Here is a 65633-nt window from a genome sequence, read left to right as displayed (position 1 = left end):
TTTCAGGAAAACATTCTGAATGAGAGTATCCTTGGAATTAAAACTTTCTGCCCAATCCTGGCGCAATGGCTCTGATGGCGAATCCAAGCCCAGAACAAAGGAGGGATGTGGGCGGAGAGAGAAGTCGGGGTGGGGGGGGCGGAGAGAGTAAAATAGGAGACGCAAGGACTGGAGAAGCTTCACAAAGAGGGGGTTCGGCGAGTCAGGGAGAGATGTGGTTGGCAACTTTTAGGGGTGCGTTAAGGAGTGTGTTGGGGGTGTCAGAGGTAGTGGGAAGGAAGTGAGGGCGAGGGGGCAAAGGAGAGGGAGGAGAGAAAGGGAGGGGAGGAGAGAAAGGAGGGAAGGGAGTGGGAGGGGAAGGGAGTGGAGGGGAAGGGAGTGGGAGGGGAAGGGAGTGGGAGGGGAAGGGAGTGGGAGGGGAAGAGGGGAGGGGAGATGGGGAAGAGGGGAAGGGAGTGGGAGGGGAGATGGGAAGAGGGGAAGGAGATGGGAAGAGGGGAAGGGAGATGGGGAAGAGGGGAAGGGAGATGGGGAAGAGGGAAGGGAGATGGGGAGATGGGGAAGAGAGCTGGGGAGATGGGGAAGAGGGGAAGGGAGATGGTGAAGAGGGGAAGGGAGATGGGGAGATGGGGAAGAGGGGAAGGGAGATGGGGAAGAGGGGAAGGGAGATGGGGAAGAGGGGAAGGGAGATGGGGAAGAGGGGAAGGGAGATGGGGAAGAGGGGAAGGGAGATGGGGAAGAGGGGAAGGGAGATGGGGAAGAGGGGAAGGGAGATGGGGAAGAGGGGAAGGAGATGGGGAAGAGGGGAAGGGAGATGGGAAAGAGGGGAAGGGAGATGGGGAAGAGGGGAAGGGAGATGGGGAAGAGGGGAAGGGCGATGGGGAGAGGGGAAGGGCGATGGGGAGAGGAGAAGGGCGATGGGGAGAGGGGAAGGGCGATGGGGAGAGGGGAAGGGCGATGGGTAGAGGGGAAGTGGAAGGGAGATGGGGAAGAGGGGAAGTGAGATGGGGAGAGGGGAAGGGAGTTGGGGAGAGGAGAAGGGAGATGGGAGAGGGGAAGGGAGTTGGGGAGAGGAGAAGGGAGATGGGAGAGGGAAGGGAGATGGGGAGAGGGGCAGGGAGATGGGGAGAGGGGCAAGGGAGATGGGGAGAGGGGCAGGGAGATGGGAGAGGGGCAGGGAGATGGGGAGAGGGGCAGGGAGATGGGGAGAGGGGCAGGGAGATGGGGAGAGGGGCAGGGAGATGGGGAGAGGGGAATGGGAGATGGGGAGAGGGGAAGGGAGATGGGGAAGAGGGGAAGGGAGGGGGAGAGGGGAAGGGAGATGGGGAGAGGGGAAGGGAAATGGGGAGAGGGCAGGGAGATGGGGAGAGGAGAAGTGAGATGGGGAGAGGGGAATGGGAGATGGGGAGAGGGGAATTGGAGATGGGGAGAGGGGAATTGGAGATGGGGAGAGGGGATGGGAGATGGGGAAGAGGGGAAGGGAGATGGGGAAGAGGGGAAGGGAGATGGGGAAGAGGGGAAGGGAGATGGGGAAGAGGGGAAGGAGATGGGGAAGAGGGGAAGGGAGATGGGGAAGAGGGGAAGGGAGATGGGGAAGAGGGGAAGGGAGATGGGGAAGAGGGGAAGGGAGATGTGGAGAGGGGAATGGGAGATGGGGAGAGGGAATAGGAGATAGGGAGAGGGATGGGAGGGGGAGAGGGAAGAGAGATGGAGAGGAGGGAAGAAAGAGAGATGGGGAGGAGGGGAGAAAGAGATGGGAGGGAAGAGAGAGAAAGATATGTGATTGGATGGGAAGACAGGGAGGGAGATTCTGAATACTTGTTGTCCAAAGACCAACAGGTTAACACAATGCATTTAACAGCGCCATCGATCAGGTCCGGTGTTCGAATCCCGTGCTGTCTATAAGGAGTTTGTACGTTCTCCCCGTGTCTACTTGTAAGGGGGGGGGGTCTGGTCTCCTCCCACCGTTCAAAAACGTACTGGGGGTGCAGGTTAATGGGGTGTAAGTTGGGCAGCAGGGGCTCATGGGCTGAAATAGCCTGTTACCGTGCTGTATGTCTAAATTAAATTACATTCGCTCATACCTTGATGAAGGGCTCACGCCTAAAATGTTGGTTACATAACTTTACCTTTGCAATAAAAAGTACACTGTTTAACTGGCTGAGTTTCTACAACGTGCTTCTTTCCCCCCCCCCCCCCCACCCCCCTCCCACTCCCCCAATCGCTGCGTCTGCAGACTTTTGTGTTTCACTACATTAGGTTTAAGGTTAGCGCATTAAAGTTCAAATTCAGATTAGTGTCAGAGTGCACACATGACATTCACATACAACCCTGAGATTATTTTTCCTGCGGGCCAGGCAGTATTACCATTTATTGGTAACCGTAAACTGGACCCAAGAAAGATACATATACGAAAGTGGAAAAGGAAATGTAATTGCAATGGTCATTAAGATAATTGACCATTGCAAATTGCCCCTGGTATGCAGGCAACTGCTAAACATCTTGGGAGAGTTGAAGGGAGCGTCAGGAGATCACAGGGGAATGGATTATTCTGTGAGCAGATATGCAAACAAGGAAGTAAATCAGATGATCACTTGTGTGCAAGTTGCTGAACTACTGGGGAGGCCAGAAGGGTCAACACTCAGGTTCATCACAAATTTCTGCCCCGGCAAGTTGAGATTCAGGTGCTGAGCAGTTAATCTTGAGGTGAAAATGTTTTGCTCACACCTTGATGTAGGGCTTTGAAAGAACTGTTGGTTCTGTGTCTTTATCTTTGCTACATAAAGGACGCTGAGTGACCTGCTGAGTCTCTCGAGCCTTGTGATTTTACTTCAATCACAGTGTTTGCGGACTTTTGTGTTTTACTCGTCTCTTGTTGAAGCTTCAGGTGTGTTAACTTCGTAGAAACCACATCAAATGTCTACGTGTCCAGTTCCAGTCAGAATGTTGAGGCAACTTCTGGGAGATGATCAGATTTGGGTTTTTTTTTTTGTTTCCCTGCTTATTTAAATGTAAACATATAGCCCGGGACAGGTCACCTCAGCCCACATGTCCATGCCGCCCAAGTTACACCCCATTAACCTACACCCCCAGTACGTATTTTGACCGGTTGGAGGAAACCGGGGCCCCTGGGGAAAACCCACACAGACACGGGGAGAATGTACAAATTCCTTACGGACAGCGCGGGATTTGGACCCGGTCCCGATTGCCGGCGCTGTAAAGGCATTGTGCTAACCGCTACACCATCCGTGCTTGTGATTTATAGTTAACAAATCACATGTACATCCCAAGGTTTGTTTACTTCAATGGCTGTTCACCCAGTTTCCAATACAAGGCTGTTGTAATCATGACGGCAAAGAGAGAGCCCATTTGGGTAGTATGAGTGTGGATCTGAGGAAAGCATCCTGTCCAGATGGAGCGTCCGGCTGAGCATTAAAAATCCGTGCTGTCCAACTTACCCATGAATTCACATCTCACTCCAGCAGGGCGTGGTATCCACCTGTTTCAAACTGACGTTAATTGTACTGGTGCCCAAGAAGAGTGTGGTAGGCCACCTTCACGACTATCGACCAGTGGCACTTACATCAACAGTGATGAAGTGTTTGAAAGGCTGGTGTTGAAGCATTTCGGCTCCGGTCTGAGCAGTGACATGGATCCCTTCCAGTTCGCCGATCGTAGCAACAGATCTATGGCGGATGCCATCTCATTGGCTCTACACAAAGCCCTGAAGCACCTGGACAGTAAAGATGTATACATCAGGATATTCGATATCAACTATAGTTTGGCATTTAATATCATTATTCTCTCAAAACTGATCAGCAAATTTCAAGACCTGGGACTCAACAGCCCACTGTGTAATTAGATCCTAGATTTCCTCACCTCCAGACCACAATCAGTGAGAATTGAGAAGAACATCTCCATTACAACCTCCATCAGTACTGGAGTATCACAGGGCTGCATTCTTAGCCCCCTGCTCTACTCACTTTACACCAGTGATTTTCAAACTTTTTCTTTCCACTCACAGACCACCTTAAGTAATCCCTATGCCATCGGGGCTCTGTGATTAGTGAGGGATTACTTAAGGTGGTCTGTGAGAGGGAAGGTTGAGAACCACTGCTCTCGACCCAATTGTGACTGAAAGATTTTGCTTGAGAAAAAATGTAATTAGCCCATTTCCCTTGGAGTTATGAAACCGTGCACATAACAAGTCAATGAGGAACGATTAAAACAATGTTTTCAAACTTTTTTTCTTTCCACTCCATACCACCTTAAGTAATCCCTCACTAATTAAAGAGCACCTATGGCATAGGGATTACTTAAGGTGGAATGTGAGTTGAAATAAAAAGTTTGAAAACCACTGCTTTACAACTACAAAAATTACACCATCTACAGATTTGCCAACGATATCACGGTAGTGGGTTGAATAAAAAAGAGGTGATGAGTCGGCATACAGGAGGGAGATTGAAAACTTGGCCCAATGTCACCAAAAGCAAGAAGCTGATTATTGAGTTAGCGAAGGAAAACCGGAGGTATGTGATCCAGTGATCATTGGGGGGATCGGAGGTGGAATTGGTGATCAAATTTAAGTTCTTGGGAGTCACTATGTCAGAGGCCCTTTCCTGGACCCAACACACAAATGGCATCACGAAGAAAGCACATCAGCACCTCTACTTCCTCAGGAGTTTGCAGAGATTTGGTATGAGGTTGGAAGCCCTGGCAAATTTCTACAGAGGCATGGTGGAAAGTGTGCTGACCGGCTACATCATGGTCTGGTATGGGGACACCAACACCCCTGAGCAGAAAGCTCTCCAAAAGCTAGTGGACACAGCCCAGGTAAAACCCATCCCACCATCAAGAACATCTACGGGGAACACTGCCGTCGGAGAGCAGCAGTGATTGTCAAGGTTCCACACCACCCAGCACACACTCTGTTCTCACTGCTACCATCAGGAAAGAGGCATATGTGCCATAAGGCTCACACCTCCAGGTTCAGGAACAGCTGCTCCCCTTCCACCGTCAAACTCAACAATAAATCAGGGGCTCTTACTTTTGCATTATATTGATTTTTTATTCTCTACATTGCAGAGTTAGTTTACATTTCTTTATTTGTTTACATGTGTATACATTGTCAGTTTTTTTGGCACTGCCAATAAGTGGTAATTCTGCCTCGCTCGTAGGAAAAAAGGAATCTCAGGGTCGTATGTGATGTAACGTATGCACTCTGGCAATAAACCTGCATCCAAATATTATGTTGCTTGCTGAAACGATTCTCTGGAAGCAAAATGTTTCTTCTCAATTATTTATAGCATTTGCAATCACAATGACATTTCCCTTTAATTATTTTTCTGGGTGATTTAATTTCACTGAAAAAACTGGCCAGATGTTTTGAGTGGCAGACACACTTGCTCACTCACTTAACTATGCGTCTAGACTACATCAGCCCAGCATCTTTCGATCATAAACAACTCGCCCCTTGTGGGGAGCTTGAAAAACAGGAGACATTCACTACCCAGCTAAAAGAGGATGTCAAAGTTCAAACACTGTGGGTCAATTCAATCCACCCAGAACCGTGGTGGATTTTCTTTGGAGAATTGCACAGTGGCGTGAAGCCGGCCACCGGTCTAGTGAGTTAAGAAGCTTTCTTTGAGATCCCTTCTTGTGCAAATAAATCTTGGGCTCCCAACCCAAGATATCTGCATGACAGACTTTGTGTGGAATCCCTATTAAGTCTGGGCATTCACTAGCATGGTTTATTGAATGCAGAGACGATGGTGCTGACACGGAGTGATGAGAGGGGGCTGGTGAGGAGCGCGCTGGAAGGGAGAAGGGTTTTGTGTTTGTTGAAAAAGCCACATGGCTACTATGGCAACAACATCCTGATCCATAGACCAAGGAATGTGGGGATCCAGAAACAGTCAAGCTGTGTTAGGTAGTTGTACCTGGCAAATATAGGGCTTGATTACCCTGATGAGAAAAAGATTATTAATCTAACAGGCCCAGTGGAATTTTTGTCCATGATTTAAACCTAATAAATGAACCAGAGAATGAGGCTCTGATAAACATGAAGGATAAATACTGGGATCTGATGAATTTGAGAAATATATTATTCAGTTAGAGTAGAATGGATAGACAGGAGCCTCAGAATGGATTGGAGGGTGTTCTAGTGAAGGGTGCACATATCCTTCAACCTATTTCATTGGAATCTTGTATTTAAATTGGGCAATTTGGGTGGTTGTATGGATGTTAGAGGTAATCTGTTAGTCTACTTGTCAATGGGGGGGGGGTTATGGTCCCACACACATTGACCCACTGGGGATGGGTCCCACACTGGGGGAAACGGGTCCCACACTGGGGGAAACGGGTCCCACACTGGGGGAAACGGGTCCCACACTGGGGAAACGGGTCCCACACTGGGGGAAACGGGTCCCACACTGGGGGAAACGGGTCCCACACTGGGGGAAACGGGTCCCACACTGGGGAACGGGTCCACACACACTGACCCTCACTGGGGGGTTGGGTCTCACACACTGACCCTCACTGGTTGAATGGGTCCCACACACTGACCCTCACTGGGGTACGTGTCAAACACACACACACACACTGATCCACACTGGGGGAACGTGTCCCACACATCGATCCACACTGGGGGAAACGGGTCCCACACACTGACCCACACTGGGGAACGGGACCCACACTGGGAAACGGGACCCACACTGGGGGAATGGGCCCCACACACTGACCCACACTGGGGAACGGGACGCACACTGGGGAACGGGACCCAGCCTATGGGGTTCGGGTCCCACACTGGGGGAATGGGCCCCACACACTGACCCACACTGGGGGAACGGGTCCCACACACGTGGACCCACACTGGGGAATGGGTCGCACACACACTGACCCACACTGGGGGGAACGGGTCCCACACTGGGGGAACGGGTCCCACACTGGGGGAACGGGTCCCACACTGGGGGAACGGGTCCCACACTGGGGGAACGGGTCCCACACTGGGGGGAACGGGTCCCACACACGCTGACCCACACTGGGGGAACGGGCCGCACACACGCTGACCCACACTGGGGAACGGGCCGCACACACGCTGACCCACACTGGGGGAACGGGCCGCACACACGCTGACCCACACTGGGGGAAACGGGCCGCACACACGCTGACCCACACTGGGGGAACGGGTCGCACACACGCTGACCCACACTGGGGTAACGGGTCGCACACACGCTGACCCACACTGGGGGAACGGGTCTCACACACGCTGACCCACACTGGGGGAACGGGTCGCACACACGCTGACCCACACTGGGGGAACGGGTCGCACACACGCTGACCCACACTGGGGGAACGGGTCCCACACTGGGGGAACGGGTCCCACACTGGGGGAACGGGTCCCACACTGGGGGAACGGGTCCCACACTGGGGGAACGGGTCCCACACTGGGGGAAACGGGTCCCACACTGGGGGAAACGGGTCCCACACTGGGGGAAACGGGTCCCACACTGGGGGAAACGGGTCCCACACTGGGGGAAACGGGTCCCACACACTGACCCACACTGGGGGAACGGGTCCCACACACTGACCCACACTGGGGGAACGGGTCCCACACACTGACCCACACTGGGGGAACGGGTCCCACACACTGACCCACACTGGGGGACACTCCCACATTTACTGTTGCTCCAGAGGAACCAATCAGGGCTCAGGCTTGAAACGCTGACTGCCTCGTGCTTTGCACGGATGCTGTGTGATTTGCCGACATTCTCCAACTCTTTTGTGTTCCGCCACAGGAGGAAAGGAATCTTCACACGACAGTGCCTACAAGACATTCAAAACTCCTCAACTGTGAGTGAGTGCCCTCAAGATATTTAAAATGATTGCAACAAAAAGTGAGAACATGATAGAAATGCTCGTCTGGGAGCATCTGTGGAGAGGGTAAAAAAAAAAAACCCACAATGCTAACACTTTTTGTTCAATGATCTTTCACTTCACGCTAGTGATTCCAACCCTGGATTAATCCAAGTTGGAATAGCCGACCCTAGTTGATTCTCTGATCTCTCTTTTCAGTGTTAAATCTATCTCTACGCCGCTTACACCAAGACCTTTACCACCAGGAAGCTAAAACTTGATGGTGCAGTGAAATTTCGAGGAATTTTATGGATTTAATTAAATGACAAGAAAACTTCCTTCTGAACAACAGCTCTCACATTTTTTTTCAACAGCCAGGGGAATAATAAATTGCCTGTTCACATTAGGAGTTTATGAGGTCAGCGCAAGCCCTGGCAGCTACACTGCTGTTCACAAGCACACAGCCCAAGGTGATGACACTTCCTACAAGGGCGAGGAAGATATCTATGGAAATGTGCTGGTTGGAGACCCGCCGGACCAAGTGCACACTAGGGCTTCATAGATTCCAAGCCCCTTCCAGCTTCTGAAGGGCGACGTCTTATCTTAGACTTTATTTTCCAACCTAGTGCCCTGACCTGTGCTCCCTGACCATCAGCTACTACATATCTCCAGTATCTGCCAGGTTTCTGCCTGATGAGGTTCTGATTAGGGGCACGGTTAGCACAACCGCGCCAACAACCAGTGTTCGAATCCGGCGCTGTCTGTAAAGAGTTTGAGCGTTCTCCATATGTCTGCGTGAGTTTCCTACCACCGTTCAAAATGTACCCGGGGTTGTAAGTCAATTAGGTGTAATCGGGCGCCACGGGCTTGTGGGCCAAAAGTGCTTGTCTCCATGCTGTTTGTCTAAACTTAAAAAAATTATAAAGGGTTCCGGCCTGAAGCATTGACCATTCTTTTCACCCACCGACGTTGCTCAACCTGCCAAGCTCCTCCAGTAGATTGCGTGCGGCTCCAGATTCTAGTAGCAGCAGTCTGCTCTTCTGCCCTCTTTCTCATGCCTGAAGCTCTCATCTTTTCTGAGTCAATACCGGTCAGATCAGAGAGTCAACATTATCAAAGTTGAGAGGTCCACAAAAATGCAGTACAAAAAATGTGCTGGAGAAAACCCAGCAAGTTACGCAGCATCTGTAGAAAGGAAAAGGCGATCGACGATTCGGGCCCGAGTCCGTCTTCAGGAGCAGGGTTTTTGCAATGCCACACTGTGGGAGCGGTGGTGCAGAAGTCACGGTCCGCACCGCCAACAAGACCGAGAGAGGAAACTTAAATGGCTGAAGGGATTTGAATCAAAGTTTTTGTGTGTGTGTGGTGTAGGAGTACGAGGGCAGACTTCTTGTTCAGAAGGAGTCTGCAAAGCTCTGCTGTCTCTATGCAGTTCAAGCAATTAGCTGGCAGTTTGCCAGGGTGGATTTCCTCCACCGCAGAACTGCCATCTCTTGCCTTATTTGCTCGGTAAAAGTGATTCCGATTCATCGCTGATTAGCTCAGCGTTGACAATGACTTTTTTCGGCGGCGCCTCGAAAGCCTCAGCCTCACCTGAGGAGTTTGGGAGCCTTCGGCAGATCGCCAGGGAGCCAGTTTGCGAAAGGGAATTTCTGTTCTTCATTCTGTTATCTCATCGTCTGGATAAAGGTCTCACATCTCAGACTCACATTTTCCACGTAGGTATACTCTGAGGAGGACTGAGTTAACACGACTTCAGTCAGCCTGAGATTTGTCCTCTTCTATTGTGGACAGAGAGTCATCTCTTTGTCCAGCGCCCCTCACAGAGACCTGCAGCACCTGGCGGTCTCCCCTCCCAAGTACTGACCAGGCCCGAGCCTGCTTAGCTTCCGAGATCAATCTCAGGCATATTCAGGCTATTAGAGCTTGTGAATTGGCATGTGTGACACCAGTGTATGATTTAAAGACCAGAAAGGAGGGGAATGCAGAGACAAGGAGAACGCTCTGGAGATACTGAAAGGTGAGACCCTGCAGGAAATAATCTTTAAACTAGGAGGATCTTTAAATTGTGATGTTGTTAGACTGAAACAGTGTGAGACAATGCAGAGGAATGGAACTTGAGACCAATTAGAATACGTCTCCGCATCAATCTGTAATGCCCTCAAATTTATGGATGGTGAAACAAGGTTCAGTATTGGAAAAACACAGAAATGCTGGAGGAACTCAATCAGTCTCACAGCATCCATAGGAGGTAAAGATACAGTACCGATGCTTTCAGGCCTGAGCCCTTCTTCAAGGTACAAGAAAAAGCAGGCACAGGCAGAAATAAATGGCTGGGGGGTGGGGGGGGGGGGAAGGAGTACAGGAAAAGAAGGTGATAATTGGATATAGAAACAAGGACAAGGGAAGGGTGAGAATTGATTGGGCTGAAGGCTGGAGTTTACAAAAGTTTGAGCAGCGACGAGGCAATTAAATGGCTGGTAGAAACAGCTGGTCTTACCGGTAGCTCAGAGGAATCTGATTCTGAAGTATTGACTATAACAGCAAGACTGAGAAGAATCTAGTTCAGGAAGAGAACAGACCCAGAAGTGGGGGAAAGACTTTGTAACAGGGACTGGAGGAACTGCGTTCTGCTTACCCAACATTCAATTTGAGGGCTTCTCCTCATCCAGTCTTGAACATGCGATGGCCGAAAAAATATATATATTCAATAGGGAACACAGACGGCTGACCTGAAGGAGAGTGACAAGGAAGCATCATTCAGTCAGAAATGCCTTACTGAAAGAGCCCCATGGTTCAGGGGGGAACAGGCCATGGTTACGGGGGGCAGTACAGAAGGAGTGATGCACCATCAGAGGGGGACTACCGAGGCATGGCTGCACTGTGCTTTGGGGTATCCCAAGGCTGTGAATTTTGTAAGTGTTTTGGCACTGTCCATGACCAAGGGTTTCTCCACCAGGTGTGATGGTTACTAGAGAGCAGTGGTTTTCAAACTTTTTCTTTCCACTCACATGCCACCTTAAGAAATCCCTATGCCGTAGGTGCTCTGTGATTAGTATGGGATTACTTAAAGTGAGTGGGGAAAAAAAAAGTTGAGAATCACTGCTCCAGACCCAATTGTCACTGAAATGTTTTGCTTGAGAATAATTGTTATTGGCTCATTTCCTTTGGAGTTCTGAAACCGTGCACATAACGAGTCAATTAGGTACGATTAGAACAGTGGTTTTCAAACATTTGTTTTCCCTCACAGACCACCTGAAGCAATCCCTTACCAATCACAGAGCCCCTATGGCACAGGGATTACTTAAGGCGTTCTGTGAGTGGAAAGAAAAAGTTTGAAAATCACTGGCAATATAGTGTAACCTCACCACCTTGTGAAACATCCTCACTGTACACGCCGCCTCGCTGCCCAAACATGGTTGGGATTAAATTCTCAGGATCCGTGCTACACCCAAGCTCACAGCCCTGTCCATAAAGAATGGAGTATAAAGCAGAACAATGACCAGTTTATCAAATAACCTTCAAGTGAGGAGAGGAGGTGAAGGGGAGGGACAGAGAAGGGCTAGGAAAGTAGTTTTAAGGCTCCAAGAGATGTAATGGCCTATAGACTAGCTGCCTTAGCTCTGGACCAATGTTCCAGAGATGACTGAATCTCACCATGGGTTTGGAGAAATAGGAGAGGGGGAGAGATCAGAGGATGAGGAAAGTACAGGCAGTCCCCGCGTTACAAAAGAGCTCTGTTCCCAAGTCGGTCTTTAAGAGGAAATTGTAGGCAAGTCCGAAAAGGTACATACAGTTATATAACATCAGTTAGTCAAATTTCTTGAAGTAGGCATCAAGGGAGGCTTGTACAGAGCTTTTCTTGCATTGGATTTATGCTTTGGACGCATGGTTTCAAGGGTAAATAACCATGATCCGACTTAAAATGACGGACAGCGTTCTCCTTCCTCGAGCCGACGAACCACTGAAGCCGTGCGTTATCCGTAAGTTGGATGTACTGAACCTGGGAGATGACTGTAGTTTGAAGGGTACAAGAGCAGAATGGCTAATGGAATAGCTGCCATGGCTTGGGACCATTGCTCCAGTGACCACATTGAATCTCACCATGGGTGAAGCTAAAGTAATTGTGAACATTTTTCAAAAGCTTATCACAGTATTTATTAACTGATTCCTTAAAAAAAAACTCATTTAGTCCCCTCCTGTTGCGCTTGCTCCACAACTGTCCATTCAAGTGGATGACTTCTATCTTACCCTCACTCAGAAACAATAAGGAAGAGAGAAGGAATGGTTGAAGGGAAGAAGGGAGGAGAACAGACAGTCGTGATGAGCTTCTCAACCTTGGCATTTTTATTTCAACATCCTGTCTGCCATGGTTGGAAGTGTGTCATTTCTTCACTTCCCTGATATTGTACATCTCTCACCTTGGGAAACATATATCACAGAAACTCCAGCCCTGCTCCCAGGTACAGAGGTAACAGAAGTAAGGCAAGGCTCTGACCATCATTACTGTTGGTGTATCAGCCAGTCTCATCACCAGTCTTCAGGTTTGGGGTGTCAATAATATTGTTAAATCTTCGTTATCCAGAATTCAAGCCACCGGCAAAATAAATTGTGAAAAACAAATGGTTAAAAAAAATTAAAAAGTTTATAATTGGCGCCCCCAGAAGTCGGTTCGCCAATTACATGAAATGCAATCTCAAGCAACCAGAAAATTCAGTTATATGGCATCTACTAATACCCATAGGTGCCAGATACCAGGGGTTTTACTGTATTACTTTCAATAGCACACAGACAGAGCACTACCATTGTCCATTCCATCGCCATCAGATGAACACCAATCAATGGCTGTCTCAGGGCACCGTTCCATTAGGGTCAAGTACGATGAAGAGATTCCCGACAACTCTGCCAATCTTCATTCACCAGCTGTCTGGGCCAACAGTCTGTCTGTTCTGCCTTCACACTTGGTGAGCTATTTTTTGGATCCGGTTGACTATCTCCTCGGATTCCAGCTGATCAAGCGAGAGCAGAGACAATCCCAACTGATCCTCCTAGGGTGGAAACAGGAGAAGGAAAAAAAAATGTGGCAGCGATCGTCATTGAGTTAGGTCTTCCCCAAATTAATCCTGCGTGTTGATAAACCCTGTGGCCATGGGCACTGTAAACCAGGGCTCTCCGTGTGCTTCCAAGTGGGGCAATAGGAGAGGAGGGAAGGAACCGGAAAAAGAGAACAGAAAAGAAACAGACAAAAGGTGAGAAATAAAAAACTGGGAGACCTAAGTCCAAGCGAGAGGCACCAGTGGCTGGAGGCTTTGGCCTGAGCAAGCCAAGGCAAATGAGGTGAAAGTGCCAGTGCAAATGTGGGAAATGGAGGAGTGGGGAAGGATGCAGTGATTGGATGAAAGGCAGTGACGGTGCAAGAGCATCAGCGAAGTTTAAAAAATTCCTGAACGCACTTGTGTAATCATCGATACCACTTAATAGTTAAAACCCCTCCCCCCGACCTTTGTTTTTCTTTTAACATTAATTATTTATAGGCTATGGCAACGTGAGGCGGGGGGGGGGGGGGGTTTGAGTTTTTGTTCTTTTTATATTCTTTTCTTTTTTTTCCCTCTACTTTTTTGTTATTTTTAAAAAAATATCATTTGGATTATGAATTATGGATATGATTTGCAATTTATGTATGTTTTATTAAATTTGTGTAACTATCCATATTATGTTATTGAATTGTTTTTTGTATGTTCTTGATTAAAATCAATAAAAAAAATAAAAAAGAGACAAGATCTTGTGGTGATATGGCAGGATAAATGTCGACGTTTCCACAGATAGGGGATTCTCAAATGAGGAGTCACGGCTGCAAAGGTAAATGGAGAAATTGCCTTTTGCAGAGTGAATGCCTGGAATTCACCAGGGTTGTAGAGTCCTATTAGTACTTAAGACAGAGGTAGCTATTCTTTTTCAAAGTTCACAGTAGCTGCAAAGCATCAGACCACAATTCTAGGAGGAGGATCATTAAAACTGCAGAGATCACCGGGGTCTTGATGAAGGGCTCAAAGTTGAAATGCTGGTTATGTATCTTTACTATATAAAGTACGGTGTTTGACCTGCTGAGTGTTTTTACTTCAATCAATGCGCCTGCAGACTTTCACTCCTCTCTCTCTTTCCTCCATTGACATTTACTGAGAACACTGCCTAAATAGGGATCAAGAAATTATAGATGACCCTTTCCATCCAGTGCACAGCAACTTCAACCCACTACCATCAAAGAGGAAGTAAAGGAGCTCCAAAATCAGGACTTCCCAGGCTAGGGAATAGCTTCTACCCACAGGGTGTGAGACTGATGAACTGTAAAAATCATCCCAAATATTTATTTACAGTAAAACCTCTGTTTATCCGGAATTCAAGCAATTTAAAAAAAAATTAATAAATAAGAATGAATAAAAGTTTAAAATTGTAAAAGTAAATGTTCTTTGAAGTAACACTCAAATCTTTGGTGAAGATGGGAGCAAATATTCAGCCGGCGGAGGGCTTTGGTCGGGCTTTTGTAGCAGCTGTTTGAATAAAGTTGCGTGAAACAGCAACGATGTTGCCCAGGATGAAGAGGTGGTTGATGCCGCTCACCGTTGGGGTGACTCTCTTAATGTGTCTCCTTAGCCCTGCTCAGTAAGAGATCTCCCGGTCAGAGGCTTGGGGGGGTGGGGTGGTTAATGATCTACAGTATTATTGTTCGTCTTTCGGGCGGCTGTGTGGAGGGGGAGGAACCTGCAGATGCAGCGACAGTTAAATGTTTTCAAAGAATGTGACTAAAAGTATAGTTGTCCTCACCTCCCTTATGGCTAAAAGGGCCACATTAATGAGCTGGAAAGAAGCTGTCCCTCCCACTCACACTCAATGGTTGTCCTGTATGATGGCATGTTTGAATTTGGAAAAAATGAGATGTTCCACTGCTGATATGAATCTTAACTTTGTTTCTTTATGGGGCTCTTTTCTTAATTACTTTTAAAATTTGTAAGATTAATTAGTTTCTGGTTTTTGATCCCATTATTTACATTTATTTTATTATTAATAGTGGATTGTGTGTTGCTCGATCCTGCTCCGAAGGGAGGGGATCAATAATTAGTGTAATGGTTTTTTTTTAAAAACTTCTTTTCGATGAAACATGCATTTCAACACCATTTTTATTACTATATAAGATTTGTTAATATTTTATTTTATGAAACCAATATTGAAAGGAATGACTAAAAATAAAGTAAAATTCTTTAAGGTTTATATATTTATGCAAGTGATGTTTGTTCAGTGCAAATACAATCATATTTTGTCTTTTTAACTGTTTATTCTTAATGCAGGTGTATTAGTTAGGCATTGTGAGTCTCAAGCAACCGGAAAATACACTTATCCGGCATATCCCAATTCCCATAGATGCTGGATACCAGGGGTTTTACTGTACACTTAAAATAAGTAATAAGTAATAAATAATCAAAATATTTATGTGATCATTCTGCGCTTTTGTGTGTGCACCATGGTCCAGAGAGACACCGTTTCGTCCGGTTGTATGGGTACAATCAGATGGTGATACTCTTGAACTTGATTGAGAGCCGTAGGGAATTGGCAGAGACGAGATGAGACTTGGGGCAGAGCAGGCTGGAGGGAGCGAGTAGCCTCCTCCTGGAGCAAATGTTTAAGTACCCAGCAAAGAGTGCCAGTGACAGGGCCAGAGTGAGGGAGTGAGAGGCCAAGAATGTGCATGAGAGAAAGGCAGAGTCCGAGAAAGCAATTGACATGCTGAGCCAAGATCAAGAGTGGCACAACGGCCAGAAGGAGGCGAGAAGCTGACCTGTCGGAAAGGCTGTGCCATTCGACGCAGAAAATGCTTGGCTATCTGCACTGCTTCGTCCACCGTCAGGTTGAGGTTGCTGTCCGTGATGTGCTCCTGGATCCAGCGAGGCAGTTTTCCCCTTTTGTCAGCCCGTGCGTAACGCTGCCCAGAGAACAATTACTGAAAGATAACATTGCAACCGGCGAGTCTCTCTACCATGCCAGCCACCCCAACAGACCGCTCGGAGTTAAACATCCATAGACACAAAATTCATCTGGTCCCCACATTTCTGCCCAGCACCAAATCGCTCTCCCTCTCTCCCCTGCAGAATTAGGAGAAACTGGAAGCAAAGTGGGCCGAGACTAAGCTCAGATCTGCACTGTCCACTGAACAATGGAGCATGTCCAAAGGGCCTCATACTCTCTCTCCTGTGCTCTAAAAACCATAGACTCTACGGCGCAGCAGGCCTTTTGGTCTATCTAGTTCATGCTGAGCTATTAACACTTTGGACTCCGGCCAATTTTAACCTTTCATAATGATTGTTCATAAGACCAGTCCTGGAAAATGGGGACATGGAGTAGATGTGCTTGTTGGTGGTTCCTAAAAACCAGGACGGAGTAGTAAATCACAAAATTCTGTGGACACTGTGGTTGAAATAAAAACACAAAACGCTGGAGAAGCTAAGCTGGTCCAACAGGGTCGTTTATGTAGTAAAGGTAAAGATACAGAACTGATGTTTCGGGCTTGAGCCCTTCATTAAAGTATGAGAAAATGTTGGCAAGCATCTGAACAAAAGGGTGGGGGGGGGCAAGGCAGGAGATAATAGGTGGAGAAAGGAGGGAGGGGTCAGCAACAATGAGGTGGGGGGGATGGCTGGGCTGTGAGGGTGAAAGAACTGGAAAGACAGGAAAAGGGGTGAGGGGAAAGAAAAGGTGAATAGGTTTTTAATGGAAAGCAGTAAAGTCAATGTTCATGCCATGTGGTTGGATGGAAAATAAGGTGTTGTTTCGCCAATCTGTGGGTGGTCAGGGTGGGAAGTACATAAGACATGGAGTATATACGCTTGTTGTTAGTTCCTGAAAACAGGTGCACGGAGTCCAAAGTGTTAAGTTCATCACTTCTCCCATCATCCAGGGTTCTCTTACTTTGCAATGCTTATCCTTACTTTGCACTGGATTGGAATTAGATGGTCCTGAAACAACTCTCACAGTTCATGGCTGCAACCAATCACCTCCCCCGAGCTCCTGTCTAACCCAGCCCTTCCCAATTAAGTACCCTTCTGCATGGCCCAAGCTGATCTTGCCATTAAATATCTTGAAACAGAAGGAAGAATAATCATTTTCCCCAAACTATTCCCACACCAAAATTCTGATCAGTTGGTGTAGAATGGCCCCTTCCTGGTTGGACAATCTAGAGGATGCTTCTGGAAACTCTTCTGGATGCAAAAAACAAATTCTGCTCCATCTAAACTTTAGTGCCAAGGACTTCCTAGTCAATATTGGGGAAATTAAAGCCTCTCACTGTGACAACCCCATTGCTTTAGCTCGTCTCAATCTTTCTACATATCTGTTCTTCTGTCTCCCAGTACATATTGGAAAGCCTACAGTGGGAGTCTGGAAAGTGGTTGATGTCGATCCCTGTGGTATGGGACAGTCCAAGGGGTTGATAAATGCCGAAAGGGCCAAGGGGTTGATAAACGGCTTGGGGGAGGGGGGGCAAGGCAGGAGATAATAGGTGGAGAAAGGAGGGAGGGGACAGCAACAGTGAGGTGGGGGGGGATGGCTGGGCTGTGAGGGTGAAAGAAGTGGAAAGACAGGAAAAGGGGAGAGGGGAAAGAAAAGGTGAGTAGGTTTAATGGAAAGCAGTAAAGTCAATGTTCATGCCATGTGGCTGGATGGAAAATAAGGTGTTGTTTCTCCAATCTGTGGGTGGTCAGGGTGGGAAGTACATAAGTCATGGAGTATATACACTTGTTGGTATGAACTTTTGAAAATAGTGCTTTCGGCAGGGGTGGCCAACCCCTTGCGAGAGCTGGCCTTGGTGGCCGCCATGTTGTATTTGGCTTCGATAAGTGGAGAGCGAAGGACTGATGGAGTGGAGAAGGAGTTATGTGTCCAACGCCACGGCCCTCCAGTCCAGCGCCACCAGCAACCCATCTGCCCCGGCCTGGCGGCGCCCCCCATTCAGCACTGCCACACTACCCCTCCACCCCCGTCCAGTGCCACCAGCACCCCAAAGATTCCATGCCTGTGAGTCGATTAGGTATCAAAGATTCCATGAAGGGGTTGATAGTCCAAAAGGTTTGGGGACCCCAAGCCTACAGTATAGCTCTCACCTCTCTGATGTCTGATCTGCCCCTGTAGTTGAGCCCATCATTAGGGTGCAGCTGTGATACTCTCCCTGATTAGCAAAGCCTCTTCGACCTCCATCCCATTTAAAACAGACCAAACCACCGAGTTGCCAATCCTGTCCCTGTTGCAGTCATGATGCCACAACATCACAATTCCAAGTTCTGGTCCAGGCTCCAAGTTCATCTGCTTCACCCACAATGCCCCTTGCAAATTAAACACACTCCAGCCCCCTCCAGTGACCATTCAGCTGTCCCTTCATATCCTAACTTTCAGGCTTGCTTGCTCCAGCAGATTCCATCCTCTCCATTCGTTACCCTCCTGCTTAGGTTCCCATCTCCTTGGCACTCTCAGTTATATTTTACATTTAGACATACACCCCGTTGACGTGCCTTTCTGTCCCATGAGCCTGTGATGTCCAATTACACCCAATTAACCTACAACCCCCAATAATGATTTGAAGGGTGGGAGGAAACCAGAGCACCTGAAGGAAACTCACACAGGTTATGGGCAGAACGTACAAACTCCTTACAGACAGTGCTGGATTTGAACCCGGGTCACTGGCTCTGTAACAGCATTGCGCTGACTACTACAGAAACCATGGCGGCCATACCATACTGGGTTTAAACCTTCATTAGTGAAGAATCATTATGATCTGCATCCTGAGGGAACTGATTGATTAATGAGCCATTTCCTGGTATAATAGCAGGAGATGAAGAGAAACCCTCCTTGTACAGGAGTAGCACATCACCCAGATTGATTCGGATCGCTGTTCCTTCCATCAACCAATCTTCTTTAAATTTAAAAAAAAATTTAGAGATACAGCACGGTAACAGTCCATTTCGGCCCATGGGTCCGTGCCGCCCAATTTACACCCCTGCTACATTTTGAACGGAGGCAGGAAACTGGATCCCCTGGAGAAAACCCATTTTAAAAAAAGTATAGCACCGTTCATAATGTCTCACTATGGATGGGCAGTAACTGCTGGTCTTGTCAACAAGTCCCACTGTGATAACCAAGCTGCAACTTCGCCAAAGACAGGTGATCTCTTGGAGATGAGTGAGCACATCATCTCAGTGAGCAGCACGCAATGTGGGTATGATTCCAGTCAACCCTCAGACAAATTCTACATTTACACAGGAATTTCAAATTACCTTGTCTGCAAAAATCATTAATCCATAATCAGTCTTCCCTCGAATGGCTCGTCCTACACATTGAGCTGCATGCCGCATTGCATCGAAAGTCAGGAAATCGTTTTCGCGAATTTGGAACTGGTCCCGAGTATATTCTAACCGAGCCTGCACAAAGGAACCATAATATTTTGGTTTTGATGTGATTTAAGAATAAAATTCCCTTTCAGTTCGTTAATAATTGACTCTCTCACTGGCTCTGAGACACCTGCTGCAAACCTGAAGGCTGAATACAGGGTCAATGGATAGATACTTCAGAGTGTGGAGGAACAGAGGAACCTTGGGGTCCAAATCCATACATCTCTCAAGTTTGCCACACAAGCTGTCAGGTTAGTCAAGAAGGCCTATGGGTTGCTGGGTTTCATTAGTAGGGGGATTGAGCTCAGGACTCAAGAGGTCATGGTGCAATCTACAAATCTCTGGTGGAATGACACTTAGAGTATTGTGTTTAGTTCTGGTCACCTCATTATAGGAAGGATGTGGAAGCTACGGAGAGGGTGCAGAGAAGATTTACCAGAATGTGCCTGGATCGTAAGATGTCTCACGAGGCAACGTGAGCAGAGCTCCTTGGTGCAAAGAACAACGTGAGGTGACAATAGAGGTCAACAAGATTCTGAGAGGTCAGCCATGGTGGGAATAGCAAACACGAGAGGACATTTGTACAAAGTGAAGGGAGGAAAGTTTAGGGGGAAGTTTTTTTAAAAAAAAGAGTTGTGGGTGCCTGGAATGCCTTGCCGGGGTGATGGGGAAGGCTGAAACATTGTGGATGTTTAAGAGGTTACTAGAATCGCACATGAACTAAAGTAAAATCGAGGGCTATGAGGTAGGAAGGGTTTAGTTTAAAAAAATTTTGGTAGGAATATACAAGTCGGCACAACATCGAAGGCCAAAGAGCCTGTACTGTGCTGTAGAGTTCTATAAACTTTTCCCTCTCTGAAACCTTCTTTAGACTAAAACCCTAAGTTATAATAGCAGGAGATGAAGAGAAACCCTCCCTGTACAGGAGTAGCACATCACCCAGATTGACAAAAATCAATCTGGGTGATGTGCTACAAAAATCAATACTGCAAGGATGCAAAGGCGGAATGATTTTCATTGGTCTGCGACAGCAGCTACACCTTTCATCTAACCTGTATGGTCCGCGCCTGGAAATATTTCATTTCGCGTAGCGAAAGCTTTACCCTGTATCTAATCAATGCTGTGTCTAACCTGGAACTATTTCACATCAGAAAGTAATTAAAATTCTCAGATGCTGAAAAGCAAGAACAAAAACTGAAAATGTGGGAGCACCTTGAGGAGAGGAACATTAAGTAACTTTAGAGAATCATGAACCTGAACCAAAACTGAAAAGGCAAAAAAAAACAATCCTGTTTTAAGCTGAGAGGAAAAGATGATGTCCAATAAGATCAAGAACAGGGTTGTCCCAGAGACCCAAATGCTACTGAAGTCATCAACTTGTTAAATGACACTTGATAATGGAGATTTTTCTTCCTGAACACTTTTGGGTGTATTTTATGGATTTGGGCTACTGATCATAACAATAATTTTCCCATCATGTACTTTTTTTTTTAAAAGATACAACCTATTTTTGTGATTTCCTATCATATTTTAAGCCTACTCCAGGCACACAAAGCCATGAGGTGCAACATGTCACTGAAAGTTAATTTTCTGCACGAGCATTGGACTTCCCTGCTTCCCTTGTGCAGTCAGTGACGAACATCGTGACCATGGTAAAGCGGTATCAGGGCAACTGGGATCCATCAGTGCCGGCCGACTATTGTTGGACACTGACATGAGAGGCATCAGATGCTGAGTACAAACCAAAATCACCAGCAAAACATTTTAGGTCAGTTGAACTAATGCAATGTGTCACCATCTAAACATGCTAAATTCAATAAAAGTTCATTTAATGTTTCTGTGAAATTATCGCATGAAATGTGAAATTTTTTTTTATGTTCAGCTTGAAGTTGTCTATCATAATCCCCAAGTTTACTTCAGGAAGCAAACCTTTTCAAAATAATTATTGTCCAATGTTATTTACACTCATCTGGACAGACAATTGGAAATCCAGGGTCATCCATGTTGACTGGATAGAAAAACTCAACTGATGCGCGTTTGCCTTCACTGCTACTATGGACATCATAGTAGAGATTGCCCGGCACCCATACAGTCAGAGAAAGAGTACCCCCCAGGGTAATTGAGTGTCCGTGGATTCACCTCCGCAGCCACACAACCTTCAGTCTAAAATATCAGCCACCCAACTCTCTGACTCGATCAGGAAGTCCTCACCACCCCTCCGCCCCTCGCATTCCGATTTCGCTACCCTTCAGCCAGTCTCCAGCAGTCTGCAGCCTGGTGTGAGAACTTTGACCAGTCACGAGTAACCTGTGGCCTGTGTGGGTTCCTTGCCTCAAGTCGACAACAGCTACTCCACACGAACCCTCGGTCTTCGACAGGCCACCCAATTTCATAACCAAACTATCAGCTCATCGTGGATTCCATACACGTGCACCTACTGAACCAGCCTAACACAAGGAATAGATGTGCCTGATAATAAAACTCATTGCAGGTATGGAAATACAATAAAGGATGGTTCGTTGGAGGCATAGCAGGTGCTTTGATGTCCTGGGGGAGTTTGATTTAACAGTGTAGAAGCAGCTTTGCTCCATAATTAACCCAGGCTGCAATCAATTAGCTTGCTGTGACAATGAATACTCAAACTGAGGTTTCTACTGCCAGGAAACACAAACCATAACAGCACAAGAACAGACCCTTTATCCCATGATGTCTGTGCTGGCCAGGATACCAAATTAAACTAAATATATTCTGCCTGCAAGTGACTGATTCAACCACTTCATTAACTAACTGCAGGATTGAAGGGCATCTGCTTAGAACAGAGATGCGGAGAAAATTCCTCAGCCATAGGGAATCTGTGGAATTTGTTGCCACTGGAGGCCAGGGCATTGGGTGGGCTTAAGGCAGAGATTGATAGATTCTTGATTAGCCAGGGCATCAAAGGTTTATGGGGAGAAGACCAGGCAGTGGGGCTGAGTGGGAAAATGGATCAGCTCTTGATTAGCTGGCAGGGCACACTTGATGGGCTGAATAGGCTATTTTTTCTCATATCTTATGTTTTAATATTTTAATAAATACAATGACTCTGTTGTCCTTTAATGGCATCAGTTTTAAGGCTTAGTTCTATGTGTTATTTTACACAACTGCAGCCTCAGCCCTCAGGAACCAGAATTCCAACTGCATCATGGATTTAGTGCACAGCTTCACACTGGGGCACTGACCTTCAGAATCCTGCTCTGGGTGTACACGTAGGGAACTCCAAACATAATGACAGCTCTCCCGTAGTGATGGACTGTAGGTGAACACATGAAACAAACGTCAAACCTCATCAACACCACGATCGGCGTTACAACAAACAGCTTCAGATTTCTTGTCAGGGTACGTACATGACATCACATACAACCCTGAGATTCCTTTTCCCTGCGGGCGAGGGAGAATTACCACTGATTGGTAGAACAAAAAAATAAACTGTACACAGCCTAAACATGTAAACAAAGAACTGCAAATAATGAATGTAAACAAACTGACTACAATAAAAGAAAAATCAATAAAGTGGACAATTAAGTCCTTAAATGAGTCTCTGATTGAGTGTTGTTGAACATGGAATCTTGTGACACAGAACAAATAAAACATAAAATACAGCACAATACAGGCCCTTCGGCCCTCAATATCACGTCGATCCATATATCCCCCCCCAAAAAAAAGCACTAAACCCTCTCTACCCCATAACCCTCTATCATGTGTCTGTCTAAGAGTCTCTTAAATTCCCCTAATGTTTCAGCCTCCACCACCATCTCTGATGAGGCATTCCTGGCACCAACAACTCTAGGTATATAAAAAAAAACAACCCTGTCATCTCCCCTAAACTTACCTCCCCTACCTCTGTGCATATATCCTCTGGCGTTTCCCATTCCTGCCCTGGGAAACAGGTGCTGTCTGTCCACCCCATCTAGGCCTCTTATAATCCTATAGACCTCTATTAAGTCTTCTCTCGTCCTTCTTTGCTCCAAAGAGAAAAGTCCCAGCTCTGCTAACCTTGACTCTTAAAGTTTGTTTTCCAATCCAAGCAACATCCTGGTAAATCTCCTCTGCACCCTCTCCATGGCTAATAATGAGGTGACCAGAACTGAACCCAATATTCCAAGTGTGGCCTCACCAGAGATCTTTTTGTGCCCTCATGTCCTGGACTCCCCCACCATGGGAAACATCCTTGCCACATGTACTCTGCCCAGATTTATCTCTACATAGGCAATCTTTAGAACTCTTCCTTCCCATATTTTGAATCAGGTCTTCCCCACTCCAAATGCCTCACCCTGATCTTCATTTCCCGATTCCCCAGTCTTCCCTGCACCCACTTGCAAACTTATTCCTCTGTAACATGGTTGCAAATTGGAGGGGTTGCCTAAGTGGATGGAGGCATGGTATTGCATTCTGAATTTAAAAGCACTTTTCACGTCCCCCACATTTATTCCTGCCAAGCAGGATCAGCAGTTTAAAAAAAAGCACCTAATATTCATAAAAGAGCAGAGGTTTATTTTGACACTCACCGAAGTCTATTCCCTCAGAGACCTTTCCCCTGGCGACAGACAGCAGGATGGCCCCTCGTCCATTTTCACAGGCCTGAAATAGAACAGAAATACAAAACCCTTATTATCCGGAATTCAAGCCACTGGCAACCCCCCCCCCCCACCCCCACCACCACCAAGGATAATAAATAAATAAATAAATAGATAGAAGCTGGTCAATGCCACCCGCGGTTGGGATGACTCTCTTAAAATGTCTCCTTATTCCATCTTAGTAAGACTTTATTAGTAACAAAGTGCCAACGCTCAGGACAAGAAAACATTCCAGAGGGTCGTTAACTCGGCCTGTGACATTTTGGGCACCATCTTCACTCCATCGGGAACATCTACAACAGGCAGTGTCTTAAGAAAGGAGCCTCTATCCTCAAGGACCCCCACCACCCTGGCCAGGCCCTCTTCACTCTGCTACCACTGGGGGAAAAAGGTACAGGAGCCTGGAGACGAGCTCTCAGTGGCACAAGGACAGCTTCTTCCCCTCTGCCATTAGATTCCTGAATGAATAACGAACCACAGACACTGCCTGACTTTGTCTTTTCCTTGCACAATTTTGCAGAAGAGTAGAACGAGGGGAGATTTGATAGAAATATACAAAATTGCGACGTGTGTAGATAAGAGGAATTGCAAGCAGGCATTTTCGACTGCAGGTAGGCAAAGTGCAGACCAGAGGTCATGGGTTAAGGGTGAAAGGGGAACCTCACACAGAAAGCGGTGGGGGTGTGGAACGAGCTACCAACTGAAGTCATGAATGCGGGCTCAATTTTAACATTTAAGAAAATTTGGACAGGTTCATGGATGATATGGGCATGGAGGGGTATGGCACAGCATAGAGAGGCTAAAGGGCCTGTTTTCTGAACTATAATGTTCAATGTTTCTCTGGTCAGTGAGACTGCACTAAAGGAGCGCTGCATTTTCTGTGAGATTGCACTGAGGCAGGGCTGGACTGCCAGAAAAATATTAGGAAGCCCTCTATTGATGAAGGGACTAACTCCCTGCTGAGACTTGCATTCGTTTAAATATTTAAGTATATAAAAGACAAGGATGTAATTTGAGAAGGAAGTGGAGATTTGGAAGACCAAGTCACCTCCTGACCACAGATCAATACACAGATTATCCGGCCATTCATCACTGCTGTTTGTATCACCACTCTTTGGTTGTCCCACCTTCCCTCTCATCCCTCCACCTCAATCGCACTCACCTCTTGGTATTTTTCCAGAGCTACACTGGTCTCAGCAGCATCCTGTGTCTCGATGAAAATAAGTTTGTTCCTCTGAATGTTTTCTAGAATTCCCTGTTGAGAAAGGGAGGGGGAAAAAATCGATAATAATTGGCCAGTAAATGGGAAGATTTAAAACCCTGGGTGGTATCTGTGCTGAGGGATTTTGATTGGCTGAGAAAGCAAAAAGGTTTGCCCAGGTCTCTTCTTTTCCGAGAGCAGCAGGCTTTGGAAGGTAGGGGCGATAATGAGTGGGTTGATAGAAGCAACTCAATACCAATCTAAGCCCAACATCAAAATTCAACCCTTAAATCAGAGAACAAGAATGACCATCCTTCAGTTTACCTGCATCTTCCCCAAGGCTGCAGTGTTCAATGGTTGCAACAAAGGCATATGGTAGCCTTGCCTTTATTAGTCGGGACACTGAGTTTAAGGTAAGGAGGTCATAGAAAAGCCATATAAAACCTTGGTTTAGTCCCACTTGGTATAACATGCAGTTCTGGTTGGCCTATTACAGGAAGGATGCGGAGGATTTGGAAAGCATACAGAAGGCTCATTCAGAAAGTAAGGAAGCCTGGAATCCAAGAAGGCTTTGGTTCATGGATACAGAATTAGCTCGCCGGGAGAAGGCAGAGGGTGGTTGTAGATGGTTGGTATTCTTCACAGAGGTCACTAGGCCCTATTATCTCCCATCAATTCGACATTGCCTTTGACAGTGGTGTCATCCGTGAATTTACAATAAATCTCCCAATCACAACCGTTGCAAATTTCTAACCAATACGATCCAAATTAACTTTGCCCTCACTGTAGTGAAGGCGATGGCTGAGAGGTTGGCGTGGGAATGGGAAGGAGAGTTAAATGTAACCAGAATGGCAGGTGCTGACAGGGCGCAGGCGGTCTGTAAATAGTTGCCTAGTTTATGTTTAGTTTATTCATTTTAGACGAGGCCAGAGCAGATTTAAGGAGTTGTTTGCTCTGACCGAGAAGTCCAGAACTTGGGACCAACTCAATATCCAAATCAGAATTTATTGTCACGAACATGTCATGGAATTTGGTTATTTTGTGGCAGCGTCATAATGCAAACATATTATTATGTAAGATGATTATAATATGTAACAAAAATAAAAGTAATGTAAGGCCGTGTCTTTGGTTCATTGATCATTGAGGAATCTGATGGCGGAGGGGAAGAAGCCGTCCTTGTGCCGCTGAGGGCTCGTCTTCAGGCTCCTGGACCTTTTCCCCGATGGTAGCAGAGTGAAGAGGGCTCGGCCTGGGGGGGGGGTGGGGGAATATAGGCTGCTTTTTTTTTTAAAGACACTGCGTCATGTTCTTGAAGGAGTGAAGTCTGGAGCCGGTGATGTCGCAGGCCAAGTTAACAACCCTCTGGAGTAAGGAGCAGGCAGATTTGAGAGATTTCTTCACTCAAAGTGTGGTGAATCTGTGGAATCCTCTACCTTGAATATTCTGAAAAGGTTTGCTCATCGATTGCATTGAAAACTGTGATAAATAGCTTTCCAAATATGATAAGAAAAAAATGGCACAAAAATAAAGAATAGGAAGGGAATAAGGCAATCCATGATTGTATTGAGACAGTGTGGCCTCGTGGGGTAGAATACATACGTGCTCCTAGCTTTCTGGAAAAGATTGTGTGCTAAGTTCCCTACTATACCCATAACTATTCACTCAGAACTACGTGGCCAAACACAGCTCCAACGTCAAGACAATAAATTCTGATTCAGATTCTGAAGTTGGCCCCAAGTTTTGGACTTCTCGGTCAGAGGAAAAAACTCCTTAAAGCTGCTCTGGCCTCATCTACAATGAATAAACCAAGCATAGGAACATAGGAAGTAGGAACAGGAGTAGGCCAAAAATGGTCCATCGAGCCTGCTCCGCCATTCAATACGATCATGGCTGATCTAATTTATGACCTAACTCCACCTACCTGCCTTCTCCCCATATCCCCTAATTCCTCTATCATGTAAAAATTTATCTAACCGAATTTTAAATATGTTTAATGAGGCAGCCTCAACCACTTCCCTGGTTAGAGAATTCCAAACATTCACTACTCTCTGGGAAAAACTATTTTTCCTCATCTCTGTCCTAAATCTACTCCCCCGAATCTTGAGACTGTGTCCTCTCGTTTTAGTTTCCCCGGCCAGCTCAAAAAACCTTCCTACATCTATCCTATCCATACCCTTCATAATCCTATATGTTTCTATAAGATCTCCTCTCATTCTTCTGAACTCGAGCGAATACAATCCTAGACGATTTAATCTTTCATCATAAGTCAACCCCTTCATCCCAGGGATCAACCTAGTAAACCTCCTCTGGACCGTCTCCAAAGCCAGTGTATCCTTCCTCAAATATGGAGACCAGAACTGGACACAGTACTCCAGGTGCGGTCTCACCAGTACCTTATATAGTTGCAACATTACCTCCCTACTCTTGAATTCAATTCCTCTAGCGATGAAGGCCAACATTCCATTTGTCTTCTTAATAACCTGCTGCACCTGCAACCTAACTTTTTGCGATTCACCCTCTGCACAACAGCATGCTGTAGTTTTTCACCCTTTAACTAGGCAACTTGAACTAGGCAACTATTTACAGGCTGCCTGCGCCCTATCAGCACCTGCCATCTTGAGCTTCCAGTTGTATTTAACCCTCCTTCCCATTCCCACGCCAACCTCTCAGCCATCGCCTTCGCTACAGTGAGGGCAAAGTAAATTTTGATCGTATTAGTTAGGAACTTGCAAAGGTTGTTTGGGAGATTTATTGTAAATTCATGGATGACACCACTATTGTAGGCAATATCGAACTGATGGGAGATAATAAGGCCTAGTGACTTGGTGCAGGACAACAACCTCCACCTCAATGACAGCAAAAACAAGGAGATGGTTGCAAACGCCCATAAGAGGAGCAGAGCTCACTCCCTGGCCCTCATCAACAGGGTTGAGGTTGGAGATGGTCAACACCTTTAAATTCCTTGAAGTAAACATCCTTATTGACTTGTCCTGGTCTACCCATGTTAACGCCATGGCCAAGAAAGCAATCCATAGTTTCTTAGAACAATGAGAACATTGGGAATGTCATCAGCATCTCTTAACAACTTCTGTAGGAGTACCACTGAAAGTATCCAGTCAGGGTGCACCTCTCTGTGGTGCAGGAACTGCTCCACCCAAGAGATTCAAGATTGCTTTATTGTCACAAAATACTACAGAACAAGTAATATTACATGAAACGCCATCTCGTCTTTAATCTGCGAACAAGGTAAGAGTGATAAATAAAGGTGACTTGACTTGAGTGTCCTCCGTTTCTGGCGCCCTGCACCAGTCCACTGCTCCTCCTGAGTCAGCAAGCTCTTGCTCCGCTGCCAAACACAGCCGCAGCTTGGGCACAGACATCGCGGTGGCTGGATTTTAAAACAAAACACCGTCAGCTCCTTCAACGGGTAGTTTAAAGCCTGTACAGGGTTGCCGGCGTTAGGACCGGCAGTTGATCTCTTAAGAGCAGCACCGTGTCTCTGCTCTCCGGGGTTGCACGAGTGACAGCGCAGTCAATATAGTAGTTACAGCCGAGGGTTGTGAACTCAGCTCAAACCACCACACAAATCCTTCTCCGCTCCATCTAAATTTTTCGCGACCTTGAAAAAGCAGCCAATATATTAAAAGTCTCAACTCGCCCCAGCCACGCCCTTCTTGTCAGCAAGGAGATTCGTGAGTGTGGGATCTTTCACCTCCAGATTAAGGGACAGTTTCTCTTCCGTCATTATCAGACTCTAGAAACTTGCATGAGTAAAATTATGTGTCTCTGCTCTATTCCTATTGATCCCCCTCTCTTTAATTCTGCACTCTGCTTTACTTGCTATACTATATATGAGATATCTGGCTACACTACTCACAAAACAAAATTTCTAACTGTACTTTAGCACACATGACAGTACACCTGAACTTCAATATTTGTTAAAACATGAAAGCCTGCAGACGACATTATTGAAGTGAAAACACAAAGCTGGATAAACTCAGCAGGTCAAACAGTGTCCTTTATGTATCAAACCAATGTTTCGGGTTTGAGCCCTTCATCAAAGTGTGAGCAAAATGTTGGCAGGCGATCAAACAAAATGGTGGGGGGGGGGGAGAGGGAGGGCCAAGGGGTGAGAGCAGCATGGATTACAGAGGGGGAACAATGCCCAAAGACCTCCCTGCGGAGAGCAGAAGAGAATTTCTTCAGGGCAGGCATTGCTTGAAGAGATTTTGCAGTAGAATGGAGTAAAACCTGAAAGTCTCCAGAAGCTATAGTTGAAGTAAAAATACAACGCTGGAGAAACTCAACAGGCCTAACAGCGTACTTTATATAGCAAAGATAAAGATACCTAATCAACATTTTGGACCTGAGCTCTTCATCAAGGTACGAGCAAAATGTAGCCAGGTGCCTGAATAAAATGGTTGGGGGGGAGGGGCAGGGGGAAATCTGCCCTAGGAATGAAACTAATTCTCATTGTGGTCTGACCTCAGCCTCAAAGACTTTGAACTAGACAGCGACGCAGAAGATATGCACATATCAAACAGAGACACTGGCAGAAAAAAACGGACAGACACACTGTTGCTCCAAGGATAATCTCTTGATGAGCTGAACAATGATCTCTAGCCTATCCTCCTGAGCACAGACAAACCTGAGGCTCATCTAAGTAAATTCAGCTAATTCAGAGTTGGTGATGGATGTTTTCTTAACCCAATCCGCATTGGAGTGCCTAGTTACCCAATGACCCACAACACCCTTAACTTATTCAAAGTCTCCCTCACCAGTGATGGTGTCAATATCCCTAGCAAGAGTTGCAAAGCGTTTAGGGCAACGCTGTTAAAGTGGCAGCGATCGGAACCAGGGTTCGAATTCTGCGCTGTCTGGAAGGAGTTAGCACGCTCTCCCCGGGTCTGCGTGGATTTTCTCGGATGCTCTGGTTTCCTCCCACTGTTGTTATAGGTTGGGTGGCACGGGCTTGTGGACCAAAAGGGCCTGTTACCGTGCTGAATGTCTAAATTTAAGCCATGTTATTTGAGACCAAGGGAAAGCTGCAATCCTTTACCTGCTCATACCAGGAAGCCACAATGTTCTCCATGTAATGATAACTGGTGAAGAATGACACAATTCCATCTGGGACGATGGCTGACATCTCCAGCAGCAGGTTACCATAGTTACGGATCACAGCTAGAGCCGGGAAAGAAAATAAAGAAAATAAAGTTAGCTTCAAACAGTTGAACAGGTCGAGGAGTAGAGGAGTACATTGAAGAGTGCAGGGTGGGAACTGGTTAACACCAGCTCAGAGCTGTAAAGCTCTGGAGGCAAAACAGTTTTATGTGACAGAATCCTATTATCGTACAGGTCCATAAATTAAAGACATAAATGTCAGCTACTCAGCCCTAATAAAGTGTGATCCAGTCTAAGTATACTTCCAGTATCATTTAAGACATGCAAGAAATACATTTCAATTATGATGTTAACAGGGAAAGTCTAAGGGGCTGAATGGCCTTTCCTATTCCAATGAATAGGTAGGGTAAAGTTCAGAGAAGCAGTCGTGTCAGAAAGCTGCTGAGGGAAGGAAATGAAAAGTAAAAACACAGCGAAATGCTGGAGGAACTCAGCCGGTCTTTCAGCGTCCATAGATATATTAAGGTACACGATCCTTTATCCGGACATCTAAAATCTGGAAAGCTCCAAAATCTGGCAAGTGGGGACCTGCGGTCGGGGGAGATGGCCGAGGTAGACTGCCGGGCGGCCGAGGAACACGGTTGGGGGAGACTGCCGGGTGGCCGAGAGGCCGGCGGTCGGGGGAGACGCCCAGGGTGGACTGCCGGGCGGCTGAGGAACACGGTTGGGGGAGACTGCCGGGTGGCCGAGAGACCGGCGGTCGGGGGAGACACCCGGGGTGGACTGCCGGGCGGCCGAGGAACACGGTTGGGGGAGACTGCCAGGCGGCCGAGGGACCGGTGGTCGGGGGAGACGGCCGAGGGACCGCAGTTGGGGTAGATTGCCAGGCGGCCGAGGAATGCGGTTGGGGGTGTCTGCTGGGCAACTGAGGGACTGGTGGTTGGGGAAGACGGCTGAGGGACCGCAGCCGGGGAAGACAGCCGGGCGGCCGAGAGATCGGCGGTCGGGGGAGACGGCCGGGGTAGACTGCCGGGCAGCCGGGGGAGACCGCCGGGCGACTGGTAAGGGCTGGGGGCGGATACGGCAGCACAATTCGGGTGGGCTTTCCGAAATACGGAAAAATCTGAAATATGGAACACACTGTCCCCCAAGGGTTCCGGATAAAGGAACGTGTACCTGTACCGACATTTTGAGACTGAGCTCTTCTTCCAGAATAAGAACTCATCTTAGTTTTACTGCCCAGAGGCAGAAACCAAGAAACAGGACTGGTTATTGTCTGACCAGCTATTCCATCAGAATGACAACTTGAAGATTGCGGACAACTCTGCCTGATGCCAGAATAGGGCGGCACTGTTACAGCGCCAGCCATAGGGACTGGGGTTCGAATCCAGCACTGTCTGTGAGGAGTTTGTACACTCTCCCTGCGCCTGCACAGGTTTTTCCCAGAGGCTCCGGTTTCCTCCCACCCTCCAAAACGTACTGGGGGCTGTAGATCAATTGTGTGGCGTAGACTTGCGGACCGAAAGGACCTGGTACCGCGCTGTAGGTCTAAATTTAATTTAAAAATGTGTGCCTCAAAGGTAGCCAATTTTTCAGGTACCGGTCCCGTAACTCTAATCACCAAAGACAATAATGACTGACAGATGAACAGAAGAACCAGTTTGCTCACCAATCTCCTCCCTGGTTTCAAACTTCGAGCTTATGGTCACCTGATCATTGCCTCGGCCCACAATCTGGATAAGTAACACAAATGTAATGATCAGAGAGGTTTCGACTGGTAGAATTCTAGAGGAGCTAATAGACTTTGCTTAAGCTGGTTTATTTATCACCATGTACAAGGTACCCTGCACATTTTCCAATGTATAAGCACAGTTGGGGAAGATACCGGGGTCAGCTAGCGAAGGGCAAATGATGGAAACTTTTCTACATCGAGATGAGATGATTGTTTATAGTCATCTTCTTTTCTTCTTTGGCTTGGCTTCGCGGACGGAGATTTGTGGAGGGGGTAAATGTCCACGTCAGCTGCAGGCTCGTTTGTGGCTGACAAGTCCGATGCGGGACAGGCAGACACGGTTGCAGCGGTTGCAGGGAAAAATTGGTGGGTTGGGGTTGGGGTTGGGTGTCATATCATTGTCATAAATACACAAGCACAATGTTACTTGTTGCAGCCAAACAGGTACATAAGATAAAAACACAATGCTGGAGAAACTCAGCTGGTCGAACAGATAAAGGTACATAACCAACATTTCGGGCTTGAGGCCTTCATCAAGGTAGATAAAAATCAACTACAATACAGTAAAATCCCCATTATCTGGAATTTAAGCAACTGGCAAAACAAAAAATTGCGGGAAGTGAATAGGTTAGGTTAAAAAAAAATACGGAAGTTTAAAATTGGCACCCACCTAGCAGTTAATTCACCAATCCACACAAAATGTAATCTCATGCAACCAGAAAATTTGCTTCTCTGGCATCTACCAATCCCGATAGGTGCCAGATTCCGGGAGTTTTACTGCAGTATAAAAATTACCACAATCTGCCAAGACTGAAAAAGAGACAATAAATATGAAATGATTGTATTGCAGTGCAAGAAAAAAAATAGTTGTTTCAGTGGTGCCGACAGATCTTTTGGTAGTCCTGGAGTAGTTTGTGGTTAGGGAGGTTCAAGAGCACAAGAGATAAAATATTATTAAACCTAGAGGCGCTGGACTTCAGGCTTCTGTAGGCCTTTTATACTGTCCTCGAAAGATGGTTACTTACCGTTTCATTTACCTGTGTGAACGCAACAAAACCAAGATGGGGGGTGATTTTCATCCTGGTACTTACCAGCCAAGGTATCAGAGCCAATCCAATTTAGCATATCGTCCAAATCGTTGTTAGTGATGTAAAACAATATTGAACCCTGAGGCACATTACTAGTTATAGGCCTCCAGTCAGGGAGGCAATCATCTACAACCATTCTCTGGCTTCTCCCACAAAGACATCTAATCCAATTTACAACCTCATCCTGGACACCAAACAACGGAACCTTTCCTGACCAACCCCCCATGTGGAACTTTATCAAAGATTTACCAAAGTCCTCTAGGACAACATCCACTGCCTTTCTTTTTTCTTCAATTTTCCTGGTAACCTCCTTGGAAATCTCTACACGATTGATTAGGCTTGACCTCCTATGCAAAAATCCATAATCACTATCCCTAATCAACCCCTGTCTAGCCAAGCAAGCATCTCCTCCTCTAATCTGTGGAGGGAGGGTCATTACCTCATTGCTCTTTTGTCTCACTTCTATAGGCTGTGTCCATCTCTCAAATAAATACAGTAATACCTTCCAGTATCCGGCACCTATGAGGATTGGTAGATGCAAGATAAGTGAATTTGCTGGTTCCTTGAGGTTATGTATTGTGTGGATTGGCAACCTGAGTTCTAGGGGATGCCAATTTTAAACTTTCTTATTTTTTACCAATTTATTTTTTGCGATTTTTTTCCCAGTTGCTTGAAGTTTGGGAAATTGAGATTTACCGTATGCAAGAGATCATTGGAAAATCTCTTTTGTCTCCATGCACCGAAGACCACTGATCTTCAATAGAACCAATTTTATCCCTTGCTATCCTTTTTCTCCTAGAATATCTATAGAAGCCATTGTGAATTTCTGGGCTGCCTATCTCATGGCCTTCTTTCATTCCTCTTGATTTACTTGTGTTTTCAAGCATTCCTCAAACTCATTTATTTTTATGGCCTACACAGCTCTGCACCTCTTTCTTTTTAACCAGAGCTTCAACATCTCTGGAAAACCAAGGCTCCCTATAAAACCACAGCAATTAGAGCACAGAAACAGGTCAACTTTGCCCTGCTAGTCCATGCTGAACACTTTCTCCCACCTAATCCCACTGACCTACACTCAAACCGGAACTCTCCATTCCCTTCCCATCCATGTACATTTCCAACTTCAACTTAAATGCTAATATCGAGCCTGACTCTGAAACTTCATTCCACACACCCACCACTCTCTGAATAAAGATGTCCCCCCTCATGTTTCCTCTAAACTTTTGCCCCGTAACTCTCAACGCATGCCCTCTCATTTGTATCTCCCCCTTTCTTAAAAGAAAAACACCTCTATCTATGCCCCTAATAATTTTAAATACCTCAATCAAATCCCACTCAACCTTCTATGTTTAGGAGTCACGTGATGGAGTAGTGGCCAGTTGGGAAAACCAGCCCTCTCCAGGAGGAGAGGAAAAAAGTTAAGAAAGAGCAAAGCGTAACAAAAATAGAGTACAAGAAATTGAAGATAAAGATACAAAGAGAAAGAAGATGGCTTCCAAGAAGGAGAAAGTAAGAACAACTGGAAAAAAAAGTAAAAAAGTCGCCGGAGAAGAAAGAAGAAGTCCTTACCTGCAGGAAGGAACAGGACACAGTGGTGACGAGGAGCGCCCGACACTCGAGGTCAGTGCCTGCCCTACAGAGTCGCGACCCACCCGCTGGTGGTCTACAAAAATGGCTCTCGGAACCAAGCAAAAGTGCGCAACTGCCAATCAAAGGAGAAAGAGGACACCGGTGGGAGGGGGGCTCAGCAGAGGAGCGGGCTGTCACAGAGCGACCAGCTGAGGGACGCCCGACACCAGGGCTCCCAGCTGGAGGATAAGGAAGACAGCAGAAGAGGGAGCGACGAAACAGACGTGGGAGACAGACGGAAGGAAGATCGACAAGAAGACCACGTCACACGTCAGGAAGCACAACAGACGAGCAGCCCAGGAGGGGAGGAACAGCAATAAGAGGCCCGACAAAGAGATACAAGGAGCTCATCAGGGAAAACAGAAGAGACACAGACACAAAGAAGTGAAGAAGAAGACACAAACACAGATCCAGACACAGAAGAAGAGGAAGAAGACCAAGATCTTCACAGAGAAATAGAAGGTAAAACTAATGGACAAAGAGAAATAAAAGGTAAAACTGATGAACAGAATATAGATAAAGTCTTTTTTGAAGAACAAATGAGATCACTAAAAGAATGGTTATCATTTGAGTTTAATGCAATTAAAATGAAAATGAAAAGAACAGAAGATAAAATGCAAAGGTTAGAACGGGTTATGACGGAAATAGGAAAAAGAGTAGAGAATGTGGAAGAGCGGGAAACGGCTGTAGAAATGAAAGTGAAATAGAATGACAAGAGAAAAACTGGAAGAAAGTGACAAAAAAATTAAAGAGACACAAAAGTTGTTATCTCAGAAAATTGATATGTTGGAAAATTATAGTAGGAGAAACAACATAAAAATAGAGGGTCTGAAGGAGGGTGAAGAAGGCACAGACATGAAGGAATTTATAAAAGGATGGATCCCGAAGGTCCTGGGAATGACAGAAATGCAGGAAGAAATGGAAATAGAAAGGGCACACAGAACATTAGCCCCAAAACCACAGGCACATCAAAAACCAAGATCCATCTTAGTAAAATTTTTAAGATATACGACAAGAAAGAATATACTGGAGTGGGCAAGGAATAAAGTTAGAGAAGATAATAAGCCATTGGAATACAAAGGTCAAAAAATATTTTTTTTACTTAGACATAAGTTTTGAACTCTTAAGGAGGAGGAAGGAATTTAATACAGTGAAATCAACCTTATGGAAAAAAGGTTACAAATTCATATTAAGACATCCAGCCGTGCTTAAAATATTTATACCCGGGCAGCAAAACAGACTGTTCTCGGATCCAGAAAAAACGCAAGAATTCGCAGAACGTTTGCAAGACAGAAGAAGAGATGTAACAAGAATGAAGAATGGCGATAAAGTACATATAAAGATGTAAAAACAATGTATATGTAAAGAACTAAAGAGGGAAAAGAGAAGGGAAGGAAGGGAGTAAGGGGGAAAAAAGAGAGAGCTTTGTTATAAGTGTTAAAATAAAGTGTTTTCTGGAGAGGGCTGGGTGGTGGATTTTGGCACTGCAAAATCAGTTGATGCTGTGAATAAGATCGCAATCCAAATGAAAAGGGGAGTGGTGGTTGCCCGGCAAGGGGTATGGGGCAACTGTAATAAGAGAAACTAAGAGATGAAAATGAGGAAATGTGGGATGGAGGTGCGAAGAGGTGGAAAAGAGGTGTATGCAAGATATAAGATGGCCATGTTGAACTATATGACTATAAACATTAATAAACATTATAAACATAACCAAATTAAAAGGAAGAGGCTACTAAATTTATTGAAGAAGGTAAAAATAGATATAGCATTTGTGTAGGAAACGCATCTAACTGAAGCGGAACATAACAAATTAAAGAGAGACTGGGTAGGACACGTAATGGCAACATCTTATAATTCAAAAGATAGAGGTGTAGCCATACTAGTTAACAAAAATGTACCAATCAAAATAGAGGAGGAAATAATAGACTCAGCAGGGAGGTATGTAATGATAAAGTGTCAGATATACTCAGAATTTTGGAATTTGCTCAATATATACGCACCTAACGAGGAGGATCAAAAGTTTATGAAGGATATTTTTTTGAAGATTGCAGACACACAAGGAGATATATTGATAGGAGGGGATTTTAACCTTAATTTGGACCCAATGTTAGATAAAACTGGACAAAAGACAAGTAAAAAGAATAAAGTAGCCAAATTTATGGTTAAATCAATGCAGGAAATAAAACTTATAGATATATGGAGAAGGCAGCACCCAAGAGAGAAGGAATATTCATATTATTTGAGTAGGCATAAAACTAACTCAAGGATTGATATGTTTTTGTTGTCGGCCCATATTCAAGGGAGAGTTAGGAAAACTGAGTATAAAGCTAGATTACTATCAGATCATTTACCCCTGTTATTAGCAATAGAACTGGAGGACAACCCACCAAGAACATATAGATGGAGGTTAAACTCCATGCTACTTAAAAGACAGGAATTTAGGGAGTTTATTGAACGCCAAATTAAAACATATTTTGAAATAAACACAGGATCAGTGAAAGACAAATTTATATTATGGGACGCGATGAAAGCCTTCATTAGAGGGCAGATAATAAGTTATGTGACTAAGATGAAAAAGGACTACAATCAGGAAATAGAGCAGTTGGAAAGGGAGATAGTAAGCACAGGAAAGGAATTAGTAAAAAGAGATGATATAACGAAAAGGAGAGAATTGACGGACAAAAAAATTAAATACGAAACATTACAAATGTACAAGGTGGAGAAGAACATAATGAAAACAAAGCAAAAATATTATGAACTGGGAGAAAAAACACAAAATATTAGCCTGGCAACTTAAAACAGAACAAGCTAAAAGAATGATACTGGCATCAAGGAAAAAGGACAAACAAATTACATATAATCCAACAGAGATTAATGAAAATTTTAAGGAATTTTATGAACAATTATTCCAAACTAAGAACGAGGGGAAAGATGATAATAGAGGAATTTTTAGCTAAAATTGAACTGCCGAAATTGCAAGAAGAGGAACAAAACAAACTTATAAAACCATTTGAAATAGAGGAAGTACAGGATATATTAAAAAAGCTGCCGAACAATAGAACACCAGGAGAGGATGGATTTCCAATAGAATTTTATAAAACATTTAAAGAGTTATTAATTCCTCCTCTCCTGGAACCAGACAGAAGAAACACAAAACTTGCCAGATTCATGCAAGTCAGCAATAATTACAATAATAACAAAGACGGGGAAGGATCCACTAACACCAGCATCATATAGACCAATATCTCTACTTAATTCAGATTATAAAATAGCAAAATTATTAGCAAACAGATTGGCCGATTGTGTACCAAAAATAGTAAAACTAGATCAAACTGGATTTATTAAGAAAAGAAAAACAGCTGACAATGTCTGCAAACTTATTAATCTAATCCACGCAGTTCAAGGAAATAAGAAACGAACAGTAGCTGTTGCTTTAGACGTAGAAAAAGCCTTTGACAGAGTAGAGTGGAATTACTTATTTAAAGTATTACAGAAGTTCAATCTACCAGAAAAATATATAAATTGGATTAAAGCATTATATAATGGACCATTGGCGAAGGTAACAGTAAATGGATATGTATCGAGTCACTTTAAATTAAGTAGGTCAACTAGGCAGGGATGTCCACTATCTCCCTCATCGTTCGCCTTAGCAATAGAACCTTTGGCAGAACTGATAAGAATAGAAAATGAAAGGGATAAAAATAAACGATGAGTATAAAATCAGCTTATTTGCAGATGACATCATAGTATACTTAACAGAACCAGAGGTATCAGTAAAAGAATTACATAAGAAATTGAAGGAATATGGAGAAATATTGGGGTATAGGATCAACGCAAATAAAAGTGAAGTGATGCCAATGAGTAACGCGGATTATACAGAATTTAAAAAAGAATCACCATTTAAATGGCAAACACAAGTAATCCGATACCTAGGGATCAGGTTAGATAATAACTTAAGCCACATGTGCAAACTAAATTATTAGCCACTAATAAAGAAATTGCAGGAAGACTTAGAACATTGGAAAGAATTACCATTAACGGTGATAGGGAGGGTAAACTGCATTAAAATGAACGTGTTCCCAAGGATACAATACTTATTTCAAACATTATCAATTCCCTTAACAAAAAAAAATCTTTAAGGAACTAAAGAGAATAATAAGGAAATTCTTATGGAAAGGGAGGAATCCAAGGGTAGCGTTCGATAAATTAGCAGAGAGGTATAATCAAGGTGGCTTACACTAACCAAATTTTAGAAATTAGTATAGAGCTGCACAATTAAGGTATTTATCAGATTTTTACCAGATAAAGGAAAAACCAGACTGGACTAAGATAGAACTAGATAATAAAATAGGGGAAAAGATACCAGAACATATACTTTATAAGTGGGATGAAAAGCTGGTGCAATATAAAAATTCACCAGTACTGCATCATTTACTTAATACATGGAAGAAGATCCATTTAGAAAGGAAAAAAATGAATGATCAAATACCAAAATTATTATTAATGCAAAATCCACTAATCCCTTTTACAATAGACAACCTTTCCTTTAGAGAAAGGGAGAGAAAAGGAATCAATAGAAAACTGTTTCTTGGAAAATAATTTATTAACATTTGAACAGTTGAAGTATAAATATGGAATAACTCATGGTACAATATTTGCATATCATCAATTGAAAGCTTATTTAAAGGATAAATTGGGAAACAGCTTGAGATTACCTGAAGGAAGCAGCTTTGAATACGTGATTACAGACACAATGATAATTAAAAGATTTATAACTAACATGTACATCAAGCTGCAAGATAAGGAAAATGAAATAAACTATAAACCTAAGCAGAAGTGGGAAAAGAATCTAAACAAAGATAAAAAATGAAGTTTGGGAAAAGTTATGTTCTGGAACTATGAAGAATACAATAAACACAAGGTTACGCATGATACAGTATAATTGGTTACACAGGCTATATCACTCCTCTAAAATTACAAAAAATGGGATTCAACATTATCAGACAGATGTTTTCGCTCTAAGAAGGAAATGGGAACAACATTACATGCAACTAGGGCATGTACAAAAGTAAATACGTTTTGGGAAGAATTAAATCAGATACTAAATAAAATTACAAAAAATAACATACCAAGAAAGCAGAGATATTTCTTTTAAGTAACATAAGAAGTAGAGAATTAGGCCTCAAATTGGATAAAGTGCAAAAAAAATTAATTATGATCGTCTTAGCGATAGCAAAAAAATGTATAATGTCAACTTGGAAAATGCAAGAGAGCATGAGTATACAGCAATGGTACATGGAAATGAATAAATGTATTTCATTGGAAAAAATAACATACAATTTAAAAAATAAAGTCACAATGTTTGAAACTTTGGGAACCGTACATGGAACATATCAGAGAGGGCTTGCCTACGACCTCCATCCCCTAAAATGAGAATGAAAATTATAAGACAAAACGACTAGATTCAGTGTGTAATAAATAGATGACGCATTTTTCTTGTTTATTTTCCTTTGTGTGAAAATATTGTTTTATGGTTTTATTGTATTGTATATGTTGAATATTTATGGGTTTTGGGTAGAGGGCAGGGAGGGAAAGGGGAGAAAAGACCATTGTGTAAATTTAATGAGATACATTTGTATCTCATTGATATGGTTCAGTATGAAAAATAAAAAAATATAAAAAAAACCTTCTACGTTCAAAAGAATAAAGACCTAACATTTAACCTTTCCCTATAACTTAGACCCTGTAACCCCAGCAACATTCTAGTAAATTTTCTCTGCACTCTCTCCAATTTGTTGATATCTTTCCGATAGTCTTATCTTTAATTCTGACAAAAGTCACAAACTCTGTTCTCTCAAAATATCACATTTGAAAGCCTCCCACTAACCAACCACATCTTTGCCAGAAAACAACCTGTCTCAACACCGAGATCCCACAGAGCAACGTCAAAGTGATCTGTTTCAGAAATGTTGGTTCAGTGTATCCAGCGCTTGCAATTATTGCAACCAGATGAACAAGGTGCTTCACAATAGTCCACATTAGCCACTCTTACCATGGGGCAGAGGCAAATTCTCGCCAATGTCATTGTAAAGGTCGCCATAATAACGGGCCGGAAATCGAGGATTTTTGGATACATATCCAATGGGGATAATGTCTGACAAAAACAAAGCACAAAAACGAACAACATTACTTTAAGAGGAAGGTCTCAAGGAGGTTGGATATTTGTCATTTGATAGAAGGGAGTGAGGCAGGAGATGAAGTGATTCTAAGAAAGCGAGAAGATTGCTTCTCGAATGACAGATGAAATAATCCAGAGTAGAAGGAAGGGATGTGTCGGGAAATTCAGCTAAATAAATCATGTAACTCACCCCTGAGGTGATGATCACTGATTGAAATCGTTCAAAGACTGGTTTAATGGCAATGGATGGGTCCATGCAGCTGAAAAAGATTAGAAAAGTAGAAGATCTTAAGGAGGTCAGCATACAGGAGGGAGATTGAAAACTTGGCTGAATGGTGCACTAACAATAACCAAATGTCACCAAAATCAAGGAGCTAATTCTTGACTTCAAGATGGGAAAACCAGAAGTGTATGATCCAGAGATCATTGGGGGATCAGAGGTGGTGAGGGTGAGAAAATTTAAGTTCTTGTGAGTCACAAATTTGGAGGATCTTTCCCGGACCCAACACACAAATGACATCGTGAAGAAAGCACGTCAGCACCTCTACTTCCTCAGGAAGTGGAGGTTTGGGCAAATTTCTTTAGATGTGAGGTGGAAAGTGTGCTGACCGGCTGCATCAGTCAGGGTTTTTGGGGAGACCAATAACTGAGTGGAAAGCCCTGCAAAAGGAGGTGGACATTGCCCAGGGCACGACAGGCAAAACCCTTCCCACCATCGAGGTCATCTACAGGGAAAGATGCTGAGGGAGAACAGCAGCAATCATCAAGGATCCACACCACCCAGCACATGTTCTGTTCTCGCTGCTGCCAGCGAGAAAGAGGTATAGATGCCACAGGACTCACCCCACCAGGTTCAGGAACAGCTGACAGCATTGATCGTCATTTACCCACCTACTGCATTATTTTAATATGGCCCTATAATGGAAATGTCTGGCACAAGAGGACAAAAGCTAACAGTGATTGGCACAAGGAAAATCTTCTACTCAGCAAGTAATTAGTGTGGCACAGTGGCCTGGTGACTAAGATGGGAAATGATTTCCTGTCAGTGACATTCACATTTGTAAATAAGTAAATGGTGCATGCAATCAAATTAACACAACGTAATCACCAAATAACATCAGGAAAATCTCCACAAATAGTTAGTGGGATGCTGTCAGACTCACGTTTACCTGAAATGAAGGACTGGATTAACTATAGTTGGAGTTCTGTCGTCAAAAGGCTCCATGATGATGGTAAAACCTAGGGAAAGGGACAGGAAGATTGGGAAATCAGCATGATTTTCTGGTTGGCAGACTGAACTGAAGGGGCTGCCCCATCCAATTTTGTTTCAGGTTTACTGACACTCCGCAAATTAGGAACTGACCCAATTATTCTTTTCTTGCCCTATTGGAATAAATAAGGCAGCTGATTAAAATGCGCCTGGGCTGCAATCTCATGGAGTTGCTTTTATTTTTCTCATTGCCAGCTATACTCTTGAGATGGAAGGGTGCTGTCCCTCCAACACAGACTCGACGGTTATTTGACGTGATGGCATGCTTGACTCTGGGGGAAAAAATTCGATGCTCTACGAATGAAATGCGATTTATTTTTTAAAAAAAATTATGAGGAACTTTCCTTGATTATTTCGGAATTTAAATTATTGGATCCCATTTTATAATTTGCTTGTCCTTTCATGCGTTAATGGAACTTAATCATAATTTCACAAGGGAAGGGTTAGTTTATTAGAATAGTTTTTATTTTATATACATTTTGTTTTTTTAAATTCCTCTTTCATGAGTTGTTTAGAGCATTGGTTAATATACAAACTCAATAAAAATATTGGAAAGAGGAACTGTCCCAATTTTATTCCACGATTCTTGTTTGGAGAGTTGAAGAATGGAATTACTGACATCTCTGTAATTTTAGAAGTCGTTTCTCTCCGCCTGACATTTGACAGGATTTAAATATCAAAACAGAAACTCTTTTTAGCAGCAGGTTAATCTTGATCTGATCACCAGAAATCATGGGCCACCAATTCCAATCAACTGGCTTTAATGTCACCTGAAGGGCAGCATGGTTAGTGTAGCGGTTAGCGCGATGCTATTACAGCACCAACAGTTGTGCTGTGCTGGCTTTAATGAGTTTGGATGTTTTCCCCATGTCCATGTGGGTTTCCTCCCACCCTTCAAAACCTACGGTGGGGCGGGGTGATAGGCTAATTGGGTGACACGGGCTAAATGGGCCTGTTACCAAGCATCTCTAAATTTAATTTTAAAATTCAATTTAAATTTATGAACCGTGCATGCAAACACACACTTTCCCCAGAGACAGCCTTTCTAGAGCAACGAATCCTCAAACGATTTTTGGCTCTGGCCCCACTTAAACCCTGCTCGATATTTCTCAGCCCCCTTCCCTGTGAAGCAGTCGGGTTTTGGTGTCTTCCAATATTTCTCTCCTACCCACTACATCGGAAACATAAAAAAACCTTAAGACTATATGGAGGTGAAAAGAAAACGAGGCTACAGGTAGAACCCAACTTATAATGGGGTTCGGTTCCAGGTCAAGATTATCGTAAATTGAAATCGGTCGATAAAATGAGATTTGCTGAAAAAAACGTGAGATTTCACAAAAACCCATGAGATTTCACAGAAAAAAATTCAAGAACAGAACCATTGCAACTTTTAAATAACACGTCGGGACATTTTAAGTCGGGGTCAGTCTATATTACTTAAATGTGCTGTGGCCTCTGTTGAGAATGGCTGCTCTGGAGGGAATCCCACCATCCATTTGCTGTTGAGATGGAGGCAGTTCTTAAGATTCATAGGGAGCCACCAGGACTCCATACAAAGAGGCACTCATTACCTTTCGTGTAGGTGCTGACCAACGTGGCAAAGTTGGATACGAGCGTGATGGGTGAAAAGTCGGTGAGATCGGCAATTTCCAGTGTTCGTAGCAATGATCGTAGCCTCTCTGCACAGAACCTGAAAGCAAAAGAAAGGATGGAACTTTAAAGACAACAGAGCACAAATAGAGGTGGAAAGAATTTGAGGGGGAGGGGAGAAACCATCATTTCAGGAGTGGGCTCGAGTAATGGGTAAAGTAGCAGCAGTTGAACGCATGTCTTACAGATTGATAAATTGGATATCTGTACACAAAAATGGCACCAATATATAGATTTGCTGGGGTGGGGGGGGGGGGTGAATAATGGTGGATGTTGTAGTGAAGCACATTAATGAACGGCAGTTTTTTTCTGTTATGAAAGGTCTAAATAGACACATAAATCATTATATTGATTTTTTTGCTGCTATGTTTGTTTCTATTTTATGGATGTTTATGTTTTGAAACACTGACTCAAGAGTTTGGAGAAACTTTAAAAAAAAACGCAATAAAATTTAAACATTAAATCACAATAAACCGATGAGGCTGAACCGAGGTTCATGAGGCAGATTCCCAAACTTCTAGAAGGGACTGTAGCCCGTCAGGAGAAAGATGATAATTCTCCCCCGTGGAGCGAATATTTTTAGAATTCTCAACTATCAAGGCTATGAGAGTAAAGTCTCTAAATACAATTTTTAAAAAAAATTGATAATTTTTGAACATTAAAGACTATCAAGGGATATGGAACTAGTGAAAGTGTAAAGATAAAAGCTCAGTGTTATGGAACAGTGAAGAGGCCCAGGAAACAAATGACCTACTCCTGCTCTGATGTTCACCAGGCAGTGAATCTCAGCATCAATAATATCATCAGTTCACTCGACAAAGATCAGGATGTTGGCTGATTTTTCCCTTCCAAAACAGCCTAGCTTCAACTGTTGATTCCTGAAGTTAAGCTAACCCCAAGGAGATGGAAGGGGATCAAGTCTGATCTCTAACTGTGGTACTGTTTGATGAGCTCCAATAACTATAAACACTAAATTGAAATAAAAGTCCAAAAGTGACGTGAAAGGTAAAAATCCAACTGGTTTAACCTAGACCATGAGGGAAGGAGATTTCCCATCCTGAGAGCAATTTGATTGACTCAATGCAGTTGGCGTAGCGATTAGCGCAACACTGTTACAGCACCAGTGATTTGGACTGGGTTCGAATGCCACGCTGTCTGGAAGGAGTTTGTATGTTCTGCCTGTGTCTGCGTGGGTTTTCCCCAGGGGCTCCAGTTTCCTCTCTCCTTTCAAAATGTACCAGGGTTGCAGATTAATTGGGCGGCAATGGGCTGTTACCGCGCTACATGTCTAAATTTAAGAAAAAAAAATTAAGAAATTTAAATTTAAGAAAAGCCCAACTTGTTGAAGTGCAATGGACAACAGGCCTCAGCTGAAGAACTGGGTCTCTGCTGCACCCGATAACAGCCAGTTGAGGACCAGACCTGGGGAGGAGGGAAGCATGCAGTCTAATTGATCCCGCGTTTCCCGTACCTGAGGGGTTTCCGCTCAATGCAGACTTTGTCAAACACATCCTTCAAGAATGAGGGAGGATTCTCAGCCACCACATGTTGCACCCGCAAGCGGGACTTTAAATACTCCAAAAATCGTTTCATAAACCCAACAAAATGCTCAGCAGTACGGATACTACCCGGAATAGACTCTGGAACGAAAGGAATGGAAACACTTGATCAGCCAACCACATCAGATTTCTGATTGGACAGTGAACTACCTTTTAAAATTTAGACATTCAACATGCTAACAGACCCTTTTGGCCCACGAGCCCGTGCCACCCAATTAACCGACAATTCCCGGTCCATTTTTAAAGGATGGGAGGAAATCCACGCAGACACGGAGAGAACGTGCAAGCTCCTCACAGACAGGGCTGGATTCGAACCTGTGATGCTGGCGCTGTAACATCGTTGCGCTAACCTTGCCACCCATGTTCTAAGCTCCATTAGCTCCCGCTGTACCTTGTAGGATTTCATCTGGTAAAACTGGATTGGCTAAATAGACATCTGTTTCCCTGGCAACATGAGCTTCCTTCAGTCCCTCCACCAATTGCCGGTATTCTTCCTTCAGCTTGGCAGCATCGGTTTCCTTCAAACTGAACAGAAATAAACACACAGTTGTTTACGGTGAGCGCTAAAATGCAGCATTACAGGGTTGTCAAATGCATGTGGAAAATCTAGCTCCTTATTTTTAATGATCTCTGGATCGTTTCACTTTGGAGCATAGAAGGATGAGAGGAGACTTGATAGAGGTCTACAAGATTATGAGAGGCATGGCCAGCACCTGTTTCCTAGGGCAAAATCAGCAAACATCCAAGGAAATATGTACAAAGTGAAGGGAGGGAAGTTTAGAGGAGGACATCAGGGGTACATTTAAATTTTTTTTAATATAAAAACAGAGTTATGGGCCCCTGAAATGCAGTGTCAGAGATGGTGGTGGAGACTGAAACACTGGAGGGCGTTTAAGAGAGAGACAAATGGATGAAAAAAAGGGTTATGGGGTAGGGAGGGTTTAGTACATTTTTTTTTAGGAAGGGATGTATGGGTCAGCACGACACTGAGGGCTGAAGGGCCTGTACTGTATTGTTCTATTCTGTGACTCTTTGTCTGCCTTATGGGAAACAAAGATTAAAGTAGGTCACATTTATGATGTATTATTACATGATAATAAAAGGAAACTAGAACATTACAGCACTGTACAGCCCACAACGTTGTGCCAACCCATACATACCTAACCCCCAAAAAAAACTATACCCTCCCTATCTCATCACCCGCTATTTTTCTTTCATCCATCTGCCTTTCTAAGAGTTTCTTGGGGTGGCGTGGTCAGCAAAGCGGCTTCCGCAACAATGTTACAGTGCCAGCAATTGGGACCCGGTTTCAAATCCCACTCCGTCCACAAGCAGTTGGTACGTTCTCTCCGTGTCTGTGGGTTTTCCCTGGGGGATCAGGTTTTAATTCACCTTTCACAATGTACGGGGGTTTTGGGTCTAAATAAAAATTTAAATGCCCCTAATAGTTCAGCCTTCACTGCCACCCGTGGGAATGCATTCCAGGCACCCACAACTCCGTGTAAAAAAAGAAAGCTTACCCCTGATGAATCGCTTGAACTTTCCTCCCTTAACTGTGGATCTTTTGACATGACAAACTGTTTGAACTTTACCTGAGCTCCTCTGCCAGTTTGCCCTTATGAATGTATCAGTGCTGCTCAGCGACTCTCCCTGGTTATATAGTGTTCCCCATCTGTTTAAATACCAGGTCCAGCCTGATGCTGGTCTCCACCGGTGCAAAGGGAACAGCTTTACCCCATCCAAATCTGCAGTCGGCCTGTTGTTTGGTCCCCACGTCGCCGGTCACTTGGGCAGGATTAAAATGAAGAAGGAAGTTGTTTTAAACATGGGAATAGTGACTCACTGTTGGATAGTCTTTTGGAGCATTTCAATGTTGTTCTGACATTGATCCAATGTGCGGCGGGAAATATTCACACTCATTGAGTCGATGCACACATTGTCTGTTAAGGAAATTAAGAAAGAATGTGTTAAACAACACTGCAGTTTTCTTTTTTTCCACATTCACAAGAGAATCATACACTAAAGCAGTGGTTTTCAAACTTTTTCTTTCCACTCACAGACCACCTCAAGTATTGCTTCGGCCAATCGGTGCCCGCCCTGTGATTAGTAAGGGATGGCTTAAGGTGGGATGTGAGTGTGGATGGAAGGTTGAGGATCACTGCTCCGGACCCATTTGTTACTGAAATATTTTGCTTGAGAAAAATAGTAATTGGGCCACTTCCTTTGGAGTTCTGAAACCCTGCACATAACGAGTCCATTAAACCAGTGGCTTTCAAACTTTTTCTTCCCACCCACTTAATCCCTTACTAATCACAGAGCACCTGTGACATAGGGATTACAAGGCGGTGTGTTAGTGGAAAGAAAAATGTTTGAAAACCACTGATCTAAAGGATAGGTACTCCTCTGCAAGGGCTGAAATTTCATTCAGTCCATGGGTTGAAACCCTACTATGGTTATTGGCAGTGAGGGGCTATTTCTAAAATAAATGCAGGCGCAGTCCAACTAACAAGCAGAAAGGTACCTCATCTTACAGAGGTAAAGTGAATAAAGCTCAAGGGCCCTCCATGTCTGAGGTTCAGGCGCAGGGCACTAGAAACAGGGAAAACACCCCCCTGTTGCGAAGGCAAAGCATAGGAGATGACCCTGCAGGGAGGGTGACCACGGCAGCAGACCAGTGACGGCCTCAGCAGCCGAAGCACCCGCAACAGGTTGCGGGATGCTGGTAATTTGTTGTCGAAGGGCTCACACAGGTGGCGGGTTGTTGGCAACGTGCAGCCGGCGGGCTGCGGCGAGGCGGACGAAAGACCACCCAGGCTGTGGGCAGCTGGAGATTGGCAGGACAGGATGCCGAGGGGAAGAAGGGTCTCGGGCGCTGAAGGCTTCCTAATCATACCGGAGGCTTGGACCAGACCTTAGGCTCCCCCAATGGTTTGAGCCTGTGTGGCTGCAAAAGCTCTGTAGGTGCTCTGAGAGGATTTTTTTTTTTGCGCTTCTCTTTCTCATATTGTTAGGGGTGCTAGGGAATCCTCGTGGTCTTCTGTTTTCCTTACAGCAGACAAAAGTTGAAGTGTATCATGCATATTACATTTTTATGTATTATTACGTGAATAAAGGAACCTTGATTTACAGCATCTGCAGCTTTATTCATGCCACAGATGCTAAAACGGAGTTCAATTTGGAAAAGGCACCATTCAGAAATATACAAAATACCCTGCCAGCCAGCCATTTGCACATGGAATTGTATCTGGGAGATGATCCTAGAACTTCCACATACCAATGTTGTGGGCTTCATCGAATACCACCACCGATCTCCGAGACAGCTCCTTGGACACCATGTCTGCGATCTTGGGATCCAACAGGTAGTGGTAGCTGTAGACGATTATATTTGCATGCAGAATCTGCCGCGAGGATCACAGAGCAGATGCATCAGTGACGTTGTTGAAAGAAGCCGACAGGGGTGACAGAAAGATGAATGAACAGTTAGCATCGTGGTTAGTGCAAAGGTGTTACAGCGCCAGGGTTGGAATATGGCGGGGGCTTGTGGGTTAATTGGGTGACACGGGCTCATGGGCTGGTTACCGTGCTTTATGCCTATGTAAAACTAAAACCAATTCAATTATTTCCAACCAGTGCTTGGGCTGAAATGACCACTCTTTGGAGTGAAGACTCTTGTGGAGCATCCAGGTTATAAAATGGGGGAAATAAACTGAGCTCAACAGTGTGAAGATATGAACCAGAGGGAGAATGGATTCCCGTTTACTGGCAGTGCTCCTTGCATTGGTACGCTTAAGATTTTTAAACATGAATGCTTAGCTAGCACATAGAATAATTCCCTTCAGCCCAATCAGGCACAGAAGAGCCAAGGGAAACATTAATTTACTTACAGAATATCGAGCCAAGAAATATGGGCACCAGCTCTTCTGTCTCCCGTAAATCTTCAGGTCATCTAGATTGTAAACACCATTGGAGAGAGGTTCTTGTTTTCCGTGCACATCAAACTCCTGTCAGAAAGCAACCAAATTCCCATGATACAACTTCCGCCACAAGAGGCCATCTGTCCCATTGATCTCATGCCAGCCTCTGGTGGAGGAATTTATTCAGTTTTAGAAGCAGGAACAGGGTCGTTGCCCACCTAGGGGATATTTCTAAGGAGAGCGTGCAAACTCCACACAGATAGTCACGATTGAACCTTGGCATCTGGTGCAGCAAAGTAGCAGGATGAGCTACCCTGAATCAGATCTCATCTATTAACCAGAGCCCTGCAAATGCAAATCTCAAGTGCCATGTCAACCTCCTACAGGAGCTCTATCAAGAGCATCCTGGCCGGCTGCTTCACAGTAGGGTACGGTTGCTATAGAGAAATAGATCGGAAGTCAATCCACAGGACTATATAAGCGGCAAAGAGGATCACTGGGGTTTCTCTACCCCCCCCCCCTCCGGCCCCCCTCAATCGACATGATGTACCAGTATCGTTGCCTGAAGAGGAAATGCAAAATTAATGAGGATCCCTTCCACCCCCATACCCAGCATCTTTCAGCTGCTTGAGGAGAGACTAAATCGCCTGGGATTATACTCACTCAAATTCAGAAGAACGAGAGGAGATCTTATAGAAACAAACAAAATTATGTAAGGGTTAGATAGGATAGAGGCAGGTGGGTGAGACCAGAACTAGGTGACCCAGCCTCAAGATTCAGGGCAGTAGAATTAAGACGGAGATGAGGAAAAACTGTTTTTCCCCCAGAGAGTAGTAAATCTCTGCCCAGGGAAGCGGTCAAGGCTACTTCATTAAACATATTTAAGGGTCAGTTAGATAGATTTTTATATAAAAAGGAATTAAGGGATATGGGGTAAAGGCAGGTCAGTGGAGTTAAGTCAATGATCGGATCAGCCATGGCAGAGCAGGCTCGACGGGCCTACTTCTTATGTTCCCATCGGGAAAGAGAAAGGAGTATTAGAATCCGCGCCACCAGGCTGAGGAGCAGCTTCTTCCCAGGGTCAGCGAGAACGCTGAACCACCAAAGGAACCGCTCACACTGACCCTCCAAGACTCTCATATTCACGAAACAATATTTATTGTATGTGTGAATACTTGTCCTGCATATTGCTTCTCTGTACGTGAGCTATGTCTGGTTGTGTGTCTACCTGTTTTGCACCGAGATCGGAGAATGCAGTTTCATCGGGTTGTATTTGTGCAATCAGATGACAATAAATTTGACTTGATTGGAGAAAATGTAGATTGGGGTTCACCTCACTCTTTTGGAGCCGAGGTTATATCCTGAGAAGAGGCGGTCTGCCCTCAACAGATGTCCCTCTGAAATGACCAACTAGGCAGAAATTTCCACACAGTTTGTCAGCGAGTTGGCAACCATACCTCGTAGAAGCGGCAGGTGGGAACAGTGGGATTGCTGGAGTGTTGCATCCTGACGTGCGACGCAGTCAGACTGTGACACTTGCCGTCAACTTCCTTCCCGAACCGCTGAGTGCTAACCTGCGCACAGTCAAAGAAAAAAACGGCTAAAGTTACTGGATGTTGCCAGCCCAGAGAGAAAACTAGAATTTCTCCATTCCAATCAGGTACTTCTGAGAATGCGAGTTTTAAAATGTTGGCTGAGAGCGAGAGAGATTGACCGCATTCCATTCGCGTTATACTTCAGAAAGACTAGGGCTGATTATGAACTTTGGCAAAAGCAGTAAAGGACTATTATCGTATAACAATCGATCCCATGGAAAAATGGATCCCCCCTATATTTGGCCTTGGCCGCCTGCCCACTGGAGCTCTCCATGCCCTGACTGCCGACTCTCACCTAGATCCTGACCGCCTACCCATCCCGAGATCCTGATGCCTGATTGAGGTCTTACCACCCGGTCCTGGCTCCTGATCCCCTGAACATGGACTTATCACCCAGTCCCAGCTGCCTGCCTGACCATTGGAACTCCTGATGGCCTATACGATGCAGGGATGTGCGATGGTTGAAAGTAGCATCCATGTAATAGTCGACCCCCTATATTTTTTACTCTAAAAATTGGTCCACAAAACTTGGCTATTACACACAGATATACGGTAACCATCGGGTTAGGGATAGGACCCTGGTTAACAAATCCCAAGAGAATCCTAAGAAACATGTACTTATATGGTGAATGTTTGCATGCAAGTTCTGAAAAACTGGAAGTTTGTCTGTTTAAATATGTGACTTGCAAGCCACGAGGCAGACTCTCGTGGTGAGACTAATTGCTTTTGGCAGTGCCTCTTACTGTAACGGGGTTCTCACGCTTTGCAAAGTGAATTAAAATAGCATAGAGAAATTTTGCAGCTATATTTGTGTTTGTTTATCAATTAACCTCAGGTCCACTTTAATATCCCTACCACCTTGCCACTGACCAACCCACAGAACGCACCCCATCAGCCACTGACTGCCCACGTACAGCTCACCCTATCAACTGCTAACTGCCCCCTCCCCGCTAGCCACCCCACACTGCCCACTTACCAATGATCGCCCCACACTGTTTGCTTTGTCAGCAACTGACCACCCCACACTCCTCATCACTGACAACCTCTTCCTCACCGACCAGGCATCACTGGCCATCAAATCCCTGCTTGGCACTGACAACCTCAGCCCCATGTGAATCTGCAAAGAAGCCGAATCATCTTCATGCAGAACTCAGTGGGGTGGCACAGTTGGCATTACAGCGCCAGCGATCGGGGCCGAGGTTAGAATCCCACACTGTCTGTAAGGAGTTTATACATTCTCCCTATGTCTGCGTGCGCTTCCTCCAAGTGGTTTCCTCCCACTGTACAATATATATCAGGGTTGTAGGTCAATTGGGTGTAATTAGGCAGAACGGACTCGTGGGCCAAAAGGGCCTGTACATCTAAATTTAATGCTCAGGAAGACTTACCTCTGGATGGATGCAGAGATTCTTCCTGGAGCTGAGGGCCAATGCTAGAAATTGCTTCTTCTCTCCTGTCTGTTTCTCGTAATACTCCAGCAACTTGCGAAGTTCCTCAATGACCTTAGAGGAGTTGGGACGTAGGAAGAAGCAAGGTCGGGGGAAGGGACGATGAGGAAAAGAATGGTGAAAATAGAACTAGAGTTCATATGCTACCACAAACTCATATGTGTTCACAGATTTTAAAAAAAATGGAAATAAAAAGGCCCCTCGCAGGTTAGCAGCCTGAAGCTAGTGGGATTCCAAAACTCTGAGCTATATCAACAATTGTCGATGCTGCCTATAAATGTTCAGCAACAGGGGGTGTAAGGCGCTCCTTCTGCCTGATAGCCTACAGGTCACCCTTGGGCAAGGTGTAGTACCTGCTTAGCCTCCCAATCATGGTCACGTGAATCCATGGATTGCACAAGGTGGATGGTTTTTACAAGCCGATTCTACAAATTGTAAAACTAAAGACGTTGGGCAGAGGAACCTGCTGATCAATGGCAGGGTTATACTGCAAACGAAGAAGGCAACTGGAAACCACTTCAATATTTTCCCCTTGTATAATCATGAGCTCAACATCGACTGTAGTCTCAGCTCAAAGATGGCGCCTTCACCAAAGGAGAAGAGGCAACAATTGTAGTTCAGAGGGTCGGAGATTCTGATGGATGGAGAGACATGATCGCCCACGCTGAACCGCAAGGCCACAAGTCAGCAAGAGTAAGGAGCAGATATAGGCCATTCAGCCCATCAAGTCTGCCTCACCATTCAAATCACAGCTGATGTATTTTTCTTCTCAACCAAATTTTCTCTACAACCTTTGACACCATGACTAATCAAGAGCCAACCACCCTCAATACACCCAATGAAGGCCTCGCCCTCTTCTCCATCCAGGCCTCGCCCTCTTCTCCATCCAGGCCTCGCCCTCTTCTCCATCCAGGCCTCGCCCTCTTCTCCATCCAGGCCTCGCCCTCTTCTCCATCCAGGCCTCGCCCTCTTCTCCATCCAGGCCTCGCCCTCTTCTCCATCCAGGCCTCGCCCTCTTCTCCATCCAGGCCTCGCCCTCTTCTCCATCCAGGCCTCGCCCTCTTCTCCATCCAGGCCTCGCCCTCTTCTCCATCCAGGCCTCGCCCTCTTCTCCATCCAGGCCTCGCCCTCTTCTCCATCCAGGCCTCGCCCTCTTCTCCATCCAGGCCTCGCCCTCTTCTCCATCCAGGCCTCGCCCTCTTCTCCATCCAGGCCTCGCCCTCTTCTCCATCCAGGCCTCGCCCTCTTCTCCATCCAGGCCTCGCCCTCTTCTCCATCCAGGCCTCGCCCTCTTCTCCATCCAGGCCTCGCCCTCTTCTCCATCCAGGCCTCGCCCTCTTCTCCATCCAGGCCTCGCCCTCTTCTCCATCCAGGCCTCGCCCTCTTCTCCATCCAGGCCTCGCCCTCTTCTCCATCCAGGCCTCGCCCTCTTCTCCATCCAGGCCTCGCCCTCTTCTCCATCCAGGCCTCGCCCTCTTCTCCATCCAGGCCTCGCCCTCTTCTCCATCCAGGCCTCGCCCTCTTCTCCATCCAGGCCTCGCCCTCTTCTCCATCCAGGCCTCGCCCTCTTCTCCATCCAGGCCTCGCCCTCTTCTCCATCCAGGCCTCGCCCTCTTCTCCATCCAGGCCTCGCCCTCTTCTCCATCCAGGCCTCGCCCTCTTCTCCATCCAGGCCTCGCCCTCTTCTCCATCCAGGCCTCGCCCTCTTCTCCATCCAGGCCTCGCCCTCTTCTCCATCCAGGCCTCGCCCTCTTCTCCATCCAGGCCTCGCCCTCTTCTCCATCCAGGCCTCGCCCTCTTCTCCATCCAGGCCTCGCCCTCTTCTCCATCCAGGCCTCGCCCTCTTCTCCATCCAGGCCTCGCCCTCTTCTCCATCCAGGCCTCGCCCTCTTCTCCATCCAGGCCTCGCCCTCTTCTCCATCCAGGCCTCGCCCTCTTCTCCATCCAGGCCTCGCCCTCTTCTCCATCCAGGCCTCGCCCTCTTCTCACTGCTACTATCGGGCACGAGGACGGCTTCTTCCCCTCCGCCACGAGATTTCTGCATGGACAATGAACCACAAACACTACCTCTTGCTCTATTTTTTTCTGGAAATGTAATTTATAGCAATGTTTGCACTGTGACGATGCCGCAAAACAATGAATTTTGTGATACGTTTGTCACAATAAATTCTGATTCTGACTCTTGAGTGAAAAACATGAATCACATGATCTGTTCACTGAAACCAATGGTAACTCAATTCAATTCCAATCCTCAGTCATCAGGTGAAACGACTAAACTGAACAGCTGGAAGTCAGCAAGTTGCTGAGGACTTTAAAATGAACACAGTAAAAACTATACGATGCTAATTAAGGCTTATATTCCAATCACTAGGCATTTAATGAGCTGCATATGGAATCCAAATTAATAAATATAATTGAAACAATGATTTAATACATGTTCTATATTCTGCAATATTTGAAAGCCTGAACTGCCCCGAGAGACCTTGATGGTTCAGAGCTTGGAAGTTGGAAGGAGATGACCTTTCTCAAAAACTGTTACACAATGATGAATTCTTTAAAATCCAAGAATTTTACAATTCTCTTACTTTTTCTATCTCAGGAACTGTTCGCGAACAGTAGATCAGTTTGGTCACTTCTGCAGGGTATGTCTGACAAGACAAAAAGGCAGACGTTATACAGGTACTCCCTGACATACGTCCGTGTTCCGTTCTGGATGACCGGTTGTACTTCAGAATGGACACGTTGGAATTGCGTACTTACTTTGTTAGCCAGCGGTGTTCATAGACTGGGAGCAGCCTTCCTGGTTCCTGTGCGCATGAGCGAGTCTTCGGTAGGCGCACGCACGGTGGGTTCGCGTACTGGAGTTCGGTGGGCACATGTGCTGTGAGTGTATTGGAGTTCAGTGGGCGCATGCGCGAGAGTTAAGTGCCCTGACGACATTGAATTCGCGCCTTTAACTCTCATACATGCGCCCACCGAACTCCAGTACGCGAACTCACCGTGTATGCGCTGACTGAAGACTCGCACATGTGTGCAGGGATCAAGATGGCCATGTCCAGCCTATGGACCCTGGGACATTGACTAACAAAGTAAATAGGCCCATTTTGGCTCTTACATGCCCTGTATCCCTGTTATAGATTGTCAAATAAACCACGCAAATTTTATATTTTTTTCTTATATGTATTTTTTTTTACTAAAGATGGACGCAAGTCGGGGAGTACCCGCAGGGCGTGAGTAGGACCGAAAATACACTCATTTTGCAGGGGTGTGATGAGTCAAATATTATTAAATACATAAGCCAAAGGCAGTTGCGACAGTGCTAAGGCTACTGGGATATATGCATAATTCATGAAATACAATCAATATCGACTGGAAGTTTTAAAAAAATTGTGCTATATACATGTTCAACAAAGTCACAGCTTCTTACAAAAATGTTCTTCTTCAGCCTTCTGGTGCACGATCGAAGGCTCCTGTAACTTCTGCCTGAAGGGAAAAGCGTGATTCAAGTATGTTGCATCTTTGACCATGTTTCTCGCCCCGTCCAGACATTGTTCCCTGTAGATGTTTTCGATGGTAGGCAATTGGATTCAAATAATCCATGGAGTGCCCTTGAATCTCGTGCAATACAATTCCTTTATCCCACCAAAATACCAGATGTTAGCACGCTTCGATTGTGCAGCTATAGAAATCCAACAGGTGAGGTGGATCTTCCTAATCGGAATTGAAGAATTGCTAGGCATTCTTCAGAGTAACCAACAATTCATACAGATATGAATCTGCATTTAAATCTTCGTGTACAGGTAGTCCCCTACTTACACTTATGCGACTTACGACAATCCACACATACAATCGAAGAAAAAAAACTGTATAATTTTTTTTAAAACAAAGAAAAATTATATGCAAGTATAAATATTACGTGTCAGGACCCAGGGGCTGTTTATTTTGACAGACCAACATGGTGGTGGCCACGGGCCGGGAGGGCACCGACACTCCACTGCCACCGAATGTGTTCTACTTTCGGGACATGAAGGCGGTGGTGGACCTGGTGTTCGAGGTGGGGAAGGTGAAAGCAGGCCAGGTGCCGGTGATGGACAACGGGTCTTTCCAGTGCCGGACGGGCTGGTCCGTGGATGAAGCGCTACAGCTCCACTTTAAGTACACGTCGGCACAGAGTGGCATACGTCTGACTTGCGTCCATTTCAAGATCTGATCAGTCGGTCAGAATGGAACTCAGACGCATGTCGGGGACCATCTGTACTACACACATACACGTTCCACAAGGAGAGCAAGTGCAAATATTTTTGTATGTACACAAGAAAATATGAAACAGAAGCAGACATAGACTTTTCCATCAGGATGAGACCCTCATACAGGACTGACAGTGTAGATGGAAGGTAGCTCGTAGAAAGAGGGAGGGAGAGGGGTGAGAGAGGAGTCAGTTGGAGATGAATTGACTAAGATGGATAAGAGGCAGATGAAACTAGAGTGGGGAAGAATTGGGAGACAGAACAATGGGTGATGGGGAGGCAAAGAGAACAAAAAGACAAGTGCAGATGGAACCAGGGCTGTTTATGGTGGTGGGGGAAATGAAGGTTGACACAGTTGATGGAACATGATGAACAAGTTCAGAGGCTACCAACGTTGGAATCTAATCTGATAATGAGAATGGTGGGGAGAGGTAAAGGGCAAATAGAAACAGATGGGCGAGGGAATCTGCTGGGTGAAATGAGAGGGTGGTAGATGGATGGAACCCTGAGAGGAGGGCATGACAATGCATGAATTGGGGGGGGGGTTGGGGTGGAGGGGGAGATACGGAACAAGGGAATAAAATAGAAACATAAAACACTACAGCATAGAAACACGTCGTTTGGCCCATCTAGTTTGTGCCGAACAATTTACCCATCAACCTGCACCTGGACCATAGTCCTCACACCTATGCCATCTCTCATCTTGTATCAAACCCATACAACTTCTGCTGGCAGCTCATTTTACAGTCTCACCACCCTTTGAGTGAAGATGTTCCCCCCTAATGTTCCCTTAACCATTGTCCCTTTCGCCCCTTAACCCAAGAATCCTCATCATTTTGTGCACCTCTATCGAATCTCCCCTCATTCCCCAACAACCTAGGGGATAAAATCATAACCTGTTCAAATTTTCCCGATAACTCAGCTGTTCAAGTCCCATCTACGGCTTTGTAAATTTTCTCTAAGCTCTTTCAATCTTATTGACGTCTTTCTAGCAGGAAACCGCACACATCGCTCCAAACGTGGCTTCACCATTATCTTACACAGCTTCAGCATCTAAACTCCTGTACTCAATATTTTGACTGAAGATGGCCAGTGCCAAAAGGTCTCTTCACTACTGAACTACCACTTTCAAGGAATTATGTATCTGTACATAATCTGTACATGATCAGCCATGATTGCCATCGCAGGCACGATGGGCCTACTCCTGTTCCTATGTATTCCCCGAATTCTCCTGGTCACCAGAGTGTCCTACTATTTATCGTGCATGTTCGATCCTCGTTTGCCCTTCCAAAATGCAACATCTCACACTGGTCTGTATTAAATTCCACCTGTCATGCACACACTCTATCGCTGTTTGGGTACTACGAACAATTACGATTGTAGTTGGTGTTTTCACATACTCGTTTGGTGCAGCAAGCAAGAATTTCAATGCATATGTGCATTGTACTTGTGTATATGACAATAAACTCATGATCATACAAACCATCCATGGATTCCCTGTGTACACAGATATTTCCAACCACCCATTCTAAATTCTGCATCCACACCCAGTTCAACTGGCCTACACCCAGTTCAACAGTTGTTTACTGGGTGGAAACATTTATTTCCCAAAAGAGATTTTCTCTTATAATTATTATTAAAGGGCGGCACAGTTGGCACAAAGACAGTTGGTGTAGCAGTTGGTGCAATGCCTTTACAGCGCCAGCGACCGGGTCCGAACTGGGGTTCGAATCCCACGCCGTCTGTAAGGAGTTTTATGTTCTCCCCGTGTCTGCGTGGGTTTTTTCCGGGGGCTCCAGTTTCCTCCCAGCATTCGAAACTTACAGTAGGTGTAGGCTAATTTTGGGTAAATTGGGCGGCACGGACTCGTGGGTTGAAATGGCTTGTTACCCTGCTGTATGTCTAAATAATTTTTTTTTTAAAGTACTCAGAGCTGCTGTAGATTCAGACATTTTATAGATTTCTTTTGATATGTGCTGCCCACATAACCAATAATCTCTAGCCTCTGAAATAAAAACCATGACTCACCGTCTGATACGCCACGATCAGTGAAAGCAGTGAGATGGTCTTCCCTGTGCCTGAAGGCATTTCCAGAACCCCATGACCCTAAACACAGGAAAGAACAGCAAGCTTAAAGCATCAATGGATACTCAAAGTACCACAATAAACCCTACTTTGCAATGACCTGGCATTAAAATTCTTCTTTATGCTGCATTCATGCCAATGCTTTCCTGCCCAATCCCATCTCCATTCATCATTTTTATTTAAATTAAAAAAGTGTCTAAGGACCTATCAATGATTTGACTATATTTTATGATGTCAGGAACATTAACAGATATAATTAGAGGTACCAGCTTGAAACCCAGCTTAACGAGTTAAATTTAAATTTAGATATACAGCACGGTAATAGGCCCTTCCAATCTGCAGGCCCGTGTTGCCCATTGCACCCAAATGATCAACAACCCCGCTACATTTTGCACAGTGGGAGGAAACTGGAGCACCCGGAGGAAACCCACACAGACCATACAAACTCCTGACAGAGCCGGATTCAAACACGGGTCACTTGCTCTGTGACAACATTGTGCTAACCACTACGTTATCTGTGTCATCCCAGATCATGAGGACCCTTTGCTTATACTCTACGAGTTGGGAAGGTCGAGCGGATCGGAGGGATTAATGGCTGGTCAGAGGCACAGCTTGCTCTGGTTGGGAATCTGGGAAAAGATAGCACGATCATAAAAAAAATATCACAGGCACCTGAAAAGGGTCACTCGATCACAAAAAAAATGGAGAAATCTAGGCTTCTTTCCCAACTGTGGATGCCATAATTAAACCTTACAAGACAGAGGTTGGAAGGACTTTATTGGTAAGAAGGGGTGAATAAATGGATCAACTACAACGCTGCTCAGTAACAGTATGGTTCTGAGGGGCAGAATGGACTTCAGCTTCTGAGTAACAGGCTTGAGGAAGGAACTTCCTCCCCCTTTTCCTGTACAATGGCCTGCTCCATAGCTCAGGATGACATGGAAACAAGTGGGGCGAAACACGAAAGTCTGAAGACGCTGTGATGGTCTTGTATATGCTCTTCTGAGACCATTTTCTTGCATTGGATTTCATGAGTTATCATCTTGTTAAATGGAAATAACTCTGTGAAAGCTATTTAAGACTTCTGTACAAAAATAAGCATCAAGTTTGAAAAGTTCTTGCAGAGCCTATTTTAGGCTTATTGGGTTCTTGTTTTATTATCTTAGATTTGGACTATGATTTTTAAAAATCTCAGCTGGATATTCCAAATTGGCATCGTAAAACTATCATAAACAATAGTCAGTGTGGAAAGAAATGCCGTATATTGGGTGCAACATGTAGTTTTGTTAAGAAAATGGGTAAAGTCACAAATATTTCCTAAAATAAAAGGGGCTGCATGACTGGCGTAATGCCTTTACAGCGCCAGCAATTGAGACCGGGCCTTAGTTCGAATCCGCGCTCTCTGTTAGGAGTTTGTACGTTCTCCCCGTGTCCATGTGGGTTTTCTCTGGGGGCTCTGGTTTCCTCCCACCCTTCCAAAACTTACCAGGGTGTAGGGTAATGGGGTGTAAAATGGGCGGCATGGAACCGTTGGGCCAAATTGGCCTGTAACAGTGCTGTATATCTAATTTAAAATTTTAATAAAATTAAAAACACACAGAGATGCTGGAAGAACTCAGCCGGTCTTGTTGTGTCCACAGGAGGTAAAGATTATATTACTGACGTTTCAGGCCTGAGGCAGGCAGGCAGGTGCCTGAATTGAAAGGCAGCTACAAAGCAGCGTTTGATTAATATTGCATTGAACTCTACTGTTCTGTCACTAAATGTCTCATTCCATGGCCTTGCGCTCAATAAAACAGCTAATCACAAAACACAAAAGTCTGCAGACGCTGAGCTTGTAGTAGGAACACACAGAGATGGTGGAGGAACTCAGCCGGTCTCGCAGCGTCCAGAGGAGGTAAAGAGATACTACCGACGGAAATGAGTGTGACACTGACAGCCGCTCACCTGTTGATGAGACATCAAATAGAGGCATAGGTAGTAACGATCCCATGTAGCAGCCTTGTCAAAGTTGCTCCACAGGTCCCAGTGGCCACCCATTTCAATTGCCTGCCCCATTCCCTTGCTGGCATGCCCGTCCATGGTCTCATGCACTGCCAGATTGAGACCATCCGCAAATTGGAGGAACAACACCTCATCTTCCCTCTGGACGCCCTCCAACCAGATGGCATTAATATCGACTTCTCCGGGTTCTATTAAGAGGCCCCATCCTCCTCTTCTTCTCCATCCCCCCTTCCCTCTCGCTCCATCTCCCTTTTTCTTCCCTTTGTTTCCTTTCACAGAGCCCAAATCAATTCTCGCATTTCCTCGTCATATCGAATGAACACCTTTTGTCGGTCTGGAGTCCTCCCCCTGCCAGTCTTCATTCAGACACTTGCCTACTTTTTTGCTTACACCTTGCAGGATGGTTAGCATAATGCGGTAACAGCCCCAGCGACCGGGGTTCAAATCTGGAACTGTCTTTAAGGGGTTTTTACATTCTCCCCATGTCTGTGTGGGTTTCCTCCCACCCTTAAAAATGTACAGTGGTCATAGGTCAATTGGATGGCATGGACCTCTGAGCCTGAAGGGCCTATTACCTTGCTGTATGTTTAATAAATTAATAAATAGGTAAATGGGATTAAAAAGGGCTCTGGCTTGAAACGTCAGGGTAATATATCTTTACTTCCTATGGATTTTGCGAGACTGGCCAAGGTCCGGGTGTGTTTTTACTCCTCCTCAGCTCACCTTGCTTAATTTCCCCCATCACCCACCCTCAGCACACCATTCCCTTACCTTGGCATCAAGAATTCTCTTCAGCTCCAGCATGTAAGAGTACTGCTCGGGGTAGATGTAATCATAGGGGAAGTACACCAGCAATCCATCAATGTTCACCCTGAACAAATGGAACAGAACTATTGTCAGATAATTATTGAATGAAGCACGATGGGTTTTAAAACCTGTTCCACATTTTATTTCTCATTCAACAGCATCATCACCTCAAAACTGATCTGCAACCTCCAAGACCTGGGTCTTAACACCCCACTGTGTAACTGGATTCTGGATTTCCTCACTTTCAGACCACTATCAGTGAGGATTGAGCCCAGGACATCACAGGTAAAACCCTCCCCACCAGTGGGAACATCTAGAGGGACCTTTGCCGTCAGAGAGCAGCAGCGATCATCAAGGATCCACACCATCCAGCAGAGGATGGGGGTGGGGGCGAGGTGATGGGGAGTGGGGCAAGGGGCCGGGGCGAGAAGTATATTGGGGGAGGGCAATGGGTACATGGTGGGGGTGGGGGGGACAAGGGGTGCCTGGTGGAGGGGGGAGGAACACATGGTGAGGGTATGTGGAGAGGAGCAGGGGGTGAGGGGTGGCGGGGGCAGGGGGTGAAGGGTTAGAGAGTGATGGGGGTAGGGGTGGGTTAGAGGGTGATGGGGCAGGGGGTGGTGGGGGCAGGGGGTGGTGGGGGCAGGGGGTGGTGGGGGCAGGGGGTGGTGGGGGCAGGGGGTGGTGGGGGCAGGGGGTGGTGGGGGCAGGGGGTGGTGGGGGCAGGGGGTGGTGGGGGCAGGGGGTGGTGGGGGCAGGGGGTGGTGGGGGCAGGGGGTGGTGGGGGCAGGGGGTGGTGGGGGCAGGGGGTGGTGGGGGCAGGGGGTGGTGGGGGCAGGGGGTGAAGGGTTAGAGGGTGATGGGGCAGGGGTGAAGGGTTAGGGGGTAGGGGTGAAGGATGGACGGGTGGTGCGGGGGTACGTGGAGAGGATAGGGGGCAGGGGGCAGGGGGCGAGGGTCGGGGCGGGGGGGGGGCGAGGTGTCGGTGACAGCCCATCCCACTGCCACTCACCTCATCCTCGCCGCTCTGCGAATGCGCCCGCCTCTCCAGAGCACCTCAGCCAATCGCTATCCGATCCCCGCAGCGCCGCGGCTCACTATAGGCCGGCCCGCTGTCCATCTGCCACTGGCCCGCCTTCCTCCAGGCTGCTGCAATCGAGTGCAGAGCGCAGGGCGAGGCGCCGCAATCGATCACCGATCTGGAGGGATCAGAGCAGATGGATGGAGTGAGTGGGACGGGCAGTTCACCCAGCCTCTGTTGGAGGCTGGGTGCAGGGTCCTGGCCCTGCAGGTTGACTGACCACTTGACTCCATGGATGCTGCCTGATCCACTCCGTCCCTCGCCCCCCCAGTTCTTCATTGAACTGAGGTCACCCCCTCTTGAACCACCAGACACATCTTCCCATCTCCCCAGGGACCGCTCCCTCCATGACTCCCTCATCCACTCCTCCCTCCCCTTGGCACCCACTCCTGTGACCGCACTTGCGCCCACACCTCCTCCCTTGCCGCAGGGGCGTAGCCAGGTTCTAAAGTTAGGGGGATGAGGGATTGGCGATGGCACCGGACAGGATTGGGGTGGGGGTCTGGTGGTGTGGCATCAGACCTGGGGGTGGGGTGGGGAAAGACACCACTTCTGGAAAACGTGCTCAGGGGGAGCTAACACACCCCTCCACCCCCCACCCCAGCTACACCACTGCCTCTCCACCAGACAGTCCTTCCAGGTGGAGCGACACTTTTTATTTGGATACTTGCCGACATTTTTCCATACCTCGATGAAGGGCTCTAGCTCGAAATGTCCATTGCGATATCAAAGACACTGTTTGACTGAGTTTCTCCAACCTTGTGTCTTTTTCCACTGTATTCCGGTGCTCCGTTGTGGCCTTCTCTGCATTGGAGAGACCAGACACAGACTGTGAGATCTCTTTGCTGAGCTCTCCCCGTCAGTGACCGGGATCTCCCAGTGGCCAACCGCTTCAATTCTGTGCCCCACTCCCACACTTGGAGGCCTTGTCTACAGTCAAACTAAGGGTACCCGCAAATTGGAGGAGCAGCACCTAATATTCCGTCTGGGCACTCTCGAACTGGATGGCATTAACATCAACTTCTCCAGTTTCTGCTAGCCCACTCCCCGTACTCCCCCTTCCCCCATCTCCTTTCCTCTCCAGCTCTCCACTCCCTTCCCTCTCCATTCAGAGAGCATTCGCCCCTTCCATTTGCTGGTGTGCCCTCCACCTATTACCTCCTGCCAGTGCGGCTTTCTCTGGCCCTCCTTCCCACCATTCTGTTCGGGTGCCTGCCCACATTTTCTTTATACCTTGATGAAGGGCTCAAGCCCAAACTGTAGGTTATGTATTGTGGAGAATACGACCACCAGCCTACTGCAGGGACGATCTCTGTACCTGCAGGAAGACCACTTAAGGGGCTGACTCCACCTGGCCGGCTGTCAATCAGCCAAGCTGAAAAAAGACCTGAACTGGCCCCTCCTGAGCCAGTCACTTGGGGTCCCACCAAGGGTTGAACTGGTGTTCAGACTTTTACTGGAATAAAGCCTGTTGTACAGCCTTTTGAGTTTTTGCTTGCTACTGCTACCTCAGGGCATCTTGATGTTTGTGATATAAAGTACACTGTGTGACCTGCTGAGTGACTCCGGCATCGTTTTTAATTCAATCACGGTGTCTGCAGAAAGCAGCTCTATTGCACACTTTCCGTGACAAAGGAGTTTAAAAAAATTGATTAGTGAAGATTCTTAAAGTGTTCTACAGTATGGAAACAGGCAAGCCTGTTTGGAGGTTGGCTCCAAAATCCTGGGTGGGCCAAGGGTATACCCATGGTGGGGAACCAAGCTGGTCCCATAAACGAAAGATTCTTGCAAACTTCTACAAGTGTACTGTGGAGAGCATTCTGGCTGGTTGTGAAGACTCAGGACAAGAAAAAAAATCTCCAGAGACAATACGGGCTCCAGTCTGCATTCCATCAAGGACATCGACAAGAGATGGTGTCTTAAGAAAGCAGTTTCTATTTTCAGTGACTCCCACCACCCAGGCTGTGCCCTCTTCACTCTGCTACCATCGGGGAAAAGGGGACAGGAACCTGAAGATGAGCACTCAGGAAGGACAGCTTATTTCCCACTGCCATCATTGAACAATGAACGACAGGCTCAGCCTCAGACTCACTCTGTCTTATATTGCACTAATTTATTGATTGTGAAATGTAATCAGAAGCAATATTGAGTGTTTTGTGCATGCACCAGGGTCTGGAGAGATGGAGTTTTGTCAGGTTGTATATGTGCAATTTATAAACGGATGAAATATTCCCATTGTAAAGATCATCCCCTGAGCCTCCAGACATCTGTAGTTTTTGTGGTGGGTGGAAAAGGGGGAAGGGAGGGGTGAGTGGAGAAGGAGAGGGAAGGGAAGGGGAGGGAGAGAGAAGGAGGGAGGGAAGGAATGAGAAAGAAAGGGGAGGGAGGGAGGGGAGAGAGAGGAGGGAGGGGAGAGAGAGGAGGGAGGGGAGAGGAGGGAGAGAGAAAGGGAGGGAGGGAGGGAATGAGAAAGGGAGGGAGGGGAGAGGAGAGGGAGAGAGAGGAGGGAGGGGAGGGAGAGAGAAAGGGAAGGAAGAAGGGGAGGGAAGGAGTGAGAAAGGGAGAGAGAAAGGGAGGGAGGGAGGGGAGGGAAGGAGTGAGAAAGGGAGAGAGAGGAGGGAGGGAGGGAGAGAGAGGAGGGAGGGAGAGAGAGGAGGGAGGGAGGGAGAGAGAGGAGGGAGGGAGGGAGAGAGAGGAGGGAGGGAGGGAGAGAGAGGAGGGAGGGAGGGAGAGAGAGGAGGGAGGGAGGGAGGGAGAGAGAGGAGGGAGGGAGGGAGAGAGGGAGGGAGAGAGGGAGGGAGGGAGGGAGAGAGAGGAGGGAGGGAGGGAGAGAGAGGAGGGAGGGAGGGAGAGAGAGGAGGGAGGGAGGGAGAGAGAGGAGGGAGGGAGGGAGAGAGAGGAGGGAGGGAGGGAGAGAGAGGAGGGAGAGAGAGGAGGGAGGGAGGGAGAGAGAGGAGGGAGGGAGGGAGAGAGAGGAGGGAGGGAGGGAGAGAGAGGAGGGAGAGAGAGGAGGGAGGGAGGGGAGAGAGAGGAGGGAGGGAGGGAGGGAGGGAGGGAGGGAGAGGAGGGAGGGAGGGAGGGAGAGGAGGGAGAGAGAAAGGGAGGGAGGGAGGGAATGAGAAAGGGAA

At 45.9% G+C, this 65633-nt stretch overlaps 1 protein-coding gene across 5 annotated transcripts; it reads right to left on the bottom strand.

The window, feature by feature from the left end:
- Positions 1–12178: 12178 nt before the first annotated feature.
- On the bottom strand, positions 12179–63295 carry ercc2 (excision repair cross-complementation group 2). 5 transcript variants are annotated; one of them, XM_069913172.1, is made up of 24 exons: positions 63193–63287; positions 62437–62623; positions 61389–61488; positions 58557–58634; positions 54867–54929; positions 52222–52335; positions 50696–50812; positions 49209–49325; positions 48599–48722; positions 47168–47264; positions 45716–45849; positions 45237–45405; positions 43687–43805; positions 42015–42084; positions 41036–41105; positions 40720–40821; positions 31888–31951; positions 30157–30278; positions 25059–25151; positions 23828–23900; positions 22502–22572; positions 19170–19313; positions 15686–15829; positions 12179–12902 (listed from the first exon to the last, which is right to left on the bottom strand). In XM_069913172.1, exons 2-24 carry the CDS (start codon positions 62439–62441, stop codon positions 12810–12812), a joined length of 2283 nt encoding a protein of 760 aa, XP_069769273.1. In that variant the 5' UTR covers positions 62442–62623; positions 63193–63287; the 3' UTR covers positions 12179–12809. The 5 variants fall into 5 exon arrangements, with proteins under 5 accessions (XP_069769273.1, XP_069769275.1, XP_069769274.1 ...); XM_069913174.1 differs by lacking the exon at positions 40720–40821 and having other exon boundaries at positions 63193–63288; XM_069913173.1 differs by lacking the exons at positions 62437–62623; positions 63193–63287 and adding an exon at positions 61592–61912.
- Positions 63296–65633: the final 2338 nt, after the last annotated feature.

The sequence above is a fragment of the Narcine bancroftii genome, unplaced genomic scaffold (genome assembly GCF_036971445.1).
Source record: "Narcine bancroftii isolate sNarBan1 unplaced genomic scaffold, sNarBan1.hap1 Scaffold_683, whole genome shotgun sequence".
In the NCBI taxonomy this organism is placed as follows: domain Eukaryota; kingdom Metazoa; phylum Chordata; class Chondrichthyes; order Torpediniformes; family Narcinidae; genus Narcine; species Narcine bancroftii.
Note: the sequence above shows the minus strand (reverse complement) of the source record. Positions and strands in the feature narration are given on the sequence as shown.

Coding starts and splice junctions, on each gene's coding strand:
- ercc2 (XM_069913172.1), bottom strand. Junction 52,336..54,866: donor CAGTTCCTGAGATAGAAAAA/GTAAGAGAATTG, acceptor AACTCCTCTAAG/GTCATTGAGGAACTTCGCAA. Junction 49,326..50,695: donor CCACCTGCCGCTTCTACGAG/GTATGGTTGCCA, acceptor GCTTTCTGACAG/GAGTTTGATGTGCACGGAAA.